The sequence below is a fragment of the Daphnia pulicaria genome, chromosome 6, assembly GCF_021234035.1.
Source record: "Daphnia pulicaria isolate SC F1-1A chromosome 6, SC_F0-13Bv2, whole genome shotgun sequence".
Taxonomy (NCBI): domain Eukaryota; kingdom Metazoa; phylum Arthropoda; class Branchiopoda; order Diplostraca; family Daphniidae; genus Daphnia; species Daphnia pulicaria.
In genome coordinates, this window is record NC_060918.1 from 18,290,829 (window position 1) to 18,362,917 (window position 72,089).

General features: G+C 37.9%; 2 long non-coding RNA genes across 2 annotated transcripts; one reads left to right on the forward strand and one right to left on the reverse strand.

Moving 5' to 3' along the window:
- Nucleotides 1-46,929: 46,929 nt before the first annotated feature.
- Nucleotides 46,930-48,012, forward strand: LOC124341987. Its single transcript, XR_006918700.1, has 5 exons — nucleotides 46,930-47,013; nucleotides 47,182-47,280; nucleotides 47,343-47,462; nucleotides 47,523-47,608; nucleotides 47,680-48,012. It is a non-coding gene; the product is annotated as an uncharacterized LOC124341987 (long non-coding RNA).
- Nucleotides 48,013-50,942: 2,930 nt separating this feature from the next.
- On the reverse strand, nucleotides 50,943-52,016 carry LOC124342000. The gene is made up of 5 exons (XR_006918703.1): nucleotides 51,879-52,016; nucleotides 51,679-51,778; nucleotides 51,482-51,609; nucleotides 51,262-51,409; nucleotides 50,943-51,202 (listed from the first exon to the last, which is right to left on the reverse strand). It is a non-coding gene; the product is annotated as an uncharacterized LOC124342000 (long non-coding RNA).
- Between the last annotated feature and the right edge of the window lie 20,073 nt (nucleotides 52,017-72,089).

Below are 72,089 nucleotides of genomic sequence, written 5' to 3' on the forward strand. Positions count from 1 at the left end.
AGAAAGGTGAATTATTATAATGTTTGATACTAATAATTTGTTTATTCATAAATAAATTTATTTATTAGCAAATTTATTGCATTATAAATAAAAGTAAAAGCAAAAATATTCTTTCCTTAATACAGAAAATTACGGTAGACAAATAAACATTAGGGGGGGGGGGGGAATCATGGAATTTTCAAACGTTCAACAGTTCAACTTTTTTACTTTGTTGATGGAGATTACTTATACATTTGACCATAATCTGCCCGAAATATTTAACGAACTCATGTAAAAATAATACATAACTGAAAAGATTTCCTTTGGAAAACAATTCAACAACTGCAGCGAACTAAAAATTTATGTAAGTCAAATCCATTAGGAATATTATGAAGGGAGCTATACTAGAAGTAGCAAGCTCAAAAACATTTTTTAAATTTTATTATTTGGAAGTCCATTGAATATTGATAGTAGGGCAAAATGTTTCCCTTATTTGTAAAATTTCAATCCTAAATTTGAAAAAAACTGTGATTTTGAGAAATTTCCAGTCGAAGTAAAAATGAATAATCATGGCGTTTTCTGTTTAAAACATGAGCTGCCTGTGCTGTACTCCTTGTCAAATATTTATCCATCTTGCTGTTAATATTGCTATATCACTATATCCTTCATAGCACGCGATTCTTTTCGTTTACGAGACCATCTCATTCAGGAGAAAGATCGTACTTTTCTAAAAATTATCTTTATCAATTATCTTTAATTTTTTTTCACACGTTTGCTTGGTTTTAACCTGATGGTTCTAATTTATTTTTCTTGCTTTCATGATCCCTTTTTATTATTGGCTACATCATTGCAATAAAAAACCAACCCATAAGTAATTCAATCATCTTAAATTAGGCAGTTGCTATACAAATCTGCTCGGCGAAAAGTCTCATTAAGTTGGAAAAGAGACAAGGGGACAAGGCAACAGCGAAGATGTGTTTATCAAAGGTCAAGCTATCCAATTCCGGTCACGACTTCAGCCCAGGCACCTTCAGCTCCATCCCAGGCTGTGCCATCCAAACCATCAGCCCCGGTAAAAGCTAAGACCTCGGCATCAATCAAATTAATCAATTCTAGTGAGAACATCGACTCGGCATCTAGCGACTTGGAGCCTGAACACTAGAACTCAAAACTAAACTGTTTGGCCCTGCAAGTCATAAGAATATTGCAATAAATATGTGGAAATCCCACTTACCTTATCTTTTAGGACCCCTAATAATTTTAATGTAAAGTTCAATGCCCTGACAAAGGAAAAAATGTTCTGGAACAGAAAGAAACATATTTACAGAAATATTATAATAATAAACTATTTTCTTAGATTATGACGCTCTTAAAAAAATTAGATATTATAGGGCTCAGAAGGTTATGAGGAAACAGACTCAGAGGAAGCAATGAACTCTTATGATGACCTGGGAGACTGTGATTGCGCTGAGCAAAGTTCTAACTCCAAAGAGAAATCGGGCAATGAGAATTTTAGTGAAGCAGAAATTGAAGCAGGAGATGACGAAGGTGATGAAGAAGATAATCGTTTGTAATGTGATGATACACAATAGTAAAAGAAGAGAGACTTGTGACTACGTTTATTATTACCTGGGGTTTACAGCTGCCGGTAACGACTCTGCCGGGAACAGGCAGAGGTCGGGCTTATATATTGGGGGAAACAATCAAAAAGAGAAAGCACAGGAAGGAAGGTGTCTCGGTCTAGTAGTACTAGACAATTACAGGATATCCGGGATGTAGTACAGGTTGTGTCTTACACCATAACATCCGGTAAAGGAGGATAAAGAGTGGGAGAGGTAAATCGTCACAGTAATAACCTATTTTAAAGGAAGAGGAGACCATCATATAGCCATTGAAAAGATAGTCCCATAAACAAAGATCCATCAGCAAGCAAAAAGGTGAAGAAAACTATGACATTTGACAACCATGATATTGCTTCTAAAAAAGTTTGAACACTGCAATACATGAAAAAAAAATTATTGGAAAAAATAAGAAAAAACATTTCATCAAGTTTTTTTTTTGTTTCTATTTTTTAAAGATGACGAAAACGACAAATATGATGACGATTCCTATAGAAAAGTCACAAATTATCAAAAATGTTTTTTGTTGTTTTCTCTCTTTCTTATTTAACCAGTTGGATCCACCCTGTCCTAAGCATTGGGCCTATTTAAAATAAAATAATATTAATACATCATATTCACATTGTTCACATCACTCTCAGGAAAAAATTAAGTAAAATAGTCTTTGACTTACATGAATGTGATGGATTTCGTGTGATGTTGACTCGAGTTGGTTGTCACCGAATCGTTATGATGTGTTGGAGGTGGTAACCGACAGAATTCTCTTTTTGGTGATGCTTCTAGTGTGACAAAAGCTGGTAGCGACTGGTTATGGTAGTAGTGATGGTACTGTGATGGTGGTGTTTGAAGTGGAGGCTAGTCTAGATTAAAGGATCCAGAGAAAGGGATTCAAATTATGACTTGGGGGACTGTGACTACGCAGATGAAACTTCTGAATCTAAAGAGGGATTCGCGTCTGAGGATTCTTTTAAAGGTGATGAAGAAAATGAGGGAGAAGATGTAAATGAAAAATTCGATTTTGTTGAAAGGTCTGGGCGTTCAGAGAAAGAGGAGAAGATCAACAAAAAACAGCTGAAAAGAAAGGCCCGAAAGAAAAAGATACCTTAGCAATAAAAAAAAGTTTGAACAAAGAATGATAATCACTTCCTGAGAAGTTGGTATCACACTGCGACACAGGTAATAAACAGGGAAGAGTAAGTCATTACTTTATTTTTTTTTCTTTTAAAGACGACATAACTCCACAAAGGAAAACAATTTTAAAAACCGTTGTTGCACTCATTTGATCTCTATACATTACCCATCCCAGTAAACTAAAAAAACTAAAAATCCCACCAATTCTACGACAGTTAATTGCCGTAACAGTTTATAGCTATTTATTTGATAGTTCCATCCATAACTGTTAACATAAATTTATATTTTACCTACGCTCACAATTAGATTTTACAAACAACATAGATTTTGCATGGCAAAGCAGGTAACTTATATTAATACAATTAAAATGTTAAAATCATCTTAACCTTTATGGTTTAATAGCAAATCAGGATGCATCAACTTCAGCTTCGACCTTCTCAGCGAAGAATTTACTGGTTGATGAAAAGTTGATAAAATAATAACAATATTAGCAAAAAATTAATAGAAATATTAACTTTACTCTTAAAACTTCTTTAGTTTACCAAATATCACCAGAATTGGTCTACAGGGATGAATACAACTAGTCCGATGAAGATATTGGGAGAGGAAGACTATGGTGAAGAAACCTCAGACACAGAAAATGAAAATCACTTCAAATATGAGAAAGGTTCAGAAAAGAAGGATGAATATTCAGAGTAGGATGAAGGTTTGGATGGAGATTAAAAAGCCATAAGAAGGATGAGCAAGGCAACTTAAATTATCTTATAATAAGGATAAACTAATAACAAGAATATGAAATTGAACAAGGAGATGAAAAAGAAGGTGATGGGCAGCAGTTAGTAAGGATAATGAAAAGTGACCACCAATTAATAAACTATTTTTTTAGATTATGCCCCCCTTAAAGAACTTAGATCTTATAGGGCGCAGGAAGATTCTGAGGAAAAAGACTCAGTTGAAGCAGGGACTCTAATGATGACCTGGGAGAGTGTGATTACGCAGAGCAAAGTACTGATTCCAAAGAGGAATCAGCCACTCAGGATTTTAGTGAAGGGGATGAAGCAGGGCATGAAGCAGGAGATGAAAAAGAAGAAAAGGAAGGAGATGAAGCAAAAGATGAAGAAGTAGATGAAGAAGAGGTTCATTTGGAAGAATCTTATTCAGAGGAAGAAATGATCAACAAAAGCATTGAAAAGAAAGCCCCGAAAAGAAAAATACAGCAGCAAGCAAAACGACCAAGACAACTATCACAACCATGACATCACTTTCAAAGAAGTTGGTACACTTCAATGCAGGTAACAAATATTTAAGATGGAAAAACAAGAAAAAACCTTCATCTTGTTTCTTGTATGTTTTTTATAGAAGACGAAGACGACAAATGATGATGGTTCACATGAAAAAAGTCATAAATTATCAAAAACATTTTTTCTTGTTTCCTCCCCTTCATATTTCACCCGTTGGACCCACCTTGCACGACGCGTTGGCCCTTTTTACAATAAAATTACATTACTACATCATATTTACATTGTTCATATCATTCACAGGGAAAAATTAGGGATAACAGTCTATAACTTACGTGAGCTTGGAGCTGCTGCTGCTCTTACCGTTCCTACCAGATGCGGAAAGTGACGACTGTCTTCCCAGGCGTCTGATGATTTTTCTATTTAAAAACAATACATCATCAGAAACGGGGGAGTTTTACAATTAGTCTGTACTTATAACGTTTCAGAGATCTTCTCTATAATTTTACACCCAAGCAGGTGGTACAAAATCTTTTTGTTAGACACCACGAGCATTGGAATGAAATAAAGAGTTTTTTTTTGCGATAACATTTTTCTAATTTATAATGTCTTCCATTCTGTTTCAATTCTTCAATGTAGTGTGATAAGAAAAATCACAAAAACATAACTGAAGTATTCATAACCGACAAGGATTGGGCAGAAATCTTAGCCATCCACGAAAACTTCTCCAAAGTTACACAGCTGCTGTAGGCTACCATTTTCATATTCTGTAATCTGTGAAGAATTGAAGAAAAAGAAACAAGACAGATTTTTCAAATGGGTCATAGCAGGACATCTAAGAATAAATCCCCCAACCCTTTCGATTCCTAAACGTAACCCAGCCCAGGAAACGGAAAAAAACTAAAAATCTCATTCCTGCGACAGTTTACAGCCATTTCTACGACAGTGCCCGCCATAACGTTTTACACTAATTAACAATTTTAAACGCAAAAACCATTAAATATGCTTGATCGTGTAGGTAACTTATAAATAAAAATATAACCGTATTATACCACTTGTCTTTATGTCTTTTAGGACACCAGGGTGCGAAAATTAAATGTTCTACATTCTCAGCGAAGAAATTTTGCTTGCTGTAAATTTGGTAAAAGAAAAACATTTTTTCGTACAAATAATTAATAAATTTTCAATTATTTCTTTAGATTACGAGCTTCCATCAGAATTCGTCTACAGACATGAGAACGACAAATTACATGAAGAATTGGGGGAGCATGATAACAGTGATGAAAGCCCAGACTCTGAGACAGTGACTGAGGAAGACAACGAAGATGAGGAAAGGGAAGACACACAGGAGAAGGAGGAGGAACCTAATATAAAGCAGCTGAAGCACGCAAGCAAAGACGGTTGGATAAACAACGAAAGAAGAAAATTAAACATTGAAACTGGATACTGACTTACTGTCAGAAAAGTTGGCTGATAAACGTAATAAAGGTAATGTATGTCGGGCTTGTCTAAAAATGTTTGGTCAGCGACTAAGTCTGTGTTGATTGTCACTATCACAAATTATGAGGCACAACTCTAACTTATATAAAAGACAAAATAGTCACAGTTAAAATTAAGCTTGTATTTTGGATACTTGGGGGTACATTGTTGATTAATACAGTTGCACCATCACAAAGATTTGGAGGTGCAAAGATAGAAAGATGTTGACTAGATGTCGCAATTGGAATTGCACCATCCAGTGCAATCTTTGTGAAAGATGAAAGATAAGTATCAACAGGGGCGTGACGTTAGAAACTGATGTCGCTGGTTGCTTTTTTTTTGTATTTTCACTGTTTAGTAGAGAGAGAGAGATTTTCTTAGTTTAGTGGAGGAACCCAGTTTTCCATTTGAAACTCTTTTTTTAGCCTTTTAAAACCTCCAAAAATCTAAAGCAGCAGCAAAAGAAGCAAGATAAGTTTAAAGAAAGAAGAAATACAAGTGCACACACACAAATTGTTTTCTCTTCCCGTTGAACAATCACCAAAGCGACTCTATACAACCGCCCACCCACAAACACGGCGTGAAGATATTTTCCATTTAAGGACTGTATATTTCCAAAAGATCTTATTTCAAAAATGGAAGAGTCGACAAATTACGATGAAATTTTTTTAATAGGCCCACCAGACTTGATCAGCGAGAAAGCATTCTAAACGACACGCCACCACTTTCAACCGTGGGTTTAGTGTTTTAATTGCCGAAATCAGTATGAACTGTTCTACACATGAAGAATCACTAATTTCCTCATCAAGAAAATATTTCCTGGATTCAACCAAACTTGACCAGAATGTCACCATGGGGCCAATACCCGGATTCCAATGTTATCAAGAGGTGACATAATTTTGAAGAAAACTGGGTGATGCGAACAAGTCAAATCGTGAGCTGAAGGAGCAGCAAAAAATTCTAGAAAACCATATAGCCAAAGAAATTTTTTTTAAAATGAGGGTCTCCATTTCCAGACTAAAACACAATTTAAACAAAGTTTATTATCCTAAAACAGCTTTGAAGACAGAAAGAAAAAGAGGAAAAAAACATCTACATAAAAATACATCAGCCATTATTATCTCTCATAATTTGAATACTCCATAAGCAAGGCCCAATGAAGATGGAAAAAAATTTCCTGGCTGGAATAAGTGTACGTTTGTTTCTTCATATAAAGGAAATGCATACATTTATCACTAAGGATCTGCTTCTATGTTTAAAAAATGTGCTTGAAATGCCAAACTCAACCTAAAACAAACGCTTTAAAGAAAGAAGGGGTTGGGCCATCAGTAAGATGTCCGCTTCCCTATCTCTGCATCTAGCGCTGACGTGCGCGCAATATCTTTGCGGGAATTTCCTAGACTCATCAGTGAAGCCCAAGCGCACTATGTCTGTGCCAAGGGACCGGGGACATCCAACAGACTGTCCATTAAAAACTATTCTATCGTCCCATCCGGGCAAGAAATTCGGGTGAGATTGGGTGAGATATCTTATTTTGAACTAAATAAGCTATAATTTTTCTAATTTCAACTGTTTCAAACAAAATTTCTTTTGTTTTAGATGTTGGAAAAGAGATGAGAGTTCTTAGTTTATGCCTTGTAATTCGTGATTACATATGTGGCTCATGTTTGCTTAAAAGAGCGTAAAAGAAAAAGAGGATCTTGTTGAATCATCTAGAGCTACAGAGGAAAAGAAGGTCAACAAAAAGCAGCTGAAAAGAAAGGCCCGAAAGCAAAGATAACTTAGCAATAAAAAAAGGTCAAACAAGAATTGAAATCACTTCCTGAGAAGTTAAAATCATATTTCATCACTATGATATTTGGACAACAAAAATGAGAAGAAGATTAAGCTGGAGACTGAATCACTGCCAGAAGAGCTAGATTCGAAGTCTAACACAGGTTATATTACTATAGGAAAACAAAATAATTTTCCTAACAAATTTCTTTTTTGTAGATTCTGAATATGAATCCGACAGCAAGGACGACATGGGAAATCCCAAAAATTAAAACTACAATATTTCCCCCTTTTTTTTCGAAGGATCCGGAAGTTCAGTGGAAGAGGCCAACAAAAAGAAACTAAAAAGAAAGGCCCATAAGAAGAGATACCTTAGCAATCAAAACCAAAAGATCGAACAAATAAATTGCTTCAAAAGAAGTTGAAGTTTTTCTTTTTCTTCCGAATTGTTTTCTAATTTTTTTCATGTTTTCTGTTCGATCCACCCTTTCTTTAACTGATCAATTGACCTTTTTTTAATAAAATCGGATATGTTTCACATTACGCCATAAAATTGGTAAACTACATTATACTCAAATGATATTACTGTTCCACCCCATCGATTATCAAAATAGAAATACAAAAGATGTGTGGGCTAGTTTGTAGGTTCATCACCTAAGGATTACAATTTATATAATGATTGAAAATTTTCACTCGTTTCAAATATTTAGATGAAAATGGATTCAAAAGAGATCGGAGTTGATGAAGCCAATAAACTGGCTGAAGGAACCCCCCCCCCTCCAGATTATGTCAAGACCTATGAGCTCTATACTAGACCACTCACAAAAATCATCTGGACTTTGTTTAAGTTTGCAGACGAAATATACAGCATTGTCAATTATGATTTGCTTATTTTGTAATGAAAGGACTTTTCTATAATGTAATGTAAGCCTGGAACCAAAATGATGGGATTGCCCACCAGCCTACTTCTTCAAACCATTTTCTCTCGCTTTTCAATACTTCCAAGCCATGGAATTTAAAGAAAAATCTGAAAAAAATCTTTGTGTTTTTGGGGCTTCCCTAAACTGCGAAAGGGAAACGCGAAACTCGTAAAATGCAAAACAGCTGTGCGAAAAGCACCGACATTTTGGGACACAGTTTCGCATTTTAGTAAACGTCTTGGTTGCAGACGACAATGGTCACCATAGACAAAAAAAAATATGGTCTATTTGTGTGTTAACTATGAATACTTTGTATGCAAATGCAATTAGTGAGTTCAAACTTCAATTAAAAGATTGGTAATAAAAATTTGGACAAATTTTTTTGTATTTTAAACTTTTCATATTCAGGTATCAAAGTAACATATTCTTAATTTTAAGGAGAGTTTTGGCTCTTGATATAAGCATATTACATTGCTACATTACTATCATTATATGGCTACTCGGTACACGCGCTAAAGCTACGCTACACAGTAGACACCTGGAAAAAGCTAAAAAGACTCTCCTATCTTTTTAGCCGTATCCCTACTGACCCTGAGTTCTTGGAGTGCTTGTAGTGCATCTAGCGGATAAAGTACTGCACTGCACCGATCACGAAGGATAGTATTCTGCTTGTGTAAGCATCTTGTGCATCTCACTGGCAGCGACGTTTTTGGCTATCTTGATTGTTTTCTCCTCGCCTGAAAAAAAGAAAAAAAGTGTTATGATTCGTGTTATATAGGTGAGGCTGGGTTCGAGGAAATGGAAAGTAGAGTTTACTGTCATTGGATTTGGTGTGTCCTGTCTTTTTTTAATAACACTTCTTTTATAGAAATTTGGCAGAATAGTAGACTTTCCGCAAAATTTCTTTATTTTTCTTAAATTTCTGGCAAAGCGCTTCTTCAGCGCTCATTAAGCTTTGTCCGCCACCTTGTTATATAAGGCGGTAAAAGTAAATCAATTTTTAGTTTGGTTGGCTTTCTCTTTTGATGTTTTTTTTTACTTAACCGGACAGTTTGACTGTGACGTACTAACCTTTTGGGGTCGGCTGTGCTCCCGCCGGAATGATTGCAGTTGACGCCCGGAGATTTCTGCTGTTGCTGCTGCATGTTGACGGAATGGACGGATGGGGTGGCGGCGATGTTGGAGAAGGGAACCTCGACCCAATACTTGATCGAATACAGGAGCAGAACCACCAGGTTCGACACAATACTGAACGACAATTTGCGTCGCTGGTTCCCCCTGGATCCGGTTTCCCGGTCCTCCACCTTGACTCAGGGCGCTCCTCACTTGCAGCGTGTTGTTGTGGTCGTTGTTGTTGTCGAAGACGGTTGCAAAAAAGCGGAAGGTTAAAACAAGAAATGCTGATGGTGGGCAAAGAGAAAAAGGGCTCAAATTTTCGTTTCTGGAGGGATTTATTTCTCGTCATGTAAGAAAAAGAAAGGAAATTTAGTTTTAATCTAATGTTGAGAAAATTTTTATTTACTTACCCGAGTTGCAATGCAGAAATAGGTCGTCGGAAACGTTGTCGACTTCGTCCAATATTTTTATTTTTAAGCAGATACGGAAGTAGTTTTCAAAATTTAGTTTCATCGTTTTATACTTTGTCTGCAACCCAGCACCACTATTTTAAAAATTAAATCAATTTTGCAAAATGAATGCCTTGTTGGGGTTGGAAAATGGTGGGCCGTCTAATAAAATCAGAAAAATATTTTGTGAAAAAAAGAAAAAAAACACTTTGTTTCATAAAATTCGTCGTTTCTTTCATTATTTCTGAGAAAAAAGACTTTGATTCACAGAATTCGTTTTTTAGACGGATTAGTACAATATTCGTTGGTCAACCTGCTGGTGCCTCTGCTGCTGCTGTGGCAATCGTCCGATAAAGAAAGCGATTTAAACAACGGGCTTGGGCATCCCTTCTTGAGGCCAATGAGAGACAAGGTGAATAATTCCGAAAGAGCAAAAACCTCCGCAGTCTCCAAGGAACGTGGATGAACAAATTTGGCCGTTTTCTTCGGTGACATCAACAGCGGAGTGACGGACGCAGCGTCGACTGTGTTTCGGAGATGTGCTGCGAATGAAGCTTCTTACGGATGACACTGCTCTTTTTCAAGATACTCTACCAGATTTACGATGTCAGTGCGGTGCAACGAAGACAAAAACAGTACGCGCTGAAACTCTGGAAAGTTGCCAGCTCTCGAACACAAGTACAAAGAATGGAAATCCAACTGACTATCTGCCCGCAAAAAAAGGCTAGGAAACCAACGACCACCTTCCAATTAGTCCGTGACACCAGAGGCAGGAAATCCTGAAACGCAACAAAAAACTCGATCCTATCACGATATTGCACTTCAGAAACTGGCACACTAAATGTGCAGACAGTTAGGATAAAACTGGGGAAACAAATATAAATTTTTGAGTTAACCACCTAGGGCTACTATTGCTTGCTTTTATCGACGATTTGGACGCATTAAGTGTGTCATCGACAGTTATCGGATTGCACCCCATTTGACTCCTTCGCCCCGATTGACGCTCTAAAAATCACCTATTCACCAAGAGCTGCTAATAAAGTTTTTATTTTACTTTTTTAAAATAGGATCGGGGTGAAAAGAGGGGTATTTTTTGTCTTACCTTTGTAAGCGACGTACCCTCGAACACCATAACGAGGCATGTTAATCAATACAGCGTTGCGGATATCGGTGGACAAGACGTTTAATTCGTAACTGTCTGTCAGGCCGTGCGAGGAGTTAAATTCCACTGGGAAGTAAAAGAATAACGCCACTTAGAGAATGCTTCTCTTTTCAACTCACGTACAAATAGCTCCCAGGCAAAACATGAAAAAAATAAATAGGGAAATTTAGGGACCAAAAGAATTCAAAAGGGAAAAATATTTTTCACAAAGTCCTGACGTCCTATACGAATACTTGATGGTTTCATCGCAATCAAAATAATATCGCCTGGCCTGTAGGCATTGACCACGATTACATTGATTACGCAGACCATTTGTTCTTCTGCTTTGTGCTGTGGTGTGGCTACTTGCAATCTGCGATCCCGTTTTTCGTGTGATAACTGTGAAGTGTGTGAGTTTTTTTGCTGCTTCTTCGTGTGGATTTGATCAATGAACTTTCATAATATTCGTTCTCTATTGACGTATCTCTGTGGTTTTGTTCTATTAGCTTCTACTTCTATCAGCCCGTATGGCTTGTATGTATACGGTCGTAATATGATCATCTCTCTCTAGCGTCGCCACTTGTGGTGACAAGGCTTAACTTTCGCGATCTGTCCCACAAATTCGCCTTGAGACATACGGCGCTCGCTCCTTCAGCAATGCTTCTCCAAACCTCTGGAACAAGCTACCGGAAGAAAAACGGTAAATAAACAGTCTGTCATTGTTACAGTCCCAACTAAAGACGTATATTTTTAAAATCGCATACAACATTTAAATATAGATCCCTCTATCCCACTGTAACGCTTTGAACATTTTATGAAAAAGCGCTTTATAAATTAGTGAAAATAAATAAATATCGGCCAGGACTTCTGGCACACGGAAATGAGAAACTTTAGACACACTTAACGAACATCTGTGCAAGAAACCAAAAAATTACCTCTCACTCTGCTTCACGGCAAGAAGCAATTTGCCAAACAACTCGGAAAACAGCGCCAGTCACGCCATACTGGGGGAGGAAAAGGCTTCGGAAATACCGAGGCTTTCATAAACTTGTCTAAAATTCAATACAGTGAAAAATTGCTGACTCAAAATGAACACCTTTCCGACTTTCAGATGGAGTGATGTTTTCTCCCGAGGCGTGCCCCCTGGTATAGTGGTTTTTGGGAAAGAGTCAGTCTAATTAAAGAATCCCTTAAGTCGTTCGGCCACACAAAACTCAAATTTATGAGTTCCGCACTATCGTCACCGAATTTGAGACCATTTTCAATGACCACCCGTTAACAAATGTGTAGTCAGATTTAAATTACCCTCAAGCTTTCACACAATCTCACCTGCTGTACGACGATCGTCTTACTCCACTCTCAAATGATCCAGCCGTCAAAGAAGGGCTGCTAGACCTTCGGTGAAAAGCTTTCTCATTTTTTTTACATATTTTGCAGTCACCATATAATTCTTAAAGCTTTTTGGTCCTGTTGGAAAAAGGACTATTTAACTAGTTTTTAGGAACGACATATGTCTTGCAAGAAAGGTTTCTCCCACCATCAAGGTCGGTGACGTCGTTGATTTTTGTGTGTTAATCTTGCCCAATATTTATTGTATTTGGACACACACTGCGGATAAAAAAGACAAAAATGAGATTCAAATGTTGTCATAAGGATTCAAGATAATATCTTGCAGGTCTTTTGGGATTTCAGGAGCAGTCATTGGATTGTTCTACTTCTTACGCACCACCATGGCAGAAGAGAGTAATCACAAGCATGTCTCCATCATGCGGGCATGGCCAGTAGTCTCACTTGTAGAACAAAGCTTGAATAACGTGGTTTTTATGGTCTCCCTGAATGTTTTGGAATTACGTTTCGAAATGTTATTAAAAAAAGGATGGAGGTCTGAGTCAGTGGCAGGGGTCGTTCGGCCACTGGAATAAACGGAAATGGCGATAGACGGACGCTTTATCGTATTCATTTTGGCACGTAAATCGAAAGACTCTTCTGTTGATAGTTGGACGAAATTCAAAAAATCTTGGCCCATCTCCATCGTTCCAATTCTCAGCCACCATATCACTAAAAAATTAACCAATGGAGGTATGAAATCAATGAATACTCACACAATTCCTGCTCTTGACCATTGAGCAATTCATCAGCTGCTTCGGTGTCGATCGCGCTCTATTGTTCAATTATTTATTATAATAGTCTATATTTATCATCTTGGATTAAGGAATTGAATCATTCAAATTGACAATGGGATTCTAATTTCCTGAAGTGAATCATAGATACATACTATAATGGTTGCCGCAAAACAAAGATTGTCAATGTCACAATATTGCCCCCAATACTTTTTGTACAAAGGATTTATTGGGACAGTTTATAAGCCACCACCTGTATATATCGAAATAAAACAATGGCTATAAAATAGATATGATAATTAGAGTTTTATGAGTGAAATGGAGAGACTAACTGTCTTTCTCAATGCAGCCCTATGACTGCAAATGATGTGACAGGATTTCTGCTCAAAATTGACAAACTTCTTCTTCGCAGCATCGGGAATTTTTGGTGGACAATCCGGATGCTCCAACACAATGAACTCTGTAATTTTCACCCAAGATTGTTGGCGAGTTTATTTCGTAACAACCGGACGGAAAGCACCTTAAATGACATCCTTTAATATAAATGGTTGCTTAGTTTTAATTGATGCACATAAATAAACCTGATTTTTATCTTGTGAATGAAGACATGAGAGAGCAACGACGAGTTATTTTCACCTTCAGTCCACGTCTCTCGTTACTTCTTGCCGACTGATGCTGAAGCAAGACGACTACTGTATTTTTTAGATTGAGCCAAAAAAGAGTTCACAACCATCATTTCTTTCGATTATTGTGCAAATGAGATCAAAACAAGGTCACACCGGTGGGAAAAGTAATACAAAAATTAAACAAGGCTGTGTTTGTCCGTCTACTATTATTCTTTCTTGCCATAAAAGCACTGTTTCTATTGGTCCACTACACTCCAACTCCTTCTTAAATTTTCCATGTATTAATTTATAATGTAAATTCTCGCCAAGTCGAGTATAATTTTTTACTAAACTAAGTTAGCATATTTTATGGGTTCCGAATTTGATTGAGACTTTTAATTTCAAGTTTGAGCTGAAAAAAAAATATTTGACTTGGCCAAGTCTAGTTCGATCGGTTAAGTCAAGTTTTTGTTCAAAGTCCAGTGCGAAGTTAAGAATTCGACGGATTCGAAGTGTGAAACTACCAAAAGATCCCGCAAAGTTTAGTCACATCCTTCCGATTTCTTTACGGGAAATCAACTGAAAGTGACCTTTCTATACCTATGTTGACTGCAGAAGTGGACGAAACGTCAACACCCGAAATGCTCAAGAATACGAAGGTGACTGAAGTTCAGGACCACAGGATATTTTTGGATTCACGATGTAGAGGAAAATGTAAGCACTCTAACAAACCAGAATATCACAATTGCCCTGCTGTCTCTAGTTAGTGACCTTGAACAATTAGATAATTGCCTAAGAGTGGCTCGACTTGGATCCATATAGGTGACTTTAAGGCATACAGAAATTATGGTCTAACGACCCATATGCAAAGCACTTCGTCGAACGACAAGAATAACGAGTGAATATGGATTCCGATTTTCAGCAACCTGATGATAAGGTAGCGTCCGTTGCCACACTTCAATTTGCCGCGTTGGAAGAAAAAGCCCCTCGCGTAGAGTGGGAAGTGTAAATGTTCGTGTCTTCTTCTGCCTCCGACAACATTGGCTTGATCCAACGTGCTACCGTTGTACCGCTCACAGATATTCAAGTTGGACGGATACCAAGCAGTAGTAATCTAGCTTTTGTTCCTACACGGAACGATTCCGATACGGATATGTATTGTTTCAATGGCTCTACCGGGCATGCTAAGGAAGCAATTTTTTTTAGGGTGATCACTTTGAGATCTGACGCCCGATGAGATTTCCTAGGCAGTTACCGGGAATCTTGGCTTGCTCGTCGTCATTCACAATGAAATCCTTGACGATGCTGGCCAACTCCGTGACCCTGCATAGCGATGATAGCGCCAACAAAATTGCCAACTTAGTGCGATATGGCGGAAAGGGAGAGTCCATCGTTTGGACCCAAGGAGATTATACGGTTTATAACTTAGTATTCATCCAGAAAACCTTTATACTTTGAGGCCAGCGGATATTTGTTGTAGACCCCTTTAATTAATTTAACCACGTGAGGGTGTTTTACCGATGTCTACGGCATCTATTTTACCCAAAGTAGAGGAAAGCATAGAGTGGGAGACGTTAACCGTCCTATAGCCCTTCCCCTAGCCCATCAGCCATGACAAAAAATCCAGATTTTTCACTAAAAGGTGGAGAGATGGGATCCGCTCCTTGTTAGAACATACCAACTATGCCAACCACTCCAAGCGGATTGTTAAGCAGCTGATGTGGAGATGCAGACTCATCCCAGGAGAAATTAGACCACTTTGTCCGAAAGGCTGCTGCTTTTAATTTGATTCCTTACAACCGCAAGGCGATATAACATGATCTATTTCACCAGCGGATGTTGTTGGCCCGTTGGGCACAACAGAAGCTTCTCCCTCGGAAGAATCAACGCTGGCTTGCACGTTAGCTCCAGCAGCGACGAGAACCATGGCTGGGACGGCCAATAAGAGGTCAAAAGCGTCAACTCCACCTGCTTCCTCCGTATCTTGGTCAGACATTTCTGAATCAGACAAAATGGCGGGAATGCGTGTATGTCTATATCCTTCCAGCTGATGCTGAAGACATTACTGATAACTTGCCCGGATGACAGCTCACTAATCGGTCCATCTGCCTGTTTCATAAAGAGGCAAACAGGTTCACCTTTATGCTCCAACTAGATCTTAGGTGTTCGAATACGGCTAGATTCTGCATGCAGTCGCTTGATTCTGGTGGGGCTATTGACAGGTGATCTGAAAATATATTTACACACCGAGAAGATAAACGGCATTAATAGCAATCGACCGCGCTTTAAAGCACGCTACGATCTCAGCGCTTATCCACTACAGGTCCCTCAACCTTGATCCGCCTGACTTGTTCGCATAGTGAACCGCCGTGTTATTTTGTCCAACGACTGTGAGCACGTCGTGTTGGCGGTTCCAGGCATCGAGACGCTGGCCGTGCTGATCAGATGGCGTCAAGATGGCGAGAACAAAGTGGTTATGGCTAGGTTTTCTGACTGTCTAATTTTTTATCCACCACCTGCTAATAATTCATTTCTTAAATTCATTTATTACGTAGACCGTTGGAAGAGATATATTGGAAGTGTCTGCAGCCAGCCTAAAAATTCGATACAATGACATAGACTTCGTCGTCACTGAGGATCAACCACTTAAGGTTCATCATGCAGAGCGGGCTTATCAGTCAAGCTCACGACCGTCAATAGGAGTGTATAAGGTCTGATATGTAAAACATAATATAAAACCTAGCGTCACTAAGTGCCGGAATTGTTTATTGTAATACATAATACTTACTTCCATATTATGCAGAAACAAATTTTGCTAAAAAGAGTTTAAATATTAGAACCACAAGCATAAAAGGGCGGACATCGAAACAATTGACTCGCGAAAGTGCGAGGTGAATAGCCTCTATTTCCCGATTTTCCTTAGTTTTCTAAAGTTTTACTAAATTTTCCTTTATTTCTAAAGATTTTTTTGTTTTCCCGACGAACCAGAGAAAAAAATTTGGCAACTTTTGACTATTATTATTGTAATAAGTCACCATAAGTAGGACATTAAGAGAGTTCCTCAAGTCACTAGCCATTCAAGTCACCATAATTTGTGATGCATTCCTTATTATAATAAAATGATGAATACAATTAGCCACTGGAAGGAGATCATTCGTTTTCCCGTTTCCCTACTATTTAAGTGCTTCAAACACACGTATTTTCGGGCATATATAATTTCATATGGATTTTTCGATTTTACACCATAATTTTGCATAGCCCTTCCCTGTGCCCGGTGAATTTCTACTTATTTTACTTTAAAATTCAGGGGCATAAACAATAGTTTAATGTGACAAACTTTTTCGTTTGAATAAAACGCTCACAACAGTGTTGCGTGATTTGTCCAAAAAATCAAATATGCAATCTTGCAACACAGATAAAGACACCGTCTTTACTTATGCTTACAACACTGGAACACTTGAAAACACGTCGATCAAATGTATTTTGGGACATGTATTTCTAGGTAAATAAACTGGAAATCCAACCGTTTATATTTTAAGCTATAAAATAAACAATAAAAGCTAAGAAAGTTGATTAAAAACGATAAATCGTTTAAAACGATAATAATCGTCCCAAAAGAGATTTTATTCACGCGTTTTCAACGTATACCGTTAGTTGGCAAAGAGGAAGAAGCCAGAAAATGTCAAAAAATGCAAGGTTTTATTTTTTTGATTATAGAAGTTAATATCTCGGTAAAAAAGCCTCAAATAATAAAACAGTTTTGGATATTTTTAGAGGAATATTGGGTCTTCATTTCTATATAATTATATATTTTTAGATGGTCTCGTTTTGCAGAAAACAAACTTAGAAAACCACAAAATTCCACAAATTTTGGGAACGTTAGTTTTTATTAGCAATATGTCAAAACTTATAATAGTTTTAATAATTTGTTAAATGCAATCCCTCGATCGCAGGAGGACGAAAAATAGTGGGTTCCAACTTATCCGATACTCTAATTGCCCCATTCTCCACTATTGGCTATTGCACTTCGTAGCCAATTCTTCTGGAAGTGATCCTATGTGTTCGGAATATTAAACGTGTCTAATTACTATACCGAGATTATGATGAAATTAGAGATGATAACACTCGTAAGTTGATTGCGACCCGCTTCTATTTCTGAAGACTGAGGTTTACAGATGATTAATTGAAAATTATGTCCCGACAACCCCCCAATATCTTAATTTTACACTGGGGGGAAAGCAGGGTTGGACAACCGTGGTTAAAATCTACCGCGGTACTACCGCGCGGTAGCGGTAGTACCGCAATCTTTTACCACGGTATACTCAAAATTTTCACAATTACCGCACTACCGCATGTCATGTATACTACCGCACGGTAGCAGTAGATAAACGCCATCTATCAGCCATAAAATGAACTATATTTCAATAAAAAATAGATGGCAGCACGTCATTTCCTCAGCCCCTAACGCTTGCTGCCCAGCTATGTCTTTCAAAACTTTATCGGGCGGGAAGGGTTGGGACCGAAGCGGATGTTGCGCTTTGGGATATCACCACTAGGGTGTCAACCCTGACGCTCGGCAACGTATTGACGCGTCGTATGCCAAGTCAAAATGTTGGATCTCTCTTTTTCTCTTATCTCGTCACCCACCACCCACCTACTCAACTTCGAAGGTTGGGGGGGGGGGGGGTGGTGGGTGACGTGGGGGGTGGCTGGGTGGGTGGGCTCGTCACCAATTAAATGGAAGATACAACATTTGGACTGACGCGTCAAGGGTGGGTGGTGGTTGACGAGGGTGGGTGAGTGGGTTTGTCACCAATTCAATGGAAGATACGACATTTGGACTTGGCATACGACTTTTAAAGGACGTTGCCGTGCGTCGGATTCACATGTACCAAAGTTGTTGTACTCCGCGCTACCGCAAACGACCACCGCAACCGCGGTAGGCTGTCAGACTACCGCGGTAGAAAATCAAAATCTTGCGGTTACAGCTACTGGGTGGCGGTAAATTTTTTGACTACCACGTCCAACCCTGGGAGAAAGGGCACAAAGAGAAAGGAATAGTTAAGCGGGTGTGAAAAGGGGCCACCTATTGGGAGACCCGAAGATCAAACTCCTGTAAGTGAGCCGGAATTCTGGTGGTTCGGCCAGATCTAGTCGTCGGCCGTTGGGGACGAGTTTCGTTTCCAATATACTCCCCCCCCCCCCCCAGAGCCCATGCCTTGTGCCTCGATCTCGCCGACGTCAGTTGCGGCCGGATCAATTACAGGATCATTTACTTCAATGTTAGTTGGACCAATCGGGGGAAATGGGAGTGGAGCTGGATCGGGTGGATTTGGCTTTTTCAGATTTATGTCTACAAAACCCTCTCTATTTTAGGGCTCTTTTTCAGCTGCTTGTGTTTTCATTAGCCTTCTTCGAACCTCTAGATCCTAAGATAACATCCTCTTCTTAATTGAGTTCCTCATCAGTGAAAAACTCTTCTGAATGAGATTCCTCTTTGGAGTACTCAATCCCCATTTCTAAACCTTTCGATTCTTGTGTTCCTAAGCGTCTCATAGCGTCAAACCCGTCAAATGGGGAAAGCGCTTGCCCCCAAAAATCACGCGACAAAAGCCGCAGGGAGAGCCTCTGAGCTGGTAGATAGTCAATTCTTACACCCGGGTTTAATCCTTTCTTGTTTCTGTCCTAGTATCTCTCACTATAACTGCTGTGTACTCCGTGAGACATGTAAATGACTCTACACGACTCGATTCCACCTCGTTTAAGGTCGTTGAGATTACGTACCTAAATGAAAGAAATGGAAAGGAGTAAGTAAAATAAATTTTGATTGAAATGTATATTAACGAAATCAAAATAATTAGTGTCCGTCATAATTTACATGATTTGTTAGCTTTCCAGTTAATTGGGAAAGATATCCAAGCATTTATGAACGGCATGAATTGTTGAATAGAAATAGCTTTGCCATGTTGTCCGATGAGATATTTTTTTCCGTCACGAAGATGTCTGTTGCAATCACAAAAGTTTGCTAAAATTGAGCAACAGTGCCCAATTTCCGCATTGATGTTGATTTGGTAATCCAAATTTGATTTTTTTTAGAAAAAGGAAAATCTGCCTTTAATTAAAAGTAAGGTTCAGTGTTGTTTTTATTTTAAAAAAAAAAACATCCAGAGGCTGAACTTCTAGAGAAGCTCTACGACGCAAAATGGAGCTAACGCATTGTAATTTAAATAACAATTACATTTATTTATTACGCCTACCTTTTAATTAACATGTTTATTAATTTGAATTATAATCTGATCAGACGGGAAATACTGCCCACCGGAACGTTTTGAATGCGGCAATCACGTTAGCGTCAACGTGGAAAATCGCTGCAACGGCATCAGCGACTGCGAAGACAATCGGGCGACAAACCGAAAGAGTTCTCCGACAAGTGCGGCGGTCTTGATCTATTCCAGTGCGACAGCAGCTGGTGCATTTTGCGTAAGCAGATTTGCGTCGGCCACAGTGACTGCGAGGATTGCTAGGACTGCGAGAACTGCAAAGACGGCTTGTATGAGGGGAACTGCCACTTTTCGAGTGCGTGCACCGATTCCACCAGCGACGAATGCGAACACCAATTCCACCAGCGGCGGATGCGAGCACCAATTCCACCAGCGGTGGATGCGAACACCGGTGCCAAAATTCCACAGGGGCGGGTACATCTGTTCCTACAATCTAGACTATATCGCTTGCGGATAGAAAAACTCTATTAACAACGGAAAAATGATGTCGGCCTGATGGAAAGGGCTGATCAGAAAAAGACGCCTTCCTTGTACGTTTGGTGAAATCTGTGTTGTAATTCCGTAAAAATGCAAATAAAGAAATAAACGAGAACGACCAAAACAAGATCAGTTATAAACAGAAAAAAGGCAGAAATAAAAAAAAATCATATTCTTTTCGTACGGTGTACGAATAATTAATTAAGGAAAAATGAAAATTTTGATGGGATTTGATTGATTTTGATCCAATTTTCTTTTTCAAATGGACAATCAAAGTTTTTTGTTAGACGCGTGAGCTCTTCGATAAAAGTCCCGTTGCTGCTTGCATTTTCCGTTGTCACGCAAAGAGCTGTAAATTAAATGAAAAGAATAATGGCTTAGCTAGGAAAATAAAGAATTGATAGGACCATCTGATCTTAACGAAGTAATCATAATGTGTGGTTCAATAGAAAACCGTGAAGATGGTTATGCTTACTCTGTTTTGAAGACCAAACTCATTAAGGATTGATAAAAAGCAATTGGCAATATTGACTCCAGAGTGATCTCCTCTGAGCTCCCGAAATCCGAGAGTGACCTCCATCATCACGAAATCAAAGGTAAGTCATGTGACTGTGACAGCCATCATTGCCAAATTATTTCCAGACGTCCAAAAATCTGTGGTAGCTGAAACCATTCCAATTGACCTTCGCTTGAAGTACTGAATGAGATCCTTTCGTTCGGAAATGAAGTGACGAAAAATTGAATTTATTAACGCATTGTTGGTGAGTTTGAAATGTGGGTTGAGGATGGCACCAAACTTGATGAAGTTTTGCTCTTCAACCAACGTGAAGAAGTGATTGTTGCTGATGACCATTTCAAGCAATGCTTCCTTAGCATATTCATTGCTGAAAGGCTGAATAAAATTGAAAAATAGTATGTTACTTGCATGTAGTCTAATCAAAAATAAACGGAGATAATTTGGTACCTTGACTACTTCCAATTGATTTGTAAAACGGTTCATCAAAGTAGGCTGATCAACGGGGACCATCTTCGTGCTGGGATTGGACATCATATGGTTTCCATGTTGCTGGTGCAGGGCACCTTGTAGCTTGTTGTACAGAAGTCACAGTATGCACGGACCTCCCCAGTTGATGTGGTCTTTTTTGAGAAATAGTGCCAGTATTCTGACTTGCTACTTCTGGAATCACGTCTAGAAGTTGGAGTTGGAGTTCTTTTCCATGTAACATCACTAGTATCATTCCCAGAAGGTTCTGATCTAACTGAACGCACCATAAATGAACAACCAAAGGTTGGCTAATTGTTTAATTTTGATGGTGGAATAGCTGTTGGGTGGGTTGGTGGTTCTGGTGTGGCAGGAATAACACCAACTGCTGCAACCAAAGTGACTGAGTTATAACGATAGATTAATGTACCAGTATCATCTATCTGTATAGTCATATAGCATACCTCATGCTGCAATCGATGAGGATTCCTCAGGCAAACGACAAGCAAAGGGGAAGCTTCTGGCTCTTGTTGACATCTTAGAAAGTTGGGCTGATTGCCAAAATTTTTCATCGTCTTGATCTTCTGTATTAGCCTTGGTACTCTGGTTTCAGTTAATTAAGAAATAGAAATGTACGACTCTGAGCAGAAGCCTAGAATAGAGGAGAGAACGTAAGTTATATTATTCCGATTATCATGTATGTATGTTAGGACTCAACTCAATATTTAGCGTGTGTAACTATAAGCCAGGTCACTATTAGTTTACTTTTGCTTTCACGGGAAATGTGTATTTTTAGGGGTATCAGGGCAGGAGTCTTTTGTTTAATTTTTGAAAGTCAACCGAAAGCAAAAGTAATAAGTTTTTTAAAATGGTAAAGCCAAGAAAAGACCCCAAATATTCTCATGGGTGATAGAGAACCCGAAGAACTCCAACAATGCCTGTTGTTATCCATTCAGCACAACATTTAGTCTAGCAACATGGGCAGATGTGCCTTGATAAGACACTAGAAAAACACAAAACACAAGAACGTCATTGAACTTCAGAAATAACAACAGCCAATTTCCAAAGTATTCTTAATTCACCAAGAAGCTGCCCAAGTTCCGTCGACAACAGCTAGTATTACACTTGATGACCAACGAAGCGAAGTTCCATCTCCTTCGCGAATCAACGAAACTGGAAGTCAACAATTAACCAAAGAACGTCCTAGTCCCTTTATCATCGCTGACGCCGTTACGCCGAGTTACTCTGGGCTATGAAAACTGTGGTATCCCACAGGTATTCCACAGTTCGTTTAACTCAGCAGATGGGTCGGCAGAGCTTCTGGCCAGTATATGAGTTCACGGACAGCAAAAGAAGATTGCGTCAACAAAAATGGCTTATCTGATCAACTTCTGGTTGGCCCCATTCTTTAGAGAATCAAAGAAGAGGTCTTCAAGATGTTTTGCCAAAACTAGCCAAAGACACTTGGCCAAATCTCTTTGTCCTTTGTTTTTATGAATCATTAAACAAAGTTGCAAAAAGACAAAGAAACACAAATAAACGGACAAATTGATTTAGCTGTTCATTACTACATCAAGAACAAAGACAATAAAGAGGTGGTAACTCAGTATTTCAATTCAGCTTTTCTTCCAAAAGCCAGTGCCAGCGACTTGTTATCGAAGTTCAAAGAAAGTCTGTCCGGCCTTCCTGTGTGAAAGATTTTGCAGGTGTCTATGGATGGGCCTAACGTAAATTAGGCATTTTTGCGTCAATTGAAAGGCAAACTTCTTTCCATCGACCCTGAGGCGACAGATTTACTTGAACTAGGTTGCTGTTGTGGACTGAACATCATTCATGGAGCGTTTCAAACTGGACATACGTAGGCAACATGGAATGTCAACCAGATTTTAACATTTGCCTACTATGTGTTTAAAGATAGCCCAGCTCGCCGTGCAGACGACACGAATTTTACCGGTTCTACTTGTTCCCCCAAAAATTCTGCCACTAGCTGGATTGATAATTGATCGGTTTCAACTCGCTTTCTTGAGATTTTTTTTCGAAATCTTTAGAAATTTGTGGAAAAGAACCACAAAATGAAGAACGCAAGTCAGAATTGGAAAACTTGGATTCCGTATTCAAAAGCGATTCCTTTCTAATCACCAAAATTTTCTTTTTTTCATCGATGGCAAACGAAGTCGAACCCTTTTAACAAGTTTTTCAACGTTCCAAACCTCTCAGTTCCTTCCTATACGAAATCTGTGTTTTTCTTTTGAGATATTTGTTGAAACGAATAGTAATATTAGACGTTGATGCAAAGACTACTAGTCAAATAATGGAGATTAATCTTGAAACCAGGAAGTATTGCTTGTGGCATAAAAAATTGAGCTGTGATTCGCAACTGTACGAGAGTTGAAACAACTCGGCATGAAGAAACAATCTGAGCGACCAACTGAGTTACCCATTTCATGATTTCGTCAAGAATGTTTCAATTCCATTAAAGGAATTTTGTGAAAGATTAAAGAGCGGTTCCTTATGAATTTCAAGTATTTCTCATGTAATCAAATCACCTTTTCGTTTCTTAATTTACTCATTCGTCAATTAAAAATTGCAATCTAATATATGTTTAATGATTTCATATTAAGAACAATGTTTTGTGTTAAGGAAAAAGTGAATACTAGAACTCCTATAAATAAGAGTCATCCAACTAAAATCTGACAGACAGTCACAAGAGGTTTTTACACTCTAACAAACGAATATTCATCTGAACATTAAATAAAGTCCAGTAAAAACACATATTTTAAGCATTATTTATAGTTAAGATATTCTCATATTTGTATGAGATTGTTTGTTATGTATAGATAAAATATCGTGAATCATTCGCTGAAAAACAGGGTAAAGCTGAAAACTAGGCTAAAGTTATTGAAGATCGCCTTTTTTTATCAAGATCAATCATGGCCTTAATAAATTATGTGGTATTTCCAAATGTTCTTTGAGAGATCTTTATGATAAACAGGCTTATATATGTGCATGTTCGTTTTTTTGTGTAAATGACTCAACAAGGTGTAATGATAAAAATGTTCATATAATTCCAGAGATGTGTTTGTTAATTCAGCTCATCTCTTTTTACAAACATTCAACACAAATTGTGTCCAGTATGAGATTTGCGCGTCAACCAACGCTGTAGACTCCATCCATTATCCCTTGTCGGCTGACGGATGTTTTTATATTCTGGATGGTTTGCTTTGACGTTATACGACGTATTAGGGCAATACGTTTTATTTTGTTTAAATTAATTTATATTTTTTGTATGAGTTCGGAGGTTGTTTTTGTATGTCATCCACTATTAGTGAGTTTGTAAATGGTGAGTTATTCCAATGCATTTTTCTTTTAGGATTTATTCAGCCAACTAAAAATATATATATTTTTGTATATATATATTTACAGTACCCACCAATCTATTAGGTACATTCCCCTTTTTTCAGTGCATTCTTATGGCACTACGTGTCTTAGAAAAAGTGCAAATACTACCCGAACGGCTTTGGCTACACTTTTTTTCCTTTTTTTCCTGAGTAGATCCTATGATGATCTACATTTTTTACACACACAAAGTTGTTGTAGGATTAACCCCTATGGTGCTACGGTATCGTTCACTTTATTAGGGGTTTTAGTTTTCCCTCGTTTGCGCCGTTTTAAATACGGCGTTTTCAAAAATATACAAAAAATACTAAAAATCAAGCTAAAATCTTTTTTTGGTGCAAAAGCTGCAGATTTCTTCACTCTTTACGAATTTAAAAAAATATTTACAATAAAACCAACTCAGAGAACCCTTCCCTATACCTCAAAGTTTTCCACTTCAAAATTTGTCGAAATTTGTAATGCCTCAGGTGGCGACAGTGCAAGTTTGTAGTTAATAGTCCAAATTTTGAAGTGGAAAACTTCAAAGATGGAAGATGGAAATGTATAGATTTGCCTTTAGCTCTATAAGGTTATGCATACCTTATTATCTATTTCATGACTCGTTCAGATTACATTAGTGAGGACTGAAACAAAGAGTTTTGTTTTATGTTGATGACAATATTTCTGCGCTCCAATAAAATCTTGCAGATTCTGGCTAATACATGTTTTCTAATGGTTGCCACCCTGCAAGCTGTCTTACTTCTATAGGTTTCCGTCTGTGTGACTTTGAAATGGCTGAAGATGAACCTTCAACACGAGTAACATGTTTCTTCTGTTATGAATATGGAAATGTTTGTAAGTGACATTTAACTTTTACGATAGAATGTTGGATATTCAAAAGATGCTTGGTATGAAACTTCTGATGAACTGTACTGCGATCAAACTGGCATTCCAAAATCATCCAAGTACTACGTTGTCAAAAAATTAACCATTGATACCAAGACCGGTATCAAGTTTCCTGAATTCTACATGATTCCACCACGTGGCTGTCTAATTGCAAGAAGTGTTTTCTTTATTTTGCAATTAATCTTGAAGACCTTCTTACCAATCCCCATGTTTGGGGGGCTGAACTATTCAGCAACAATTTTATCTAACGAGTAACTACCTTGAATGGAAACTGGAGGCAGTTTTAAATCTACAAGACAAAAGTATTGTGTTTTATTTAAAACGTTTGCATCTTGTGAAATGTAATGATATGTTATGCTTTACTTTTAAGTGTTATTCAAAAGATCATAAAAGGGATAAAAAGCGAATACCACCTTATTATTATGGGAGGGATATGGGAGTGAGTTTATTCTCAATGGAACCTGGGACGTTCGGCGAGTCAACTTCAGTGACTATGAAGTAACGAAGGTACGTCGGCTGAAAAAAACAGCGTCAAACAATATACATCTACAACATACGTCAAACAATATACATCTACAATATACGTCAAACAATATTTTTCTATACAATTTTAAACTTCGCATAACAAAACTTTACTAAATCTTTTTTCTTACTCATTTGTATCAACAGCTGACCGAAACGAAGTCATCGGTGTCGCAATCAGGGGTGATGGATCCAATCACGGGATAAGTGAAATAACAGGAGGTAAATGTCTTATTCTCATTCTTTGAGAATGATATTTTGATAACACCCAGATTCTGAAATAATCCAGTTACGAAAAAATCAGGTAAATGTGAACAAAAAATGCAAAAGAGTGATTGCAATTATTTTTTCTGTTGTTTTTGTTCGTGATAGATTGTGAAAAATCCTTGGCGTCACCTGATAATTCTGTTCTCTTGCCTTTAACTTGCCCACTTCCGCCGATGAACATCTTGAATGGTGACCAATCATCCTCAGTAAGCTCGAGATCGGAAGTGCAATTTTCTTTGGATGATTACAGAAAGGTAATGCCAAGATGATTTTAAAGTATATGCGATTGTTAATTAATGTTAATATTATTTTCAGGTTTCAATCCTGGTTATTCCGAACCATTTGAAGTTTCTTCTGCCGCGGCTACTGCCACACCTTGTTCAAAAAGAAAGAAGAGGACGACGACGGTGAAAGTCAGCGTAGTTTTTAGTGTTTGATCGGTGTTCATCTTAACACTTGTTATCTTTAAATGAATCCATTTTGAATGATACACTGAATGACAGTAGCAACAGGTGCACAAAACGGTTTAAATTCACAAAGTTCTATCCTACTAAAATTCTTTAGTGTGGCGCCAATGTTGGATGACGATGATGATTTTGTCCCACAAACAAAGAAAGGAAAGAAATCCGAAGGAAAAAGTGGGCAACAAAGCATCAAAGACTGCGCACTCAACTATATAATCAAACGGAAATCATCATCATCATCAAAAGATCTATTGTATATACTTCTATAATTTACTCTATAATCTATTACTCTCTCCGATGGTTGGCTATACATTTTTTTTTCCCTACTCAATGGATCTCTATGTTGAAGAAGGAAAACGAAATGTGGACAGAACACGACCGTTTGACGGACGAAATTATTGATATTCTTAAGCATATTAATGCTGTAAATTTCTACTTTCCACTTGGATGTGTAGGGAAATTCATTGAACTTTCTGGCAATATGCCATTGCACGGCAATCATATGACTCCAAGTTTAACAGCTACCTTTGCAGTACCTATTTTATTTCATATATAACATGTAACAAATTTAAAAAAAATTATATTTCCTTATTTTCAAGGAATTAGGATTGAAAGACAAAGCAATCGCTTGGAAATTGTCCCAAGCTAGTATGATTGATGCATTCCAGCGATTAACCACATTCCACGAAGCACAATGTCACAAGAAAAGCACAAGAACACGGAAGTCTATTGTGACGACGACGTCATTTTGAGATTGAATTGCGTGAGATGCGAGAGCAATTGCAGCATATTTAGGCATTTGTAAAACGCATGGAAGCAAAAGAGAACTCAACACCCGTATTGAGTTATTACTCGGGAATAGTGCAGAAGTATTTCAAATTAGTACATGCGGAAGAAAAAATTGTTTAACTTATCCCGTGTGATTTAACCGACTCTCTGTTGTCTCTTAATTATCTTCTCATTCTAACGAATTGATGATAAGTTTGGTGAGATAGTTCTTAAATTAAATTAATTCAGATTTTCTAAAATTAATTTTTCTTGAGCATATTCTAGACATTTGATCTGGTAACAAAATTCCAATCTTCATCGAAGGACATGGACGCCTTCCTACGCTCGATTTACTCCTACATCATTAGTGATTGCGCGAGCAATTTAATCAGTTTTGTATTTGACGGTATTCGAATGATTCCGTTGTGAAATTGGTTGATCCACTTGCCAAAAGAACTTTCTGCAGACAATGCCACCATATACAGCCCTGAGTGTTATAGCAAATTGATAGATGTACGACGTTCAGGCCCTTCCTCTTCAGGCCCATACCTTTCAGGCCTATGGCTATTCAGGCCCTTCTTGGCTTACCCTTCAGGCCCGCCTCTAGAAACACCGTTCACTTGAATCAAGCTATTTTTCGTCATATTAAGAAAATAGGATTGGGGCCCCAATATAGAAAGAACAAACAAAATAGAACTGTGTGCAGGGAACTTATGAGTTTAAATTTGCTTCCCGCAAAAAAAATTGAAAAAAAGGTTCAATGCAACTGTTGAAGAAGTAAGTAAGATGCGAGATAACGCATTGCTGAAGAACTCCTGCAATAACATTGAACGTACATGGATCACCAGCACGGTATGGCCGCCAAAATCTTGGTCAATGTTCAATCAACATCGATGGACAAAAAACAATGCTGAAGGTAAAGATCAACGCTAAGCAAAACAAATTAAACAACTGAATGATTTTATTTAATAGGATATCATAACCATCTTAAGCTGGAAGTTGCCTCTAACAGCCCTAATCTTATGAAATTTAATTTGAAGTTAAAGGAAGAGGCGGACAAAATCTACCTTAAAGCTAAATTGCTGTCTCAAGAACAAGCATTGCAACGCGAAAGCAGCGACACTGCAAACATGCAACACCATTTAACTGCAGAATGGAAAAAATATAACGACAAAAAATATGTTCTAAAGAGTTTTTGCAAATTTTAGGTAAGCTCAATCGCAAGCATTCACAAAAAGAGCACCATAGCAGCAGTATACCGGAAAGCATACTAATATTGCCAAGGGCCTGAAGTGAATCTAACTTTTAGGCCACGGGCCTGAATGAGCAGGGCATGAAAGGCACGGGCCTGAAGGGGAGGGGCCTGAACGTCGCCCACCCCAAATGGATCTATATGTTTTTATATTAAATTGACGGAAAGTATACTTAAAAGCACACCTTTCCCCCTTTTTACATTGCTTTGCGCTTTTCCTTTCTCTTCTTCCCTTCCTTTCGTTATTTCTACTTTCCCACCAGAACGAACAAAATAAAAGGAACAGCGAGCTTCCTCATATATGACCAATAAGTGGGAGGCGATCAAATCTCAGAAGAAAATCTAAAATTTTATTGGAATACCATCCATGCCAGGCGCTTTGTTTCTTTTAGAAACTAGCAACGCTGTTTTGTTTTTTACGGAAGGAATTAGTGCTGATAACGAATCTACAGTTTTACAACGATCCACTATCCCTTCTAGAAAACCCGATTGAAAAAAGTCATCAGGAAAATTTCTTAGTAAAGTGATCTACAATGGCTCTATGAATTTCATCCTTGAGTGAGATTTCTTCTCAACTTGTTGGAATTAAATTGCAATCAAAATATTGATTGTACAGTATCGTGCACGGAAACTCGGACAGCCGCTAGGTGGTTCTTACGAGTATCCTGCGTAGAACCCCTAGCGGCTGTCCCAGTTTCCGTGCAGGATACTGTACATGTCTACACAATGTTGAACCATATTACTGTTGCCAAACAGGTTGTAATTTAACAGCCACTAGGTGGCGCTGATTGTGAAGGTGAGTCTGCCTATCTGTAGTACTCTTGATTTACCATTTTGAAACAGCTCCTCTCTTGGTTTGAAAGCTGAACATGACACAGACGGGTTATTTTGTTATCTCAGATTATATTTTTACTCAATGCATTGATATTCTGACATTTGCTTTTTCGTTAAACTTAACACCTCTGAGGTAAATCAGGGTAACAATTGTGCTGTTGCGAGCGTTTTATCGAGTTTTCTTCACGTGAAAAACAGTTGCATCCTCCACATCAGGACCCTTAAACGAATTGGATCGCACACCATAGTGTGGAACGTTTACCGATTGTTCTAGTTATATTTGCGCACCTTGGAAACGAATCTTTGCTGTGGAAACGAAACAATTCAAAGAAATTTTAAATTGAGACACAATTGGAACAATTGAAACTATTTTGGGACAAATTACAATATTATTTAATTTTCCGTGAGAGGCACCAACGTCAATGTTCTGTCTTTTATAAATTGTCGAGTTAATCAGCAATTTAATATCCATATTCCATCCCCCAGTTTTCTTAAAATAAATTTCACCTTTTGGTGATTATTCATCTATCAAAATTGATGCTGTTTTCGTAGAGCAACGATAAAAAATGCAGAGTAAGCATTTAGGGCAAACGACACACCTCCGAGCCATGAACTAGCGCGACCCCCTTCCCCAACATGGTGAGGCTAGAATCCAGTGCCAACTCGTAGAGATAAAAAACATTATAAACACTTAACTGAGCTTTGATGCGAATGAAACAATGACAGAGCAAGTTGCTGTGCTCGTAGCATTGAACCACCTTGTAGAGTGCGACCAAAGATTTGAAACCGCCTTGCTTGCAGTACTCATCGGATATGACGCCAACGTACGTAAAACGGATGAGATCGCGAAACAACTCAATTGGGGCATCAACAACCTCGTGGACGCTTCCTGGCAGTAACGAGCTCAACGGATCGCCATCACAGAACGCAGCCGGAAATAGATCACCGTGACCACAGAGAACTGTCGAGTGCGCCTTGTAAGTCTCTTCCTCGAGAAACGTAAAAGTTACGTCGTAATTCTCTTACTTTTTAAACAACTCAAACATCTTATGAGAGAGCGGTTCAACTTGAATTTCGTAGCGCAAGTAGACCAACAGATTTGGTTTAACTTTGGAGTGCTGGGAGGACGTGATCCAAACACCAAACGAGTCTGGTGCCGAAGGGGTTTCTTGATCAAGTGCTGCCCACCCCACTCGATAGAAACGGCAGACGGTGTGATGATGATGTTTGGTATGATGAGTCCGCCATTATCGTTTAAAGGTAACACCTCAAAGTAAAGTAGATCTCGAACAGATTCCCGTGTCTGAAGCGTTGAAAAGACAAGCGATAAGTTGTCGTTCTGTTATTACAGTCAGGACTATAGTAAAGATCAAACGACTCTTCAAAGTTGCCTCTTGCATTAGCGGTCGACGAAAACAGATTCCATTGGAACCCCTGTTATCTAGCAGCTTCGTCATCTGTTAGCTTCATCGTCGGTAACCGTTTCAGTTTGGCGTCAACTGTCACTAGTTTCTTGTTTGCGTAAGGGACTGCTGGACTGAGCAAGCATATCCTTGAGTTGGTCGTCACAATCTGACAATTCTGGTACCGGTTTGTTAAGGGCAACGGTCTTCATCCTCTCTACATTTGACATTACTGGTTGCGTAGAAGAACCGTGGTAGCGACAGTTGCACACTTGAGTTCCACCAAAAAGTTTCTTTTGGCCTGGAAACGGCGATTCTCTTTTTAGCACAATTTGTTTGGCTCTTCTTGAACTCCTTGGCGGCCGCTAACAGTAACTACCCAAAGTTTGGGAACGCGCGAAAAACCTTATGAAAAAAGGCATTTTCTCGGCGTTCCCAAAAATCCAATTTTCGTCGGAACGTGTTCCCGTGTTTGTCCCTTCCCCCCCCCCACCCCATTTCTACCCACGCCGGGTTGTCGCCCCCTCATAAGCGTGCGTTTTTTTGTTTAACAGAGAAAAAAGGCGCGCGGGGTGGAAATGGGGGTTTTAGAAATGGACTAGAAGGGACAAAAAAATAAATTGTGTTTTAAATTTCAAAATGACTACATTAATTATGACGCGAGAAATCTCAAAATTAAGAGCATTATTCGTTCAAGAGTGAAAGCTTAGAGTACAGCGTGGTTGACAGAAGAAATTTACTGACAGTGAAGAGGGAAAAAAACGAAAAAGAGGGAAAATATTGCCAGATATCAGAAGGGCTGCGCTTTCGCGGGATCACATATTGAAAATTGATTCTACCAAGAAGATAACAAGAAAGTTGCAAGGAACCGCTACCAAAACCGTGTCGTGGTGCACCATAATCAGTCACCTCCATATTAAGGACATGTCAAAACCTTTCAAATCTAAAGACGTTGGCCGAAGGTATAATCGATCGGAAACAAAAGGCATCGCAGTCCGCTCCTCTTTCGATGTACACCAATTGATGTTGCTGCAAGGATGACGGACCTTCAAAATTCCAACGTGTGTTCTAAAAAAGGAGAAGTTTAATCGTTCAAATGGACAGTTGGCACTTTATGTGACGGTTTTCAAAAATGTGCACGAATGAATCGCACTTTCTCTACGGCCATTTTAGGGCTGAGGTGTCTTCCTTGATCTTCGAATTGGACGTTGACGTCAAACTATTATTCAAAGCAATGATGTGTGATCTAAAAATTGCCAAAATTTTCAACCCACTGAAACAGTTAGTAAGGCGACTAACAAGAACGAGCTGGCAAAGCATTATCGCCGCAAGACTCGGGGGAATAGTGATACAATAGCATTTTTAGATGAGTTAATCACGTCTCGCACTGGTGTCACCGACAGTCTCAGTGTTTTGTCACCGCCTCTCTTTAGTGACGAGGCTTTGTGTGTCTAGGAAGTAGAAAAAAGACATGCCAGTTGTCTTTAGGATCCAGAAAACATTCAATTGTATACTAAAACGGGTGATTTAAGCAAAGAAAAAATTCAGCTTTCCGTTTATCAATGTGCCAGGAGAAAAACGTCGTTAGAAAGGTTCATTCTACATTTTAAAAAATTCCTGGTAAGAAAAAGGGTTTACAATTTCCTGAGCGTCTTATTCATTGTTCATTTATTTTTTTAATTTTTATAAACCGCAGGCATTGACATGTACTTCCAGGCATTCCTTTTGGACGGGCTCATCAGGTGGAATGCGGCAAGGGCTTCAGCGGCCATTGAAGCGCAATCACAGTTCAGAACCTTTGACCTAAGGCTCCAAGAAAAACTGTGCAGTCTCTCGAAAGACATTTTATGATCTCCTATCGATCCTCTATATCACCCGCCTTCAATTTTCACTGGAGAGTTGTTCGGGATCGAGTATTTTTATGGGACGTTTATTGTTATTTTCAGGAACTTCTGACCCTTAACGACATGGATGCCGGAATTGTATTACAAAATTTCGTCCGCTTTCTAGCGTTGTAAAACCCCCTATCCTTGGTCAACTCTCTCTCTATAGTGACTTTTTTTGCCCTTTCCTTAACCTAGCTTTTGTTTTTGCCTAAATTCTGGTGTGTTCTTGGACGTCTTTGGTACTAGCTTGGTCTTTGTTATTTTTCTTTTTTCTTTGGTGTAGTTAGTGGTACTGTTGGTGAGACAATAAATCTTAGATAGTCACCAACAGTGGTGATCTATCCCTTCGTGCTGGCTTTTGTGTAAAGGGAGTCAGTAGAGGGATTGACGTTTATTGCGTGATTCTACATCTTGTTTAGCCTAGGAAACCTGTGCGTAACAATTTCTTGGTACCCGCCTAAATGATCACGATTGTGAGGAAGCGGGGTAGACGGCTCTGCAGCTGTGGGATGTGGCCTTCAACGACATTACGAGGTGAAGATGGCGAAACACCATCCCAAGATGTGGACAAGGCTGAAGCAGCATAGGAAATTATTAACAGTGTTGGAACTGTCGGTTTGCAGAAATTCTATGTCATGTTGCCGCCAGTCACGCCACGATGCTGTATTTCCCATCGAGTTGAAAATATTTAACTTAATAAAATTCCAATATTAAATAAATAATTCTGTTTTATGATAGAAGAGAGGACATTTATCTGGTGGTATAAGACATGCAATTTTTTGTATCAACCAGACCCGTTGAACTGGCACAGCTCCCACCAATTACAACGCTTATCTTACTAACGTGAGTGCCTGCATTTGCTGTTTATTTTTGTGGGAAATGATTTCATTTCGTAAAAGTTGTGTCTTTCTTCCTTAAAGTACTCGATAAATTGGTCCGTTACTAGTTCGACATCAATAGCACTATAGGAGACGTTATAATCCACAAGTAACTTCAATTCCCGTTTGGCTAAGCTAACTTATGGAATATTTAGAATTGAGCATTAGTCACTTAAGGACAGCATTCGAGAATTTCGGAGTAAAAACAACCCTGCCGGAAAAAGCCAAAGCAGACTTAAACTGGTGGTTTTCACATTTAGATCAGTCAATCGGGAAATATTTTATAACTGGAGACCCAGACTTAGTGCTATTCTTGGACGCTTCCATCGCCGGTTGAGGTGCGACTGACACCTATTGTAGCACAGGAGGGAAATGTTCCAATCAAGATACCGGGCGCTATATAAATTAACTAGAATTATCGGACACTTTATTGGTGCTGCAATATTTTGCAAGCGCTTCTCGAAATTGCTACATCAGACTTAATATTGACAATACGACAGCGTTAGCACACATTAATAAAAGCGGGAGCACAATATCACCTAATCTTTTAGAAATAGCGTTTAAATTCCTTAATGAAGGGAATTGAGCAACATTAATTTGCAAGCAAAATATCTACTGGGGGCGCTTAATATTGTGGCAGATATGGAGTCCAGGAGATCTTTCAATGACAGGGGGGACTGGCAGTTGAATAGTCAGACTTTCCAAAAGATCTGAGAGCGCTGGCACCCGAAAATAGATCTATTTGCTTTACATTTGAACGCCCATTTGTTTGCTACCACCCCGATCCAGAGGCATGTATGAAAGAGGCTTTCTCACTCAATTGTAAATATATCAAGGGCTATGCGTTCTCACTATTCAATCTGATACTGAACTGCATCCGGAAGAAGCCCAACCAACCTTGGTTCCCGTTGCTGCTGGAGAAGACAGTCGATATACCGAGGAACCTTCCGTACCGCAAAGACCAACGAAAAATAAATGCTTAAGTCAGTTCTGGTGTAGCAGGGCATCACTTTGTATAATAGACTGATAGACCGACGGCAATGGGGAGATAAGGTTTAAAACCTCAAAAAATTCCTAGTTTTCGGAGTTTCCAAATTCATTAATCGACATTTCTCGCTTTTCAAGAGAGGGCATCGCTCTGCAGGGCCTTATGGGCTAAAACAGTTTTTGTTCATTATAAATTCATCGAAGGGCTTGTTAACTCGTAGCCTTCAAGAAAACTAATCTTACTAGCCTAAATTACTGTTTTTATTTTTACCTTTTTATAATTTTATTGTCTTTCGATGTTTCCAACGTGAATCGGCCTAATCATCCATTTTCCACCTGTGAAGATAGTGTTGCAAACTTTTCCCGTAATCAGTTTGGAATTCGACTGTATTTAAATGATTCCGTTGTGAATTTGGTAAATTTTAGACTGTCCACTTGCCAAAAGAACTTTCAGTAGACATTGTCAACATATACTATCATTAAATACTTTCATGTAAGAAAGGGAGGTTGGGTAAAATAGGATGAAAAAATCATTCGAACCAGAGTTGAACCAATATCATAGAGATTTCAAATTAGAATGAGAACCAACGAACTACCCAGGTTCAGTAAATGATTTGTTTCCAATATTTTTGTTCCAGACGAATGATCCATTAGAAAGAAGATTTGTTGGTAAATAGCCTTTCAAAATAATTATTGGGATTGAAATGTGTTTTGAATAATAATAATACCATAACTATTAGACTTACTTGGTGACTTATGTCTATAAAAAAAATTCAGGAATTGGGGGAGCACGAGAAAAATTTGTTTTCTCCTCATCCGCAACTGAATTTCCTGGTGAATACGTAACTCTGGGCCTCGTTGTTGCATTTTCCCCTTCCAAGATTGACACCTTAAACATCTTATGGGATGTAAATGTCAACAAAACGTCTTCTACTTCAAGTTTTCTTCTTGCTTCTTTATATGAACCTATAACGCAAAAGAGCGCACATTTAAATGTTGTAAAGTATCGATAAATCTTCAATGTATTGTACAAACCCAATGCCTCTTTGCAAACTGCAGGGTAATTTAACGAATCCTCTTATTCTGGTATTCCTTTGGAGGAAACGATATGGTCGATAACGACAAGAGTTGAAAGAAAATAAAAAATTTTGCACAATGGCTACTCCAACTACTGTGCTGGTTTTCAAATCCAAAATCAAGAATGTTCCATTCTATGAATAACCAGAAAATATTTTTTCAATAAAACAAATTTTTCTTATATATAAGACCAAAAATACAATTTCTTTCTCTTCTATAATTTTTACGTGTTTCACCATGGACTACTCTATATTAAAGGCTGGACTCAGTCCAATCTCACCGTGTTAAAGGCTGACGGTACGTACCTGACGGGCTTTTTTACAGAAAAATTCAGTAAAAATACCGCTAAATAGAGCTTTCAAAGTTTATTTTAACTACGCCTTTAAAGCATTTTTAACGAAACTTAGAATGAAATAAGATATTTAAGTTTTAATTTTTGGGGAAGGGGAAGAAAGTCGACTTAACTCATATGCCATCTATCAACCAAACACCCTAAGTTCTTACTTAATGTCGTGTTTAATAGTGCATACAAAGCTGCACGTGATGTTTATTGCCGATGTCAACAGTTGATATCAAATTTTGTTAATTACCGACATCAAATGACAAGAGCTTGGGCTGATTGGTTGGTAGATGGCATATGAGTAAAGCCGACTTTTTTCCCCTTCTCCAGCCATTTTCTGCAAACAAAATATAAATATCTTTTAAAAGCTTGATTTTAAGTATAGGAACAAATGATAAGTTGATAGTTAGTTTTTTATGCTTTTTCTGATATCGAAGTAAAAATAATTACATGGCCGACATAGAAATCATCAAAGAGTCCAGCCCTTAATTTAGAGTAGTCCATGGTTTCACACGTAGTCTTACATGTTTAGATAAAAAATATTAATTGTAGCAGTTTTAGAATTTTCATTTTAAATTGTGCGTATAGACCATAAATTGAGTTCTTTTTTCCGGAAATTTCATCAATTTCAATAAAAAGTGTAGTAGCTTTTTTTTCGAGATTCAACAAATGTTACGCTGAAGAAGCAAGCAAGGAAAAAAATGAAATGCTTTCATAATGTTTGTTTTTTGTTTTTTTTGTAGCAAATAAATATTTCTTAAACAATTTCATTTCAAATTTTTGCCCAATTTGTTTTTTTTTATATGCAGTTACAGGTGGAAACGCAATATTTGCGAACGGCGTCCCAAATGGCTGTTGTCTTCTAGAGTCTAGACAAATTCCAAATACTCATCGTTAAATTGGTTTGTTATTTAATTGCATTTTTTAAAAGAATTTCATCACATGAATTTGTGATTACCAGACATTTATTACGACAACTTCTGAACGTTTTAACCATAAAACGTATAATTTCATGTATGATTGTGTTTCTGTGTAATAATCTCATACAAATGGGTGTTATGCTCAATATTTAACTTTACTCTTATTCCTAATATAGTTGTCCAATCATTTTCATTTTTCCCATCTCATTGAAAACAGGATAAACATGGATAAGCCCATTGATGTGATGAATCATCGTCGTTTAAATTTGAAGTATAAAAGCATAGCCTTCTCTATTTGGAGAAGGCTGTGGAAAAAGGAACGCTATTCATCCCGTGTGGGAAAATTCTGGCACATTTTGCTCTCGTTTTCCATCATCCGAGTAGACCCATGGGAGCCACCTGATGGTCGGGTGAGTTGGAATCAATGAATGGGAATCAACCGGTAACTTTTCAAAAAAATTTCAAGTATGAATGTTCCGTTTTTTTTTCCAGGAAGGGTTTCCATGAAATTGTTTATGTGCTTTGATTAATTGTTTATTGAAGATGAATTGCTATCATTTTGCCGTACTACCGTGAAAAATTTTTTTTTCTAAAACTGAGAGATTGGTTAGGCTATCAGCCTATTTCATGTATTATTGAAGGTATCAAAAATACAGAAATACTACCCGTTTATAAAATTACAAATTCAGGGCGTGAGTGAGTGAAAGTTCTCTCAGAAGAAAACAAGACTAACAAATATATATTAAATTAAGGTCTTGTGAATTGTAATACGTGCCAGGATGTGGGAAAAATTTTACTTGACAGGGGAACCAAACTCAGATGTAAATGTTCCCCGTTTACAAATCGACACCTTAATCGGCTTACCTACTACCCTCCCCCTCGGTTTACCTTCCAGTCGCGAACCAATAGTTTCAATAGAATTGTAAACAGAAATGTTTTTCAAATATCGCCACGAGACGATAAATTGGCTACCGTAAAAATCCACTTCAAGGCAAACTGGAAGAAGAGAAACCAAATTTGCATCCGAGAAAAGCCCAAACCTTTCAGCTTCTTAAATAGAGAAGGCTGTGCTAATAGAAAAACTTAGTGAAGAATAAAATCTGTTGTTGAAAAGTTTTTCAACACTAGTGCAATCTCTGCTGGTGTATCCGGGATGTAACAGTATCACCACTCACTACACGTAGCATCAATGAATAGTGGTTAACATAAATTGTATATGTCTAATCATTTGAGCTGTCGTATAATCCTAGGACAACCATTTCCTATAACTTCGTCGTGTTTATAATTGTAATTCTTTTATAGTATAGGATTTCTGTTATTTATTTCTCGGTCCTGGTGATCCTGCTTCTACATCAGTGCGCCTACCCGTGTAATATTTTTGTTCGTTTTCAACAAGATACCCATGCCCGTTATTAAGATACCATCCCTGCAATGGCATTGCTTAATTGACGGTGAACAGCAATATCCTTGCTACTACTGTGCTAAGCCAAAAAAGAAAAGCCAGTATTACAACATTTATTTGCTTTCTTACAGCCGCCGTGTAACTAATTTCAAAACATATCTAGTCCTTTATTGTATTACATTATTGTCTGTTATTCATTTTTAGGTCATGTTGGTGTGTAGGTAGGTCATGTCATGTCATGTAGGTCATGTTTGCTTCTTCATCAGAGAAACCTCACCAATGCAATTTGGTTTCTGGCCAACAAAGCCAGTTATTTATCATCAGTGCAATCTCATTGTATTATTGATGGTGAACAACAAAATCCTAGCTACCACTGAGTAGAGCAAGTGAATTGTCAGTATTTTTTTCTATTTGTGTATTTTTTTAGTGTAGTAAATGACGTAATTTTTTTTTATACGCAATTTAAAATTTGAAAACCTACACGACTGTTACACGCTCATAATGGATATTGATGGTGGTGGAAGTGACAACAAATTTTATGTCAGCTTATCCCACTTTTTATTCCACCGTTGATTGTTTTGAAGATTACTACGACTATAAGGAATCGTGTTCAAGTTCTGATGAAAAAGACGCTAAAGAGACTTTTATACACAGTCTGACAACCAGAGCTGTTGAGGCAAACATTGCACGGTGCCACGTAAATTCCTTACTGAAGCTTTAAAAAACCATCGGTGGTCTTTGGATATTTGCCTGCTGACTGGAAAATCCTTTCAAAAACCCAACTGTTCTGTTGTAAACTTCCAATTCGTGAGGTTCAACCTGGTCAGTTTTCATCTTGGATTGGCTAATGGGATAATTCTGTCACTGCTTAAAATTGGTGTAGGTAATCCCCCGAATGTTATCGAAATTATCATTAGCGTGGATGGCCTACCCGCCTACCAGTTGCAAAAAGCAATTGAAGCCAGTTTTGGTCTATTTTGGCCAGAACATGTTGTGAAGAGCGGATTTGTATTCGTATTTGGGATTTATCATGAATTTATCTTTTTGACTTAATTTGTGAAGCTGAAGAGTTGATTTCAAATGGGATTTACGTAGAAGAAAAGAAAATTATAATCTTTATTGTGGATATGGTATATGATGCGCCAGCACTTTGCTTTAAGAAGAGCGTTGTACTTTCACAATTCTTACAGAAGTCGTCAAAAGTGTGAACGGTTAGGACTTGGGTCACGAGTGCATCGGGTAAAGAGGGAGAGTTAAATACCTCGAAAATTTCTCACCATCGTGTACTGATGATTCATTTCGAAATAGGTTTGTACGAAAACAATCATGATAGTAACAAAAAAAGGTGTCTCATAGAAAAAATCTTGCCCAGGTTTAGGAAGGACTTGAACGGACAAAACTTTCTATAGAGGGGGTAGATGATTCGTCAGCAAACGTAATTGCTGTTGCTCAATTTATACCTTTGTTATTTCCCTAGAAAAACGAGGACGCTTAATGACCAACCCTACATGAAAGCAACCGAATATAGACTCCAGAATGAATAATGTTTCCCTAGTAATTTGTATTGTCTTAATACGCCTCTGTAAAACCACGTTATGTTTTTCCATATTGGGATGAAATATTTATATAATTTAATACGCAGAAAAACTTCTAAAGCCATTTGTGAAAGATGCAAAAAACTTTACTGGCCGAAATTAAATGCTTACAACAATCCTAATTTGATTCATTTGCAATACGATGTCATAAACTATGGCCCCTTTGATAACTTTAGTTCATTCCTCTTTGAGAACAAGCTGCAAAAAATGGAGAATTTGGTCAGACGTGGTGGCAAACCATTGGAACAGATTGTTCGTCAGATGCGGGGAGTAGACGCTCATCATCATCCAGGGGTAAAGGAAGCACTGTTGTGAATAGATTGACCTCTTTCAATTGTTATCATAATTTTGGGTCTTTGATGTATGAATATGAAATGGCTGATCAGTTTCAAAAAGTGCAATATTGCAGATGGACCATAACAATGGCCCCTGAAAACTGCGTTTTCACTTCTGATCATAAAGTTTGGCTTATTGAAAAATTAAACAAAAAATCCATTTCTGAAGTTTTTATTTTAGCCAAGCAATATCGAAATTACCAAAACTTGTTTTAATACCCCTACCCATCGAAATCAATCAATGAATACATCATTTCTGATCTCAGCCAGGTTCTTCAAATCTGGCCAATATCTTGTATTGTAAATAAATGTTTGTGAATTCCAATGAAACACCCCGAAAATACTTTCTTTGTTTGTCAATTGTTTTCTAATGAAAAACACCTAATTTTACATCAACATCATATTCTCCTCCTTTTGTAGTTGTAGTTTGAAAAACCCACCATAGTGGGAAGAGCGAGGGATATGAGTAGACTCATTCCTATTTTGGCATCCTAAATGCACCCGGCGTGTCCTCTCCTTGCGACGTAAAAATTGGACATCTTTCCCTATCCAATGACGTAAAATGTTTTTCTTGTTAAACGTATAAAGTATTGCGTGTTCACTACGTTGATATTACACTATTGATCTACAATTGTTCTGCATACTGTGCGTTTCTTCTTCGTCTAAGCTGTTTTTGAACCAAAGTAAATAAAATAATCAAAACGGCTGTTCCACATTGAACATAAATAAAACATTGAACAAAGAAGGTTCTTAGTGCCATTCTTTTTCTAATCAAAATCGAAAAACATCCATGGCACAGTATCAAAGGATGTCCTATGGATGTACATATAGTAGTCCGCAAAAGGACGAAAGGTCGTTAACACAATGGGGTAAGCATAATCCGAACTATGGGTGTACCTAATTGTTCCCAAAGGGACGAGGCATCGTTTGGACAAAGGGCCTAACATAGGATATCCTATGGATATCTCGTTTGCATTTTCATACGCTTATTATTTTGAGTTATAATGAAGGTTGTTTTCTTATACTCTGGGATAAAGAATATTCGTTTTTTTTTGTAACCTCTTCCATTCATATGAAGTTCTAATAACGCTGTTGGGTATGTACAACGGTTGGGAAAAAAGCTCGTAAAATCTGTGTTGAGCTAAAGCATTTCATGTATTTTTTTATTATTATTATTTTCCTATAACTGTTACACTTTTAACACTTACACTCCTGCTGAACATAAATTGGTTTAAAATTAGGAAGAACATCTTTGCTTCTCTTTATTGGAGTGGGAAGCATAAAAAGTATCAAAATGTTTGGAATAGGATCCCCTGAAGTATAATAAAGACATAACCTAAAGGGGAAAGTTCCAGCGAATAAATTTCAGCAGTTTTAATACTTCTGGTTTTGGTGGAAACGAAATTTGCTCAAACTTTGAGCGAAAATATTAATTTTTTGAATCCGTTGTCTTTGGGCCGATGGCAAGATGCAAATCCAGATGCAAGTTTTTTGCAGTAAACAAATTTGAATTCTGTTTAAAAAATATGGAGAACAAGTTTTGCAATAGTCAGTATATGGGACTTATGAAAAAGAGATTTGCCGTTTTCAATGAGATTTGAGACATTTTTTGTGAAGTATGAACTTACTATTGTGGTAATTATGGTAAGAATAACATGAACAATAATGCTTGATTTTTTAGTTTTTCAATTTTTACTGTATTGCATGATAAATTTTTCATGACATTTCAGCTTGTTCTTTAACTATATTCATTTTTCAAATCTTATGTAATTGGTATAAAAAAATTTTGAGTAAAGAAGTTTTGTAAAAACCAGATAATATCTTATAAACCTTCGAGTGTTTTTTCACAAAATCTGCTCATGTTAAAAAACATGTAACATCTCACTTCAAATAAAACTACGACACAGGACACACAGTTAAATTATTATGTCAATTATATAAAATTTGTCTAATAAAATTGGTAATACATTATCTGTTCGGTTTCTATACACAAACTTGATATTTAAAAAAAAATCATGAAGAAGATTCGGAAAACATTCATACAATTACAAGCTCTGAATTCAGAAACAATTTCTTTCAAAGAAGCTGTCAACCTGTATCAATCAATAATAATCATGAGTTCAGCTAAAATTAAGCGTTGAAGAACTTTAAAAGTCGTTAAAGTTCAATGCTTTTCAGGTCTAATTTTTAACTGCGGTTGTTTCAATGGCCCCGCGTCTTTTTGGGATCCACCCCTTCGGGGTGGAATGAAGATGGGAGGGAACTAAATACTATTTGTATATATATGTATATCATCTTGTAAGTGAAATTTGCAATATTCTCTTTGCATCTGTTAGACCAACTGGAAGTATATAACTTTATTTTGTGAAAATTTATTTGCGTAAATGCAGAAGAATGGGAAACTTCGGATAACGTTACTACATTTACGTTATTACATTTCAAAAGTTCAACAATTTACCATCAAAGTTTTTAACCCACGGAATAACAGACGGCTTTTAACTAATTTGCATAATATTTTGATTCAATATTAAATATTATTAAAAATCAGTTTTATTTGTACTGATTTGAATGAATGATGATTTACTTGTATCGTGTTGAACGTTGTACAGTGTGGAATAAAAAAAGTTATTTATTTTAAAATTGATTTATTTGAAATGCAAAGACATGTTATATTGATCAATTAAGGTATTGCACTGTAATATTACAGTAATGCACATAAAATCACGGGTAAATCAATCAATTTGCTATTCTCTAGGCAGACAATAGTTTTCTTCTCATCAGAGATATCGCCCATTGTGACTGATTACATCAGCAGACATGCCCAAGCCTGGTCACGGATTCCAGATTGCTGTAAAACACGATTCTGTCAAAACATACACCGTGAAATTGCAGTATGACAAATCAACAGATTCTTATTAATGGGAGTGGGAGACAGATTTGCATAATGCAGTGTGAATTCTGAAACCAAGAAAAAAATGTGCAGCACTGGGATTGGAAAGATTACTTTTACAAAAAAGATAAAGAACTACTAGTTGACATCCTTGTCCAGAATTAGGTGTTTCGTCGTCCTGATGAGGTAGAACGCTAGGCGATTCATGGTAATTTTCCACCTCTAAGGATTCTTAAAATCCATGACCAATGGCTAAAAATGAAAGGAAACATAAGAAAATTAGAAAGAAGATAAAAAAAGGCTTAAATTCACATAATTTAAACTTCTTTTCTATTTCTGGTTTAAATTACCTTATTGAAAGACACCTTGTCACCGCACACTGATTGTCAATAGTTTGAAGGTAGAATGAGATCGTAAACTGCAAGTTCCAGGCAGCAATTCAATTCATCTGCACCCAACAATTGGGTTATTGTGTGTCTACAAAATAGACAAAGAATTGGATCTGAGGAGTTGATCACGTCCATGGAATATCAACAAGTGTTTATTCTAAATGGAGATTGAATAATTATTTATACTGCAATAATTTCAAACATAATTGTAAGGAAAGCACATAATTCGTCCAATCGATAAATCTTAGTTATTTAGATCAGAGCTCAAGTCAAGATCACCAAAATCTGTTTAATGCTGGCAGCTCGTTATCTAAACATAACAAAGAATGGCCTTTTTACATCACATGAAAAGTTTCAAATCATACAACCATATCATGAAATTGTAGCACTACATGATGGCGAATGGCTAAATCTAAAAAGAAATAAAATAAAATAAAATAATAAGGCTTAACAAGACGACACGAGGTGAGACGAGATGAGAAGGAACTCATCATTAAAAATCTTCATAAAAATCATCGATGCGACATTCCCCAACTAAACTGCGCACAAAAATTATCAACACAAAATACATGGCATCACAAAAAACATTTGTTTGCAGCATTGCATTTTCCAGCAAGCTTCCACAGCGCCACTCTGTTTGTATGCATTTATTCAAAAAAAGAGACGAATTCCAAAAAGTGTCCTTCTGTTGATAATGGTCGATTCCAATTTGCAGAATTATCGGCTAAGATGTCGACCCACACGATTGACAGCTTTGAATCAAATTTACTTTTTATAAAATGTCTTAGTTATATTGTTTAGCTGTTGTCAGTTTATTCTTTTGGTGCTGTATATACGTAAAATCTGAAAAATTTACTAAACTGGAGAAGTATACCTGGGATTCATTGAAGGACTTACCACACTATTGCTGTATTGATCGGTAATTGAATCCGTGCCACCCACGTGGAAAGCGAGCATTCTACCACTGATCCATTGAAACAACATTCATCTCATAAACTGTGCAAAATGGTAATCCACAAAAAATACATGGCATTACAAAAAAACAATTGCCTAGCAGAGTGTAGTTTCGATCTACGGACTCTAGGTTATGAGCCCAGCACGCTTCCACTGAACCTCTGTTATTGAGTATACCAAAGCGTGCCCTTCTGTTTTTTATGGTCGATTCCAATTAGCATAATTATTGGCTAAGATGTTAACCCACACGATTGACATGGATTTATTATTTTTTTCATTTGATTTATTTTGCTGGTCGAATTTTTGATCGGGTGCTATTAATACCAGATCATTTTTTTCGCTGTTTGTCTATCTACGACCCACTGGAAAAAGCAATATTGACTCCATGTCCGTCAACTGATACTCGACAAGTTCATCGACCACTACCAACTAAAAAACATTTAGACCAATAATAAGAGGCTTCCACTCTAGAAATAGCACCCAACTTCAGAAAAGAACAGCGATTTCAACAACAAGTAAATTTACTGCCAATGCACTTCATGTAACTTCATCCCTAAATCCTATGTAGAATCAGTTATTTCAACAAATGGTTATGAGCCATTTCTCAAATATGGCCGAAAATGATGCTGTCATAGTGGCAACTGTTAATGCTATCCATGATCATTTTGATCTACGCCTGCAACATAAACTTTCCCATCAGTATCCATTCATATGCCACCATTCCCTATTACAACAATGAATGACCTGTACCTATTTGAGGCACATCTCATAACTCAGATGATCAGTTATTAACTGATGATCACTAATATGAATTGGTAACGACCGATTTAAATTCATTTCTAGTAATATCATCATTATAGTAATATCAGTTTTTAAATGGTTAAATCATCGTGTTAATAGGTAAGAAAAATCAATACAATTGGTGGCAAGTCACTATGCAATGCTATCAAGAGGGCTTGGAAAAAGTTACTTTTGCTATCGAGGTCAGGGCAGAATGAAACAGTGTGGAATACTAAGAAAAGGTGTCTGAAAATTTAAACTTGGAAATACGAAAATGCTTAAGAACGTATGATACGTTACATTGCTGTTAAAATGTTCTTTTTTAGTAGAAATCCGGTCTTCCTCAGAATTTAATTGCTTAAAACACTGATACTGATGAGCTTGAGGTGGAAACCAGAAAATTCTTTAAACAGGTAGCAGAACGTTCTTGTGAACTTAAAAATGCTGGAAAGAACCGACGCGCAATTAATGATGAAGATGAAGCTGAGAGACGCGAAGATGTAGTTCTCTAAGCAGTAGTTCCTGAAAGAAGTTGTCGTGGAGGAGCCTTATACCACGTAGAAACAATTCCGAGTTGAACGAGTAACCGTTATGGACAACACTCATCAGAAAAACAAATGTATACCTCCGTGAAGGAGAAACTGCATTCATTAATTAAAATGTTATTTATTTAAACAAACTGTAAAAAAATTTAGCTAGGCAGACAGCAGTCATGACTTTTTTTACTGCTATATTTCTTCTACGCCTTCGTTTGATACTGGAATATACGATAAGATTGGATTCAAAAATATAAGAAAGACTTACTGAGTTAAATATTTGATTTATTTTATCTTGTTTGTAAAAATAAAGAGACAGACAAATCAATCCCAGTTTCATCCAATTTTCCACCTATGTGCGTCTGCTTTACAGCCAAGGCTCGTGTATTTGATGTTATCTGTTTTGTGCATGGACATAAAGTGGAGGAATAAGGATTAAAATGGAATTCTAAAATACGTATACGTCCTAGGTGGCCCGCCTAGGAGATAAATAGGATGAGCAATGGACATTAGTTTGAATCTGTATAGTAATAATTTAGATATTACTTGGATGTACCTCTCTCACCTATGTGTGTAACTCTCTTTCTCTGACAAATTTGTATTTTGAAACCGATATTCATATGATGTTGGTTTTTTAATATGCTAGAGATTGCAAAAAGGACATATCTAGTAGTATCTTGCAGGAAAAGCTGAAAAGGGCTATGTCGACTGCAAGATACAAAAGTCGGCCCGTCAAGTCGCAAAAACTGGCCCGAAAAATGCCGCTAGATCGCGTATTGTGGTTTCAAGTTCCACATATCCACGACAGCATTACGCATTTTTCTTTAGCAGAAGTTGATTTGTTGTTCACAGAGGTATTGTTAGATGTGAAAAGAGATTCTGCCAGTGAAAATGGATAGTATTACGTAAGCACACATAACCTGTAATTATTTCCTAGACATGGGTAGGTTTATTTTTTTTATTGGACATTTATTTCAGATAAATGGTTAATTTTGATTAATGGTAAATTGGTAAGAACATATTGTGAAAGTTTTCTTAGCTTTTTTAGTCCATTAGATAAGTGCAAAAATGTGCTAAATGTGTAATTGAAGCATTTCTTTTTATCTTTTAGGTTATTTCATGGCTTGGAAACAAGAAATTTTGAATTGTTTCTTTCCATGTGAAACTATCTTACCATGGACTATGGAAGTTGTTTGTCGAAAGCTCATGCGTAAGTGTATAGTATTGATATGTTATGCGTCTAAACTCTCTACTCTTACGTCTATCACACAGGCTTACAAATATAATAAAGTGAAGAAATAGGTATCGAACAGTAATCCTGTATGCATTTATCATCCCATTGAAGCTTGGTCCATGCTGGACTATGGAAAGATTTTTGTCGAAAGCTATTGGGTAAGTGTTGAGTACTTTTTATGTGTCCCAACTCTCTAATCAATATATCTATTCACACAGAATTATCGGTGTACTCTTGTAAGACTAAGCTGAATGTCAATGTAGAGTCAGTGACAGTTTGCAAACACTATTTGATAATTCATAAGGTAATTCAGACAATTTCCTTATCTGTTTTCCACCATGTCTGATATGTGAACCTTTTGTTGGAATTTGAAAGAAGAAGCCAAGATTGGCGTCGTCTCTAGACCATTCAGGCCTAGCCGCCAGCCCCAGAGACGGAGAAGCGAGCCAAAGCACTGAAAAAGAGCGAAAAAGTTGAAATCCAAAGTGATGCAGATTAATGCTTCGGAAACAACCCTGCCGTCGCCGTAAGCTGCCAATCAGCACCGCATTTTGCGCATTCTGCAGGAACTGGAGCGTGATGCGGCCGTTCACGATCGTCACTGGGGAGACGTCTTAACGATCACATCAACTTGGATTTTGAAAAACCGCAACAAAATCTTTTAATTTTTATTTTTTAAATGTTTATTGTGTAACGTCAATGATTGAAATGAAAAAATAAAATTAGTATAACTATTCTTAAACTGTTGTTGGGATTTGTGTTATGGGGCTGCTTGTCCTTTCACTATTTAAGTGATTTTGTCCTTCAGCTTTTCAATATTTCGCTTCCACAAATCTATACATAGAGATTTCGATGACCACACCACCTCTATTGATTCCCACAGTTCGTCAGTATTGCCGCGAATTAAACGTGAGTCTTTATTTATACTCCATTCTATGGAGCACCACAGACTTGAAAAGGGCGATAAATCTTTTGACTTCGGAGGAAATTGGTCGACCCTATAATCCTCGAACCACTCATAAACCGAAGGAAGGATGGCGGATAAAGTGAAATCCTCTAAAAAAGTAACTGAACTTCTTTGAAAACGGGTGGTGGCTGTCGGGAGTAGACTTTCGTCTACGACTTCCAGGAATTCATCTTCGGACATATTAGTTATTTGCCGGATACAATTTTCTAATGGAGTTGCAGCTTTCGCATTAAAGTTGAACCAGGCCCAAACACGGACGGAACATTCCGTGTATCTTGCTGGGGAAATGGATTGGAAAACCATCCCACAATTATCGACACTAAATAGTAACGAGAAATAGTTCAGGTAAGGGAAGAAATGGTGCGATTTAAACTGAATTATATGACATTAAAAAAAATTACTTAAAAATTGTAATATCAGCATGCATGAAACATCTTCCCATGAATTATTCACGTTTTCCTCGGCAAATCTTTGCTTTCTCTCTAGCTCCCAACTTCGATGAGAATTCTCCATACTGAATACCAAATGAAGGAACTGCCTAATGGTGTGATTTGTTTTCCAAAATGACTGTCTGACCACGCGAAAGGGCCTTATACAGTCATGCCTGCAAGTTTCTTTAGCAGGCAAACTGCTCTATATGGTTTTATTTTAAGTTGACGGAAGGTATAGCTTAGGAAGCTTACTGTACCTCTCATTTTCGTCAATCTGGTGGGAAAGTTGAAAGACCGAAAGGAAGAGAAGAAGAGAATGGAAAAGCGCAAAATAAATCCAAAGAGGAGGAAAGGTGTGCTTCTTAGTATACCTTCCGTCAACTTAAAATAAAACCATATAGAGCAGTTTGCCTGCTAAAGAAACTTGCAGGCATGACTGTATACGGTATACGAGATCACGGGGGAGGAAAGGGTTAAAAAAAACTGCGTGTCTACATTTGTAACAAAGATAATGGCCTTGACTTGTTATATGCCAGGTCGTATGGCCTGCGGTTAAATATTTCTCATATTTATGAATCAAAAGCTACTTCTAGGCTTTTTCCTTTGCATCAGTATTTTTTCTTTCTCCTTGACCTAGGTCAATTTTTCTTTCCATTCCTGCTTTGACTTGAAAAAATGCAAGGGATGGGTTCGAAAAGGAGACATTAACTAAACCTAACCTTGAAATATGATATTTCTATCCTTTTCGCCAGTGTAGTTAGTGATTCGAAATAATCAACATGTTTCAGCCGGTTGCTCTCGGCAGAAAATTAAATATTCAAGAAAAGGCAGCTATAGTAGCGCTTAATGATCGGGAAATTTCTGTTCGTGACATCGCCCAACAAATGAGTTGCTCCCGCAATACTGTTAAAAAATGGATTCGCCGTTGTAAGGAAACGGGAGACGTTCAAAGGAAAGTTGGAAGCGGAATGAAAAAAAAAACTCCCGCACAAAACGCTAGGCTCTTGATGGCCATCGCAGCGAATCACGAGTTTACAGGAACTTAAAGGTAATTACAGCCAGTTCCATTTTTGCTTTTATCCATAAATTAAAATTTTTCGGTGATAGATGTATGTGAATTGCCTGTCCATCCATCGACTATCTCCCGAAGACTAAAAAGCCGCTCTATTCATGCCAGGGTTCCGGCTGTAAAAGAATTTTTGACTGCCGATCAAAAAGCTCAGCGTCTTCACTTTGCCCAGTTGTATGGGGATAAAACTTCCGAATGGTTGAGACAGTAATATTCAGTGACGAGAAAACATTTTGGTAGGTTTCTCGTCATTGTCGTATTTATTTATTTTTTAATAACGTATTTTCATTTATTAAGTTCTCACGAGTGCGGTCGTTCATTCATGTATCGTTTAAACGGCGCTCGGTTTATGCCCGGCAACACCAAGACCATCAAACGGAGCGGGCGGAAATCAATACCGGTTTGGGCGTGGTTCTCAAGCGACTGGGATGGAACCTTACAACACATTAATGGCCGTTTGACTGGAGAAAAATACTTCAGTATTCTCGAAGACGTCCTTCTTCCCTCAGCATGGGAAAAATTCGGGACAGACGCATTAATCCCATTCTTTCAGGACAGGTCCGCAATTCACACGAGCACAATTGTAATGGACTGGTTTGACGAAGAAGAGGTCTCATTTGATGTTCTTCCATGGCCACCAAAGGGAGCGGATATGAAACTTATCAAAAATGTGTGGGCCGAAATGGTTCGGGATATGGATTCACAGCACGCAACTGCTAATGAACTGTTGAATTCCGTTAACAATATCTGGGGTAATCTAAGTCGGCGCCCAAATTATTGGCGCATCTTGAGTAACTCTATGGCTAAACGACTTGCTATGGTCATCGACGTTGACGGAGACTGGACAAAGTATTAATTTCATGTCTTTTCAAAATAATAATACAAGGAGTCTAAATTTTCATTTGGTTAATACTGGTCGTGCTTTGATTATAAATTTTAATGTCACATAAATCATTAACATTCAAATAATTCTTTTAAATATGGTAACTTATCTTTTTTTAGTTATTTTATTTTTATCTCATTGGCCTAAATAATATACGAAAGTATCGACAACTTCTCAGTATGTATGAGGGCTGGCGGAATAAATTCGTCGAAAAGTAGTTGAGATACACTTACAATAAAGTTATTCAACATATGAGAAAATCAGACTGTCTTGTTTTCTGTAAAGATGTTAATTTGATGTCACCAAATTGTTGGTTTCGTTATCGGCGATCCGACAGTAACGAGACGAGCGAAACGTAAAGAGCGAGACGTAATGGAGCTCCATTGATAACTCAGAGGAAAGTAAATGTGGGATCGAAATTGGCGAAGACGTCCAGCAAATTATTGTTTCCGGTAAAATCGTAAAACCGCTGACCAGACACTCGCGCAATATGCATTTCATTTGTTTGGTGCTTGATTTGGCAATTACGTTTGTGACGGCACTCATCACTGCGAAATTCGAATAAAACATTCAGAATCAGACATGGTGCACATTGAATAATTTTTACTTATTCAAATTATCTTCTGTAATTGCCAAGAAATGTCTGGTTACTGTTAGACAAAGAATTAATCTTTCGATGATGGTTACTTCACGAAGGATTATTCTTTGATACACTATTTTCAGCAGTTTCCTAGATATTTAACCATCAAATAATCCTGCATATGAATAAATATGTTGATTAGAAGATTCGGACACATAAAACATACTAAATACTATGCATCAATTACCAAATAGCTTTCGACAAAAAATCTTTCCCTAGTCCATGGTGCTCAATGGAAGCTTCAGTGGGACGAACACTTCACAGCAGAGGATTACTATTCGATACAAATTGCTTCACTTTATAATATTTGTAAGCCTGTGTGTGATAGATATATAGAGTAAAAAGTTTAGACGCATAAAATGTCCTCAATACTTATACACTTACCCATGAGCTCTCGATAAAAAACTTTTCTTAGTCCATGGAAAGATAGTTTCACATGAAAAGAAACAATTCAAAGTTTCTTGTTTCCAAGCCATGAAATAACCTAAAGAAAAAAAGAAATGCTTCAATTACACATTTAGCACATTTGTGCACTTATCTAATGGACTAAAAACCCTAGGAAAACTTTCACGATATGTTCTTACCATTAATCAAAATTAACAATTTATCTGAAATAAATGTCCAATAACAAGACTAAACCCTCCCATGTCTAGGAAATAAACACAAGTTATGTGTGCCTATGTAATATTATCCATTTTCACTGGCAGAATTCCTTTTCACATCTGACAATACCTTTGTGAAAAACAAACCAATTTCTGCTAAAAACAAAATGCTTCATACTGTCGTGGAAATGTGGAACTTGAAACCACAATACGCCATCTAGCGGCATTTTTCGGGCCAGTTTTTGCGACTCGACGGGCTGACTTTCGTATCTTGCAGTCGACATAGCCCCTGTCAGCTTTTCCTGCAAGATACTGTACGTCCGATTGATGTTGCCGGCGGATGCCCACTTGGCACTGACGGGTCGCTCGCTTTCTTCTAGGGTTGCAACTTCCTGCAGCTTCAGGAAACTAATTTTTTAAATTAAGTTTTTTCTGAATTACATCCATTAGATGAAATCCGTAGCATGATTCTTATCTAGCTACAGACTTCATAGCTGCATTTTTGCACCATTTTTAGGCGATTTCAACATGGCCTTGTTGCATGGTTAGCATTCTGGCTTACAAACTGTTAGGAATGCAATTCCAGTCCCTACCAAAGCAGTGTTAAGTTGAGCATTGATAAAAAATATTTCAGCATTGTAACCATTTTTTATAATTTTAGTGACTGTCCATTGTGTAGCGAACAGTTTATCACCGTAGGGAACTTACCTGCGATGCATTTTTGTTTGTTATTTGTGAACCTTTACCGGGCTATACCACTGATATAATGCGCCGGTTGCTGTTCGACGGCTTATGTTTGCTATTTTAAATTCGTTAAGCTATTTTAAAGTGTATTAAAGCACTCCAAAGCCCTCAAAAAGTCAACCCCAAAAGCCCCTCACGGTTACAAGCGAATTTGTAAATTTAAAATATTTTCCGCTTTTTTAAATAAGGGGTTATTTTTTTATCAGCAAATGCCACCCCGTTGTGAAATAACTCAAGAGAAAAAATATGGGAAGAATAGGACGGCTGGGGAAAAAAAGAAGTAACGAAGGCAAGGAGGCACGGGAAGATTGGCGCCTCAATAGGAAAAGGCTAAGATTGCTCGTGAAGCGAAGCGTCTTCGGCACAATGCTAGAAAAGATCAGGGGGCAAGGAATTGTAATGCACAAAAGGCTAGTGAAAACCGTCAGGCCAGAATCTGACCGTCCAAGAGTTGATTTTGCTTTTGATGCTGTGGCAGAGCGTGCAGAAAGGAAACAACATCAGGCAGGACATAAACCTGTTAGCAACAGAGAAATTTTTAAAGAGCAGTGAGCTCGGTTGCAAGCGCAGGCATTGCAGAAGAAATCTCCACAGAAAGATTAATTGGAAGTAGAGAAGTCGGCTAGACTTCGAGATAAGGGGCAAAAATCTCTGCGGGACGAGAAATCTGAAGCAGAGAAATCGGCTAGACTTCGTGAACAGACCTGACTGCAAAATTCAATGTTGAATGAGCAAATTGAAGCAGAAAAATTTGATAGAAAACTAAAACAGACATTGTTGCAAAATGATTTGCGGAACCATGAAACTGAAAGAGAGGCATCAAACAAGCAGATAAAAAACTGTGATCGTCATGAAGTTGTCCGTTCCCAAGAAACACCTAAAAAAACTGGAGCGCGCTATCGATGTCTTCGTCAGATTCATCTCCTTGAAGAAACGTGGCAGGAAGCTTTATTATGCCGAGTCGTCCCTATTGAAGTGGAAGAAAAAGTGTTTTTCTTAAGCAGACACTACTCGAGCGCAACCAGGAAATCAAAGAACGCATCAAATAGCTTGCAAACAAATTGTTGTATAGGACCAATTCACCTGTATGACTTTGAAAATTTGCCTGGAATTTGACGCCCCTTAAAAAAAGAAATATCCAATGACAAAAAATTCCAGCATTATGCCAAAAGAGAAACCTGATTTTTTCACCTCGAAAGCATTTTCCGAAACAATTAATGGAGCATATCGGAAACTTTGACGATACATAAAGAAATTTCAACATCATTCTCTTAGAGCCAGAATTTCTCCACCACCCGGAAATCACCCCGCTTGGTCCAACAGAATATCCCATATATGCTGATATGTATTTCTTTTACTCTGCACATACCACTGATTATAGGGCGAATATCCAAGCAATGTCAGGTTTTTGTCAAGTTTTAATTGAAGAATTTGACACTATGCATCGAGAGAAGAATCCGTACGTCTTGATTTACAGGGATTAGTTTTCTATGATAAGGAATGATGTACTTCTTGAGCAGGACTGTCTTGTATTTTGATTTGCTTGAGACTCTGAGTCTGACTGACATGATGTTAGAACTGTCACTCATTACTCTAGTTATGACATGGCAAAACAAAATAGAAGATCCTTCTCGCTATAAATTTGCATATTCCAACATACCCACTTTAAATTTATCAGTTAACGATTAAAAATCAGTTACAGCCATTATCAAAATCATAGATCCCAGCTTAGGACCACAGGCGAAAGAACAGAGAACCATCCAGCGGTTCTGGTGAAAAAATCAGCCAGCTGTTGCGTTGTGTTGATGTATTCTGTCTTGATGAGTCTATTTTCTTGAAGCTTACGAATAAGTTTATAGCGTTCAATGATGTGTTTCGTTCTGCTATGCTGTTCAGGGTTGTGAATTAGTCAAATTGCCCCTTGGTTATCGCATTATAACGGATTTGGGTTATTCAGATCTGCACATCCTATTTCACGAAGCAGTTCTCGAAGCCAGGTTGCGTTAGCAGCGACGCTTGCAGCTACATATTCAACCTCTGTACTTGATTGTGACACCTTTGTTTTGTTTTTTTTTCTTGTTCATGATACACGCTTTCCATTTAGGAAACAAATGGCGCCAGTTGTTGAAGATCTGTCGTTCATACTCCCGCATAATCAGATTCAGAATAGACGACGAGTTGTTGATGCGTGGATCCAAAACCAATTCCCAAATTTTCGATCCTCGTAAATAACTTAAAATTCTTGTCACTGCCTCCCAGTGGCTTCGAGATGGATTTTTGCAGTGTTGAGATGCCTGGTTTACAGGGTATGCTATGTCAGGTCTGGTGGAACTTGCGACGAAAATCATTGATCCAATGGCTTCGCGATACGAGAATTCCTGTTCTGGCGAGTCTAATGCTTTTGATAACCGAGAATGAGGATGAGATGGTACAACACGGGTATGGTACGTTGACATGTTGAATTTATTCAGCAATTGCTCGATATTAGTTCCTTAAGAGAGATGAATGATCTTGTTTTTTCTATCACGCTGAATCTGGATACCGACGAAACACTGCACTGGTGCTGATGTAAATTCGCATTGCTTATTGTTTATGTAGTTTATGATGCTCTGAAATTTATCTTTGATAAAACTACAGATAATGCCATCATCTACCCAAATAGCCATAATCGTGCAGTCTTCCTCCTCATTAAGAAAAAATACACATGGATCCGCGATCCACTGAGTAAAACCATATTTGCTGGTCAAAAAAATCACGGAGTAAAACCATATTAGCTCAAAAAATCACTTTCCGATTCCATACTCTTGATGATTGTATTAGACCATATAAACTTTTTTTCAGACGGCATACTTAACTTTCTTTTGCCACTGTTCCCGCTCACTAGTCTTGACACGATAACAAAATTGTTGAGTCTTCAACCCCTTCCTAGATGTCGCATTAACGATGCAATTTTCCCTTACCCACCCTCCCCTTCGCTGCGACATGTAGCTCTAGGCAAGATGATGTCAGCTAGGGAGTGTGTGTATGCAATCAAGCCAGACAGCTAAGTACTGCCATCAGTGGACGATCATTTGAGTTATTCTCCTTTCATTTTCACCTGTTAAAATGTCTGTCGTGTAAAATTGTGTGTGTGTCAGTGACTTATTCTTAAAAATAAAACCTGTTGAAATTCGAAATGGAAAGTGCATATTCATTTATCTCGCGAGAATGAACAGCCACTGTTTCGAAACCAGTCTGCTGCTCCATATACAACTCTTCTTTAAGGTCTCAGTTTAGGAAGGCAGTCGTGACATCTAACTGCAGCATCTCCAGATCCCTTTGAGCAGCAGTTGAAAAAATTACGCGTAGGAAATCATGTCTTACCACTGAGTACATGTTTCTTCGTAGCCAATTCCCGTCTGTTACGTTAAACCTTTAGCGATTAGGCGTGCTTTACACCGAAAGTGGTCTGCATTTTGCTTGAGCTTGAATACTCACTTGCACTTGATGGCTTTTCTTCCGATGGGTAAGCTGCACAACTCCCAAGTGTCGTTTCGCTCGAGAGAACTTAGCTCTTCCACCATTGCCACTTTCCATACAGCTGAATTGATGGCTTCTTCTAGGGTATTTGGTTCGTCAGGAACATTATTGTGGATCCAGCTAGGCAAGCGTATCTTGGTGTGAGTGATTCGTCCGACCAACTGACAACTGGTTTGATCTTCCTCCTTTATTTATTTTTGGAGTCAATCATTCACCGGACAATTTTCGACAGAAAAAAAATAAAACTTTGTTAAATATGAAATTACTAAACGAAATTATGTGAAAGTTACACAACTGAAATTTCACATGACTTTTCCCTTTGTAACTTGCTTGTGACTTGTTGCCTGCTAGGTAACATTGTTACCAGATGGTTTACAACCATTCACTCCATAGAAAAGTAATTACTTTTCGTCCGACAACTGGGTCCCATGCACGGAAACCCTTTTGGGATTTGCAGTACCCTACATGTTGACATTTTATGTCATTCGGATAAAATTTAAATCTTTCGTGTCTTGGAATGTGTAGATACACACCCGAGCTAAAGATCCTGAGGTGTGACAGGTTCGATTTTACACCGTTCCACACTTCATAGGTTTTTTTTTTCGTCAACTCCTTTTACTGCCATAATATTTTGTAAATAAACAGCGAAGCTACATTCTTCTGCCCATAGTTCTGTTGGCAGTCCGAACGAATGGAGCATGTTTTTTCCCGATTCTATGATGGTGCGATTGACGCGTTTGGTGACGCCATTCTGCTCAGAGGGTTTGGTGTGCTAGATTCATGACGAATCCATTTTTTCTTGGGCCAATCTTCAAATTTGTTGCCAAAATACTCGCCACAATTATCGGTCCTTAGAGTGATTAATTGATTTCCAGGCACGACCTCAAAACGCTGAGCATATTGCTTGAAAAGGTCTGCCGTGTCTGACTTCTTCTTGATAAAATGAATTTGTGAGTAGCAGCTTTAGTCGTCCTTAAACACCACGAAATACTTGGATCCTCGAACTGATGGAATCGAAATTGTGCCGACCAAGTCTGAATGGATCAAACCACCGACTGGTGTTGCTCTGGTTCTTCCTCCTGAGGGAAATGGGAGCCGATGATGTTTACCGTAAATACTATCTTAGCAGAACAAATCGTCTTCAGCCTCGATCTTTTTTACGTATAACCCTTGGACCATATCAGACACTTGCATTTTCTTCAAATTTTGAAAGCTGACATGCCCGAGTCAGGAACTTGTGAACTTGCTAACTTGCGAACTTGTTACTAAATAGACATATCTACATAATCCTAACTTGATTTTTCCTTTATTCCTTAAGGATAACACTTGTTTTGTGCTTGATAACAAAGAAATGTCTGGATCGTTGACAATGGTGAGGACTAGCTCACCCGCAGAAGTTAGTCCCTGCTTGAATAACGTAAGGTCTTCGTTGGCATACACGCAAAGTGGTTGCTTTTCAAATAACTCCATCTGACGTTGCTGAAATTGCAGGCTACATGTATTTATACTACAAATTAAAGAGAAAAAACTGGTATGGGGTGATAGCGGATACGAGCACTTTAGAAACTGCCTAGCAAAATCAAGATTTTCTACGTCATTCCTTTGGCGAAAGAGAGTCGGATGCTGCAGGAGTCGCCATTTCACGTTAAACAATGTAAGTAATTTTAGGCCACTTTTCCTTTTGTAATAACGTTATGCAGCCAAAATTGTTTCATTCACTACCATTTACAATTTTTTGCAACTTTAAAATTTGACAGCTTTTCGTGAAAACCGCATTTCTGATTACCTGATTGGAATTCCGACACTATAAATGCCGCAACCTGCATTCAAACTAAGAATTAAACCTGCACAGCCCAAACAAAATGTCTCTGACACCACCCAAAGTAACACCACATCTGCTAACCGGAAATGTCCATCGACCTCTAAAAGTCATGTGTGATGTTTCAATCGAGCTGTTCCGTAAGATGGGAAAACTAGAGTAGCATAATGTTATAGTGTAACATGAAATGTTAAGTAGTACTGCCGTGCTGCAGCAAAAGAGTGTAGACACAAAAAAAAAATTTCTACAGTATTTTCGGCGCCCCTGATTAGCTTGCGCAACAAGGAGAAATACAAACGATTCACTTGTACAAAATAAAAGTAGTTGACGCGATGCAATGAGAGATAATCAGGAAACTTACAAAAATCTGCAGGAGCTACTTTTATCACCGGCCACGAGAAAGAGAATTGCAGACTAAATCCTTAAGGAGGAGGGAAGAGGAATCTGCACACTGTTGCCTAGAAACAATTTCGAGTGAAATGTTTAATTTGAGCAAACGCAATCAACAAATAAATCAATATTTGCGTTTGAAAATTATTTAGAATTGAAAAATGTATCAATTGCATTGTGACTCGTTATTTTACATTTACGATGACGATGTAGGAAAAAATGGCAACGCGACTATATATCGATAGTTGTAGTGCGGTTTCGAAAAAAATTTAGACGTCACGTCACCACATCACTGTCTCTGCTTACGGTTTATCGTTAACATGCCTCCTAAACCAGCGAAGAAGACTAAGACTAAGACTAAGGCAGCTTCGCCGGTTAAGACTAAGACTAAGACTAAGGCAGCTTCGCCGATTAAGATTAAGACAAAGACTAAGGCAGCTTCACCGGTTAAGAGGTGGCCCGGTAGGCCACCCAAAAATAACAAGCAGACTGCAGTCGAAGACGAGGATGGTTTTCCCGAGCTGTCGTTATTTGACGGATTTGTATCTGAGGACCTTGATGACGGTGGCAAAAGCAATGGGGCCACAAGCCGGGTAGATGCTAGCTCTATTGTTGTTGAGTCTGCCTCAACAATTCAGCAAGAACAGCAACGCAATTTGGTGGAGCAACTCCGTGTGGAAAAAGCAAAAAATGCAGAACTACAAGTCAAGTGTTCTAGCATTTCGAAAGAGTTTAATGACTTCAAGGAATCCGCTTTGGTACCTCAACATTTGGAAACAGAGATGAGTAAGTTGATACGGCAGAAAACCAACAGGTATATACCTACATTGCATTGTTTGAAATAGACGTGCCTAATTTAATAACATGTCTTTCTCTTTAGACCAGGGAAGAAATAAAGTCACCCACATCTGATGAAGAAAGTGATTCAGACCAGGAAACTGTGCCACTACCACCTACCAGTGATATATGTTCCAGCCGGTATTCTCGCAGCAAAAGTCGCAAAAGTGCTTCGGACAATGAAGAGTTATCTCTGAGTGAGGCTGAGTATGTGGCCCTAGTAGACAAGGTATTTATTACAATTATATTGTTATCGTGACTGCCCTTTAAAATTGTTAACATTTGTTTTCTGTAGTTTGAATGCCATTTCAAACCTGAATGGGATTTTATCGCTGAGTGTGAGCAGAAAGCCAAAGATGAGGTAACGAAGCTCATTGGTAGCACAGAAGCTTGGAAAAAGAAAAATCCCGGTCGCCGCCTCCCCCTACTTTTATCACGCAGAATCAGGTGTACACTATGAGTGCATTCATCTCGGAGGTGATAACCAACGGATTTGACGCGACTTACCTGAAGGGTAAGAAGTTAACCAATCAGGCAGCCAAGCAAGGGCGGAACTTGAAGACAGCTATGGAGCCCCATGACATGCAGCAAGTCACAGGTGGTTATATTGCAGATTACCTTCATTCACAGTTGACATCTAACTTTTTTCTTGGATTACAGACATTGTATATCAGGCGTGGAAGCGGCTCCCCCTCCTACCAAAAAAGAAAGATAGCCATAAAGAGGTGCGTCGATGCATCCGCAGCACTCTCACGACATTCTTGTCCAACAAACGTGTTGGAAATTTGGGATACTAATAAAAGGATCATAAAAGGAAAAAGACAAACAACAAAGATAAAAATGACGACGAAAAGTCGTCATCTTAGTTTTTATTTCCACGACAACCCCAAAAAGAATTTTAAAACCGAAATGGGCGTTGATGGTGAGAAAAAGTCCTCCAGTCCAAAAAGTTTCCTGACAAGATTTTACATAGAAAAATCTCTAGATTTCAAGTCTCGACACAAGCATAACATAACTCTATCACATTCACGGTAAAAATGCAATTATGCATGGGTCTCGTTTATTCTTCCTCGTTATGAAGTTTTGATCCTTCAAACCGTCCGACATCACAATATCTCCCAAATTCTCGTACATTTTAACACCTCATGCGGTCTTCAAATTCTGCCCCATACGTCTTAGTGGACCATACCTCCACGTCTTAGACTAATCCGCCACATAACTTTGCATAAACTTCACGGCCCCTTAGCTACCATAAAATTGCAAAAATTCCATCGCCTCCACAGCTTAGGCTCAATAGATCATCACATAACTTTTGTATAAATTTCCCATCACTTCCGCTACCATAAAATCACAGAACTCTTATCTCATATCGTTCATCAGACATTGTCACACCTCTTTATATCATCCTCTCTTCCACAAATTCGTCACATTCGACATCACCTTCTCTTTCTCATCACTTCACGTATTTTTTTCTTTTTAAATATTACTCGGCATATTAGATTCCATTGCCCTTTCTCTATTTTCAGATTCCATAGTCCTTTACCGCCCATAATTTAATCCATAGTCTTTTTTTAACATAGGTTTAAAATTTAAAGGTACAATTTAGCAAGATAAAGGGAAATAAATTGTCTAGAAAAAATCACCGGAAGATTTTCGGCATTCTGGCCTATTTTTTGTTCGACCTTTGTTGAAAAAGAGATTCGAGAAGAACAGGATTGAATATTTTTATAGTCAGGAGCTATCCTGTCAAAGGAATATATTGGGACATTCTTGTCAGCTGGGAAAAAATAGAGCATAAAGTTTTTCTCAATAACTAAGACAGTAAAGCGTAATTTCAAAAGTAGTCTAGCAGATTTTAAATAAGGTGTTTCATAAACATATTCAAATTAGCTAGAGTTATATTTTTGGAGCACAGATCAAACAGACGCTACACACACAGTGACGTGGAAAATAAGAAAAATACAAAGCTACTATGCAACATTGCAAAATTTCCTTTTTTTAGAGCTGGACTGTTGGAATTCCTTAAGACGGTTTCCATTGGCCTGTAGCAACGGTGTTTCCGAGATCCCCTATCTCCCATCCTTCTATTTGAAACAACAAACTTTACTCTGCTGCCCAAAAACAGTAAAAAAGTGTGCTCAAAACAAACTGCTCCCTCGCCCCTGCCGTCTAGTGGGCGGCCCCCAAAATTTCGTTTCTTCGCCTCCTTATTCAGACGACTTACGTTGTTTATTGACAAAATTGTTCAATTATACACAATTTTAGCCAGCTGAAAGTTTATAGGCAATTTTCTATTGAACAGAAGATTTATTTATATTGGAGCAGCTTTTTTCAGGTGCCAAATTTTGTCGAGAAAACCATTCCTCCAATTATCTTTCCTTTGATAAGTTCTTCATCTAAGAAGAGGTCTTCACACAACCTTAACGTTTGTTTTAATTGGAAAAACCAATTCCCAATTGCAACAGTCCATTCTTCCAGTTTGCGCTTAAATGGGCTTTGGAAGGGCCATGACCATATCAAGCCTCTTCCTCAAAACTCGCAACTCGGTAACAAAATCTAACAAAAAATTTTTATGTCTGCTTCTAGATGGTAGCAGAGAAAAATGTAAGTGTTCAAAAGGAATCAAACAAAGAAAAACAAGGATGGAAAAAAGGGATGATCATACATTTTATTTACACGGGCCAATGGATATTGTTTTTTCGCGTCTTGTGGAGTTGATCAACCTTAAGCTTAACATACAGAAAATTTAGCACATATTGCCTACTAGCTTTTTTATTTCAATTATTTTCAGCGTTACTGTTTGTGCATTGTATATGTCGCTTCATCTTCAAAATAATAACTCCAGCTAGTTATTACATATGTTTATTCTATAAAATCTTTCATACCACTTTGAATCCGCTTCTTTACTTCTCTCAACTTTTTCTTTACACTCTTTTACTTCTCAAATCACTGCAAAGTTGGAAAATTTGTGTCTACCCTTTTTCTAGTTTTCTTTGCAGGGGGGATGAAACGTCGGGAGATGCAATGTGCTTAACTCCTCATTTCACTTGAATATTGCTTCCATCGAAGAACAAAGTTGTATTTTTATCAGACGAACAAATATTTTCAGTAGAGAATCGAAGAGCATCATTGTTTGTGGAAATTGGTTTTCGCCAATAGAGTATTACATTGATTTGTAATATTTGGAAAAGATTGCCATTTAATAATGATTTTCAATTAATCTGTATAATGCAAGTGGGTTTGATAACAACAAAAAAAAACATGCCACCTAAACAAGAAAACATACCTTCGAGTTACTTGCATTTTCCAAAGTAATCCATACCGGTTCATAACTAAAACATTGCAGAAATCTAAAATATATATTAACGAGAGCAGGGCGATAACAGCTTTAAATTGTTTGAAAACCCAGGATCAAAAAGTAAAATGTTGGACCTATTTTGCTCTTAACGCATGTGTTTACGGGTCTGCTTCTACTACTTTTAATACAAATTTTTATATTTAAACATAAAAGAGATTGTAAGAAATGTAAAATTATATGTATTCCAAAATTTCCTTTAAAATCTCGGACGGAAACGAAAGCCATAACATTTCCTTTTAAATTTTTTACATACATTTCCTTCAATTCAGGTTGCAAAATATCTTCCTCTGGGGATGAGCTTGAAAATGTGTCCTTCTCTGGTTTCAAATAATTTATTAAAACCTCCGTGGGCATAGAGAGCCACTGAATATTTCACTAAAATTTCACCTTCCACAACTGAATATCAAAGGATTCTACGTACAGGGACAATCGCGGTTGATTGAAATTCCAGTACAACCCAGTTTTAGAAAAAGGACCTTAGCAAATTCGAAACCTTGCAGCTTGAATTTAAAAAATATACGTCTTGGATCCGCTTGCTGCGAATTAAAATGCTTTTGACTACAGAGAATGCTTGGGACGATGGTGCTATCAAACACAGCCTCTCTACCTCCAATTCAAGGAATATTTTTTAGCGGAAGATCAACGGTTGAAAGATGTGTAGGAAGGGTATTATATAAGAACGAGGTACATAAGGGGGAGGGGATAAATTTAAAAACTGTAAACGGTAAAAAAAAGAAAACTGTGTTACTAAATTCCGGATTATTAAAAACATTGTTGCTGTATTATATATATGCTGTACACACAACCAAAACAAATACGATTATTAATTAATTTTGCAAAGCACAGACTTGAATGAGACGTTCAACTGAAAGTATAAAAATACGTAATGATCTATATGTTAGGATTGAAAGAAAGGGTATTTTTAAAATGCCAACATTTTAAAATTACATTGAAAATCTTGAACAGAAGCGGTGGGCTTGAAAATGTGTTCTCTACTGGTTTACATAATACTTAAACCTCTGAGTATTTTTTAAAACTAGGAATTACTAAATATAAATAACTAGTTTTTTTTAAAACTATGCATTACTAGGATACTTATCTGGTTTTTGCTAAAATTAGGTTCGGTTATTACTAAAAAACTAGGTATTAGGTAATAGTAAAAGTAGTAAAAATAACTAGGTAAAGTTTTTAACTAGCTAATTACCTAGTTAATTAGGTACCTTGTTTGAAATTGTTCTACAAATATGTTAAATTCCTAAGAAAAATACCAATACAAGCTGCAGTACCCACAAAAAATAAAAAATTTACCATTGACTTCGATTTTTATTCTTTTTGTGTTCACCTCTTTAAATTATCGAAAATATGAAAACAAATTAAGGGTTTATTTCAATTTTCTTATGAAATCTGAAAAGCGTTTGAGATTCTAGTAAACTTATGACACATTTGTTCTTTTTTTCCAAGAAGAACCAGATGCATAGATAGTCCACAGGAAAACAAGATAAAACGTCAATTTTCAAATCTAGTAATGGGCTTGAACCTTTATTATGTTGTTGGTGCTACTTGGCTCGGGCGTCAGTTCTTAAAAAACACAGTTAATTCGGGGAATGTAGTGCAACGATACACCAAGCCGTAAAAGTTTTTCTGGTAGTATCGCTCACGCCCAAAATATCAGTATGACCAGTAATAACGTTAAGAAATGTTCTAGCAGGGATCTCACACACGAAGGAAGATACCTCAATTGAATAACAAATTTCTTTGAATTGAAAACCTTTTATTTGTAAAGCTATCAGTTCTTCTATATGGTTTTGGATAATATTCGAGGTTTGGTAGGTTTCCCTTACCAATAAAAAAGCTGACAACAAATGGCTACGCATAACACATAAGACGCATATTTCCCCAGTTGCATTTCAGAGTTTGACTTAACATTGTACGTACTTAGGTCGTCATTTGATTGCTAGATTTCTTTCAAAAACTCATTATTCGCAGAATCTTGGTTTACCGATAAAAAACTTATATTTTACAGGATAATTTTTAAGCTGTGCCATATGCCAAACTAATGTTGGAACTCAACTACTGCATAATTCACAGTAAAATCATGTTTGCAGAATATTGGCTTCGACTAGTATTTTTGTGTTGAATTGGCTAGCTTGGCCATTTGCGGTACCAGCCTCTCTATTTTAGTTTTGGTCTAAGTTGAGAAAATCAGTGTCGGTGGAATGTTTGTCATACTGTAAGAGACTTGTAATTTTAGTGATGAATTTCTAAACTTGTCCCAATTCTTAACTAATCTTGAAATATTTCATTAGAAATTATATGTTGGTTGCACATTGGTTGTAATCGATGTATAAAACATCAAAAACTCAAGTTGCATAGACATTGGGTTGGTATCGGGTTATTTACATTGGTTAAAACTGACTTTCTAAACTTAGCCCAAATTTCATATTGACTTTTTGTTTTTTTGAAAACGAAATCCTATTATTTTTCAACCTTGGCCCAATTTCAATTTAAATATAAAGATTGACAATTACGAACTGACCAAAAATGAACATACGTTTGATATTGGCAAATATTGTTTTTTTTTTGCCCGGGAGCTTATGCTCTGAATCAGAAATGGACAAACAGACATTAAGGAATTGAAAAATCAGTAAACAACAATATTACCTTTGCATGACTGAGGAGAAGTGTTATTAGGAATAGGAGCTTCTTCCTCATCTGAATTTAAAATATTCATCAAACATTCCTTCGACTACTTCTTTTTTTAGGAAATCGTACAGTAATCGTTTGCCTTCTTAAAAAAACTTGCCTTTTAATTCTAAAATTTTACTCGGATGTAATAAACCGCACATCAAGTACGATTGATCAAATTGAAGATGAGTTACATCCATAGAATTCTCAAATTTCTTCTTCATTACAAAAGCCCAAGATCACATAAATGTCTCAACATCGGGTTTCTTTAGTTATTGCGAAGTGTTCTTCTGGTGAAAATATTAAGCGGATGACACAGGCAGCTGTTGTATATTTTTAGCCCTCGAGCTAGGTGTCGCCATGGCTTATCGCTTTAAAAACAGCACCATTTTTTAACTTTCTTGGTCAACTAAGAAAGCATCTTCGCCAGGAACATCATCTTCTTGAAGGTTTTAAGATTCTGGTCGTGTGGTCATCGTCTAATGCATTTTCAGATTCCAATTGTTTGTCATCGCTATCTTCGTCCTCTATTTCGATGTCCAATTTTGAGGTACTCATCATCAGGGTCATTGGAATAGGGACAGTCGCAATCTTCTAACAATTGGTAGAGTGACGGCGTTTTTTTCCCGCACTGAATAAGTCTGTAAGCATGAAAATCTACAGTTGAAGTGATTATGGACTGTAATTATGAAATCAAAATCCTTTCTCCGAGGGTTCATCCAGGAATCGATACCGGTACCACTCGCACCCTAAGCGAGAATCATAAGACTAGAAAAATGAGCCGTGTGACAATTGGAAAATGTTGTGTTTCGTTGATCTGTCTCTAAAGCAAATTCTCAGTTATGCAATTTTGTTCACTTTGTGTTTATGACGAATAAGCTGTTGTCATCTCCGGAAAAGTCTTGTTTGAATAACAGTTTGAATATGCTAAAATTGCTCGGCTGAGAGAGCGTGAATTCAGAAGAACTTAAGATCCCTGGTTCGATTCCGGGTTTTGTCATGAATCTTCTTTCCAGATCCCTTTTGGTCTTGTTGCTAGGATACCTAGCTTTCACCCACTAGGCTCGGTGGACGTGTTTTCCCCGACGGCATGGTGAATCCACCTGTATCAGTGTTTCATAGGGACTCATCGTTGAGTACATCGTTCTTAGATCGTGTTTATTATTATTCTAGGAAGAGTTTCGTTTGTTATTTAGGATCTATTGGGCTTATTAGTCAGTGACTTTATTGCCCCCTTCCTCCCGGCTTGAGGCTCTGCTTTGCCTTGAGGTATGAGGAAACGTTTGAAATTGGTTTTGGTAACCCGAGCCCCATCTGCAATTGTTAACAGTGCACCGTCATTTTGTGACTGGCCTTGGCCTCCAAACCCGCAAATCTTGGTAATCGCTCCAATCCGTTTGGCCGGTGATCAAATCATGTGGGTCACCCTTTTCAAGCCTGTAGATGAATCAGTGATTATTGGCCAAATATAGCGAGCCTCAACAACATTTCCTTTTTAATATTCCGATCCAGGTCCTCATCAAAGAACCCAATGTCGATGAGAAATTTGTGCGAATCTCCGACTCCCAATCCCAACATGGACGCCCTAAAGGTCCGGCTGCGTGATTTTGGCTCTGTGCTCGATCTGAGCCAAGATCGGTACGTTGGGGCTATAGCTGTCATGGTCTTTTGCTTTACTGGGCATATTACAGTCCGGATGACCTTGAGCTCCGACATCTAGTCTTATATTCAAGTTGGCGATTGCAAAGTGTACGAAAGGTACTCCAATCAGATTGTATATTATAAGACATATTTGTCGGAAATTCCGACCCCTCAAGCATAAATTGAACTGGTTTGTCCATTTTCCTTCATGTAAAGACAAGTCGAGGCCCAACTGTTTAGGCCCAGACAAGTCTGTGCGTGTTAGACCCCTCGGGTTATTTCGCGCCCCATGTTTTCCCCCTACCCCTCTTTTTGATTTGTTCTTGAGGTCTAAAGTGTTGGTAGTAGCTAAATTTTCGTGGAACGAGAAGGTTGCAGAATATACAGCTGTCTCAGAATTTCAAGTCTTGAAGTTAATGTCGGGATTTTCCCGACATTTTTGGTGTCGTAACCAGGATACTAGTCCTGGTGTTTTGTTCACGTTGGCGTTACGAAGTGTGACGGTTCCAAACGACCTGATTGAGACAGGCAAATCTCAAATCTTTGTGTGTTGGCGTCATCACCACGTGGCGGTCCAGACACCCATTACAGCAGCAGGCATCTAAGAAACACAACGTAGGATCATCAATCTTCATCCGCTTTCATCCGCTTTCATCTTCCTCTATGCGTATCATCTGTATTCATCTTTAATTGGAGCGATAATTCTGGAAAGTTGTAAGTCAAAAGCTCTCTTAAAATGCCGGATCTCTCACGTTTGCTAGCTTTAAGAAATGGTGGAAGGGTCGTCGCAGCCCAATTGATTCAAAAGCTCCAAGATATATTTGCAAATGCGGACATGGAACCAGCTCAAAAGATTCACGAACTTGAGAGCAAGTTGGTTGAGCTAAAAACCCGTTACGATATGTTGGAAGATATGGATCAACACATTCAGGATCTCACTGGCGAAGAAGATGTGCAACAAGAAATTGAAGCAACGGATGCTGAAAATGCCATTATTCAAGACGCTGGAGATCTTTGTCGTTACAGAATCAATACGTTGCGTCGTGCAAATCCAGATGTTGATCATCACCCTCCAGCACCAAGTGTTTCTTCTCGAGCGACGAGCCGTCCAAAAATTGCCTTGCCGCGCTTTAATGGTGATATTCTTCAGTGGCAGCAGTTCTGGCAGGCGTTTGTTGCGGAGATTGAAAGCGACGCTTCGCTAGCAGACATCAACAAGTTTAATTATTTGTTGGGCCAATTGGATCCAAACGTTTTGTCATCAGTCGCCAGTTTGACTCCATCCAATGAAAATTATGTAGTCCTAGTGGACCTTCTCAAGGAACGATATGGAAGAAAATCGAAGGTGATCGCAGCTTATATGAGAGCCTTGTGTAACCTGCAGAAACCGGATGCGAATCTAAAAAGCCTCCGTGGCTTCTACGACCAGGTAGAGTCGTATGTCCGTGGCCTAGAGTCTCTGGGAAAGCCCCCTGATACCTACGGCGACCTGTTAGTGCGCATTCTTCTAGATAAGCTCCCAGCCGATGTACGGAAGAACATAGCACGCCAGCACGACAAAGACGAATTTACACTTGACCAATTGAGAAATGTTCTAAAGGGAGAAATACGAGTCATGGAGGCGGGACAGATTTCAACACTGCCGCCAAGTCAACCGCCAGCAATCAAGCAGCAATTCCCCTCTAGACAATCAGCAACAATGTTCAACGAGTCAAAAGCCCCCATTTCATTTTTCATGTGTCTACTGTGACGCTGATCATCCCGCGTCTCAGTGTACCGCAGTTTCTTCAATCGAAGAAATCGTTCAACAGAAGCGGCTATGCTTCGGCTGCTTAAGCGCCAAGCACACACGGAACAATTGTAATTCTATGAATGTATGCAGGATCTGTCGACGTCCACATCATACCAGTCTTCATGATTCTTCAAGGCCACCCAGCGTTGCAGCAACTTCGGTAACAAATGCTCATTCTCAAGTAAAAGGTTCAATTGTTTCTCAACAAGTAGCCTTTGCTGCTCAAAAGAGCTCAGTTAACGTGGTATCCTATCCGTTTGTTTTCCTAAAAACGGCAGTCATAAAGATTCGTTCATCAAAGTGTGAAGTTAAAGCAAATTCAATGTTCGATTAAGGCGCGCAAAGAAGCTGGATTACGCGCGACCTAGTGAAACGCCTTGGTTTGAGAGCGAAAACTAAAGGGTGTTTAATTACGTCGGAATTCGCCCATGCCAGTTCCGGTCCAGAATTTTTGGAAGTTGTCGAATGTGGGATTCAAGTCAACGATGGAACCGCTGTCTTCATGTGAGCGATAGTAATCGATTATTTAGTCGACCCACTGGAAGAAAACTATCGACACAATCTACAAGAACTTCCTTATTTGAAAAACCTTCCTTATTTGGCTCATCCCTACATCAAAGAAGATTTGTTCTCCATCGATTTGTTAATTGGATCAGACTTCTACTGGAGTTTTATGGAAGACGAGAGACCCATTCGTGGTGACGGACCAACCGCAATCGGATAAAAAATTGGTTACTTAGTGTCCGGCCCACTGGAAAGTGTAAGAGTGAAAAAACCCGTTCAAACCCTGAGTTTACATATTCAATCGGTTGAAAGTGCGGACGATTTTTCGTTTATGTGGTCGCTGGAAACATTGGGAATCTTCCCTCATCAGGAAAAGGTCAGTGAGGCGGCGAACTACGCAAAGAAATGTATCCAGTTCGTAGACGGCAAGTACATTGCCCAATTCCCGTGGAAGAGTGATCACACCGAACTCGTTACTAACTTTAACATGGTGAAAAATATGACCCAAGCAACCATCAAACGTTTATCAAGAGACGGGATGTTGGGAGTGTTTGCCGACATTATCAAAGATCAGCTAGATCTCAAGTTTATCGAACAAGTTCCGTCAGGCGCGGGGTGATCCCATACTTATGGAGGGGACTGTAGTCAGGATTCTTAATGCTGCATTTGATGTCATGAATGGTCGACATAGGGATGAGTTCATCAGCAAAGAAAACTAGGAAAAAAACCATAAACTATCATATAAAAGAGTGAATGTATATATGCTATACTCTCACTACTAATCAAATATTTCGCACTTATTTGTAAATTGTTACATGTTTCTTGATGCAATTGACATAACAGAGCATCTATCCACAGAAGTAAATTTAAAACCGTTCATGTCACAGACAGCATTACAGGCGCTGAGATTAACTATGTACCTAGCACAATAGATCTTACAAATGATCTTCTTGCAGACAATTATGAATTCATTTTAACCGGGAAATTCACCACGGATTGTATAGATGTTGCATATTATGAATATTAATTCAGTGGCAGTCACAAATTATATTTTTAATTTTTTTTTGTCTTATTACCGTTTTTTAAATAATCCGCAATGCTGGAGGATCCAATGAACACCCAATTATTCATTCATTCATGCAGTTCTTCCGGCTCGTTTGTATATACTTTCTGTGGACGAGGAACAGCTACAAATGCTGGTTTCGTATGGTGAATGCCTCTAGGCAAAATGCATCACCGAAAAAAAACAGAACGACTTCCTACGGAAGAGTATAAAATAGAAAATACTTGAAAACTTACTGGAGCGTGATCCCATGCCGCCCTACTATGATCCCATGCGTGATCCTTGATGATGCATTAACCAATCATGCAAATCCACAAATTTTTCCTGTCAGTGATCCGCTATTAACGGAGCGCAAATTTCTCTGATTTCCTAAGCTTGAAGTAGTAAACGAAGAGCACAATGTTCGAGCGGGAGAAGATCAAGTGGCCATTAACGTTTATGGTATATATTAAAAAATATGGTTTAAAACTTGTGTGGGTACGACTTGTACTCTCGGAAGCGGCTACTGAAATGTGAGGAATGCTTGAGCACCCTAGGAACAGAATTAGAGCTGCTACCAGATGATTTTTACGAACAAATATGAACATCCCCAAGAGAAAGACACGGGGGTTAAAGTACTGAACGCAAGTTATGTTTGAAGTGTTTATAGCAAATGAAGATAATTTCAGGGAAGAAGTTGATCTGTCAAACAATAAAGTTTTGGACTGGTTTGAAAGAACAATGGATGAACTGGGTGAAATAAGTAGGGAAAAGAACAAAGATATTTTGATTTGCTGTGAACGGCACAGAGGTGACATACTGTCCCATCTTTTGTTTGAGTATCTTTTAATAAAATATTTCCTACAGACAAGGGAATGGGTTCAAAAATAGAACGTAAAAAATCCAGCACAATCCTTGCGCAAGCAAGCAAAAGTAGTGCAATTACCAATGTGCAACATCATTTTCTTAAATAAACAAAACCCAATCAAAGAAATAATAACTGCGGGTATCCGATTTCTTCTATCACAAAAAAAACCTTTCCCTGTCAACATTGCAATAAAAATAACTAACAATCTAGAAATATGCTACTAATCGTACATACGTCCCTTTTCTTCATTAAAAAATGTCCAAAAAGATGTGGGGTACCTGTTGGAAAGGCGGACATGGATTCCTTTAGTATCTGTTGCTTAAGATGTTGTTGCTGTATATGCTCCTGGAGTTGGTGTTGTTCATATTATTGATGTTACTCTTGTTGTTGGTGTTGAATACTTAAGGGCTTGGAAGGATCAATTAGGAAGACATCAGTTCCACTTCACTGACTTGAGGAGTTTTTAGTATACAGCTTCATATTTTCAGGCACATCAAACTTATGTGCAATTAAAATGAGATCTGTGAGTCTTCAGGCAAGATCAAGCAGTGGTAAAAGAGCTTTAATGGTCAACCATGTTATATGGAATTAGCAAAAGCAAACAGCCCGCGAAGAAAATGTTGATAACATTACTATTTCTGGCAATAAATAAGCAACTTCTTTGTCCACTGAAAAATAGAAGAATAAAGGATGCATTAGGTAGACGTTTTACATGCATTTGCAGTTTTCATATGAAAGAGGTATATGTGTAAATGTAAAAGATTTATACATCGGTCTCACCACATTCTAATTTCTCTCATGTCATATTGCTAGATGCGCTCTTTCAGACTGCTCAAACGACAAATTTCTTAATCAGCCATCCCCATTCTACGTCGCTGATGTAACTTCAATTAAGCACAAGTTTTGTTTTCATGTATTGATACATTTTTTCCATTCCTTGTTACAGAATCAGAGCTCGAGCTCTCATCCAGAGATCTTTATGAGTGATAACAAG